Consider the following 72,089-nt stretch of genomic DNA (forward strand, 5'->3'; position numbering starts at 1 on the left):
TTTATATTAATATGGTTAGTTTAGCTTTGTTTAAGTTAAGTAGCTTTTATAATTAATTTAATTTATACTTTTTTTTTATTTAGTATAATTTAGTTTTCCTAAAATGTGATTATTAGTTAGTATTAGTTTAATATTGATTTTAGCATTAGTGAATTGATAATTTGCATTGGAATATTGAAAGGTAGATTAAATAATATATTGTTTTGAATTAAGTTTAATTAGAATATATATATATATATATATATATATATATATATATATATATATATATATATATATATATATATCATTCATGAATAATATCGCTTAATAAAAATAAATGGCTAATATAATATGTTTTAAATTTGTTATAAACTGTTTTAAACTTATCAACTTAGAGAACTTAATTATTAATTGAAAAAAAAAAAATTGTGGGTTTTGTCCCATATTTTGGGCATGACATCTTTACTTGTTGATTTTTTGCTTCATCAACTTGTTGAATCTCAACCTTCTATCCGCCATGTTGATCTTCTCATTTTAGAGCCCCTAGGATTCTCTTTTCTACTTGTTCTAAGGCCACTGTACACAAGGAGCAAGATAACTCCGAGTGGAATGCATTGTGGATTCTGCAGCAATTGGGTAATAATAAGTTCTCTACTGATATTCGGTTACCCGACTCCATCCCTTGTTGTACAGTTCTAGTCACAAAGTTCTTGAAGCTCTCAAACATGCCTTCACCCTCATCGGATGAAGCATCTAGATCTGACTCAATTAGGATCTCGGTGGAATCCTTTCCTTTTCTTACTGTCTCCTCTCTCTCTTGGATAAGTTCAATTGTTCCCTCGATTATCTTGTCAACCTCTCCACCTCGGGATATAATGTGGGAAGGTTCATGCACTTGGTTATCTTGAATATCAGAATCAACCATATCCTCTTGATAAATCTTATCTTCTTCATTCTTTGGTGTCCAACTTGAAAGCTGAAAGAAATTCTTACCACCCCCTACTGATATTTCCTCATACCAACCCAATTGAAACTTGACCAAATCAATAGTGTCTTGGCAAGATGGGCAAATAGAGTCTAAATATATGAGACTATGTGCAATGCACCAATAACATTTTCCACATATGTTTTTTGGTTCCCTATTGATATCTTCTTTGAAAATAAGAAAATCTTCCTCTGAATTGACAAAGACTGCAGGCTCATGTATTTGTGAAAAAGAAAATTTTCCTCTTAACGACATGTCCACTCTTAAGAGAAACACCAAACAATCCATCTCCCCATGATCCGTAGTACCATGTATCCTACATTTTCTTGGTGCTTTAAGTTGAGACAAATTCAATGGAGATAACCTTTTGTTCAAATCAAACCAAATGGGATGCACGTCCCCTTGCCTATCCATTAAGAAACTATTCTCTATTTTTATTTTTATTTTTTTGTGAATTTTCTGAATTTTTAGATTTTTTGATTTTAAAAGAGATCCCTCATCTCAAATCTAACCTTGAAAGCTCATTCCTCAATCTCTGCTCCGAATGTCCAAGTTGATCTAAAAATGAAAATCATGCAGCCCTCCTTCTAGCGCTAGATAATGTTGATGCAAGTTTTGTATCACTTACATAACATATTAGCAATTGAACATTTGATACGAAGTATCAAACATACAATTCCTCTCTTGAAAAGTTATTGCTCATGGGATATGAGAATAACTCTAATGTTCCTTACTCTTGTGGATACTTGCTCAGTTTTATCGATGTGATTTACTGGTAATCACGTAGGTGGCCTTAAGCTATTCTTTCGAGGATGACTTGGACTTTGGTGGAATGAAGGTGATGGTGATTCGGTTTGTGAAATGTTTGGAGGCAGATAATGTTGATGGTGGTGGTGATGGACGATGTGTCTGCCAGTGATGATGTTGATGGGAAAGCAATGGTTGTGGAAGGTGAATGGATGTGCTCTGATACTTAACTCACTCCTCTAACTTCCTTCTCTCTAAACTTCGACTACCCAGCTACTCACTATTCTACTCCTACTCCTATGAATAGAAGGTTAGCAAATGAACGTGGATCGAACCTAATGAGAGCTGACCAGCAGCCTCACTTCCACAGCTACAATGATTCAAAGGAATAATAAACTAGTTTACCACACCAAGCTTCCCAACCAGCCGCTAGGATGCTAGTGGTCTAGTATTGATCCCTATCAAACATTTACCAATGCTACCATACAACTATCCATCTACTTTACTCTCACTTAAACAACTTGAAATGAAATTTGCTTCAACAACTTGAAAGGAAATCTAAGTGGAAGTAGAAAACATGCAATAATACCCAATGTTCTTAATCAACATGCAAATCGCAACAATGAAAAAGAGAGCAATTTTGGTATTATCTTCGCAACAATTCCTCCAACCCTTTACAAATGAGAGCAAATGGCCTTATATAGGGGCCAAAAATACAACGAACGGTAGAGATCAAAACAAGATCAAAGATCCGGATTCCATCCTCAAAACCTTAATTAGAGTTGCCACCCCATCAACCAATGAGAAGCTACCACCTCATCAATGGATCAATGAAAAAAGTGCAAAAAGTCGCAACCAATGAGAAGGCACCAAAATGGTGGCCAATCAAAAATAGACACCTATCCTATTCTAGAAGAAAGGAAAATTGCCACTTGGGCTTACATCAAATGATCTAGTATAAATCTTCTCATTTCTTTCATTTTCTTAGCTAAGGCAATGAACTTAGCTAGCCTTTCATTAACTTCTTCCATAGGAGGACAAGGTGTGTGCTCCGCCCTGAGTTCTGCTAACTTCGCCATGCTACTTGCTACTTGTAATATATTTTCGTGATCCTTCTCATATTCCTTCGCAAATCCAATAAAAGCACTGAGAGAGGAAAGGGTGCCCAAATGCTTTTTTTTGATAGCAAACTTTCCTAACTCATCCAACTTTGATCCAAAATCTGTCTCGTTGACATCCTCTTTGCCAAGGGGGATTGTCCTTCCTTTAGTCTGTCCTTCATCCGTATCATGTCCATTGTACCGATATTGGTGTCGGTTATTCTCTTCATTTTTGAGAAGAAGGGCATTTTGGGCATCATATCCTCTTTGTCTTTCTTAGTCTTGTCCGCTTGGGATTCTTACTTGCACTAACATCCTCCATGCTCGTCGCCCTATTACGAGATGGTACAGTGGTGGACCGGAAGGCAAGTAGAACCAAAGGAAGCAATCCTAAAACTAGAACAAAAGAAGGATGTCAGCTTAAGGACCCCTTGCAACTCTAGATGATGAAAATTCACCTTAACCAATAATCTTACAACGACTTTTCAGAATTAGGACTTGACTTTAAGAACTTCAAATCCCTTGCAAATTATAAATTTATCATGCAATTCACCTCCAAATAAAATTACCCAACCTGGGGCAAAAATTGCAGCCTCTTACAAAAATCAAAATTTTATCTCCCACAAATTTCGGCTCCCACAAAATTTGCCCCCCACAAATTTTGACCCCACAAATTTCGGCTCCCACAAAATTCGCCTTCCACAAAATTCGCCAAGCAAAAAGATTGCAAATCTGCTCTTGCAAAATCACCAACACCTTGAGAAGGAGAAGTGAGAAGTGAAAAAGAAATGAGAGAGAGGCCTCCTCTTATACCCAACTTTCTTACTCTCTCCAAGCTAGCCGACTTGGACCCTGGGAGAAAAAAAAACAAATAATTAATGCAAAATTATGACCCACAATTAAATACTTAGCTAAAATTAATTTTTCCATGATGAAAATTAACTTTTTAAATTGTCATTTGGACCAAAATTGCAAAAAGAAAATAAATAATGCCTTAGAGATGTTAAATATTTCCATTTAATGAAGATTTAGTAATTAATACGTCATTAAAATTAGATTTTGGCTAGCCAAAAGCTACTTTTCAATATTAAATTACTAATTTCATTAAAGGCTAAAAGGGTTTTCAAGGTAATTTAATCCATTTAAAGCCAAATTTTGCAATTTAAATCCCAATCAATTTTAGCATTTTAAAACAAATAAAATTATTTCTCTAGAGCCTAAAAATCGATTTTGCAATTTGACTTCACCATCGCAAAAATTAATCTTCTTCACCAAAAAATGATTAAGATTTTCTTAAAGACCAAACTTAACCAAAAAAATTATTTTTTGAAAATTATCCAAATTTATACAATTATATCCAAATTTTCAAAAGAAAATGTCTAGGTACAAAATTCACAATTTTATCCTACCAAGTTGGAATTAACTTTGAAATTTGTTCGGCCTAAGGATAGACTTGGTGGCTCTAGAAAATCAAGTTAAAAAAATCGGGTGAAAATAAGCTAAGTCTCTCCCATTGGCCTGAAAGTGTCCGAGGCTCAAAAATCTCAAAAAATCAAAATGGTTGGACAATCCAAAAAAATTGCCAAGGCGATCAAAAAAAAGGGGGGTCCCCAAAATTTTGGGGCGATGGTGTGAAAACCTCACAACAATGTCATCGTGGTCAAAAGTTCGACTAAGGTTGGTCGAAAGTTTGACGAACCTTCTTGCAAACAAGGGATTGCCATTTTTGACCAAATTGTGTCAAAATTCCAACGTTAACTAGTATTGGTTGAAGTTTCGACGAGAAAAATAACGTCAAAATAATTTGTAGATCATTCGACCAACATGAGTAGAAAATTCAAACAATTTTCGTCAAAAAATGAGGCCAATTCTACTAGTGAAGGAGTTTAAGAGGGGCATATCTTGGTCATGCTATCCTGGAAGTGGTGTCTGAAACAACACCTCTCAAGCATAGCTAGGGAATTGAGGCCCTTATTAAGTTGGGGTTGCATGGCAATTCTCAAATTGAAACACAGTCCAAAGAACTAACCCCCAAGTTATTATAGGAGGAAGTAATCTCGACCTCCTCGACTTGAAACAAGAAGCAAAGAAGCAACGTGTTCAAGCAGTTGAAGAAGAAGCCGTCTCACAAGAAGTCATTGGAGGCCCTCCAAAGAAGAAGCCAAAATGACCACGTCATCAACAAACACTAAAATGGAGATCAAAACCTAGTGCAAGTAGCAGTTGTCATCAAGGAGCGAGAAGTCCCAAAGAAAAGAGTAGGGGAGAGAGGGCAGCCCTGCTTGACCCCAATGGTGCAAACACTAAAATGGAGATCAAAACCTGGTGTAAGTAGCAGTTGTCATCAAGGAGCGAAAGTCCCAGAGAAAAGAGTAGGGGAGAGAGGGCAGCCCTGCTTCACCCCAATGGTGCTCTGAAGAGCTCAAATTTTCAGTTTCATTGGGTTTCTACATCAGTGCTGTTTTTATTGGTGCCTAGCATTTGCTTCATTTAATTCTACTTCAGTGCAAATTGGTTTCTTATTCAGTGCCTTCGCATTTTTCTAGTAGGGTGTTCATAATTCTTTTTTATGTTTACACTCGGATATTAAAATGACGTCTTCATATTTAAGTGATAAAGATTTCATAAACTTATGTCCCCAAGTTGGAACACCTGGTTTTGGGGTACAAAAGATGTTTTTAAAGAGGATTTATGGAACTTTTTCAAGGGAAATGAAATATTCGAAATTTTGAATTGCCCTTTACTTTATTCTCCAAACTCAATATGTTGGAGTTTTGGCTCCAACTTTTCATGTAGAATTTGCACACACAAAGACATTGTAATAGGCTTTGAAGTTTTCCTGGAATTGCCGCGAACAAAAATTCCTCTACTTCCTAGATTCGACAGTGAAAGATCACCCCTAACTGGTTCAGTATTTTCACTCAAGAAATAAACTTGGTTAACACGAGCTTGGGTGATTTGTAATTTCAAACACGAATATTTATATATTCTGATTCAGTTTTTTGGGTTTTGTTTGTGTCTTGTTGATTTCTTAGATTTCAGTGAATTTTGCAAGGTTTGATAGAGATTTTGTATCTGGGCATACACCTCCAGCCGGCAAGTCAACTCTCATTTTGATTGATCAACAGCAGGGGTTTTGTTAATTGTTTCTAGGTATTGGATGAATCAATTTATCACTACTCAGTGACTGATTTCCAGGCATTTTTGTTGAGCTTGATGTTGAGATTGATTTTTCCAGGAAGATTGCCCCACTCGCAGATCAGATAAGCACCTTAAGTGCACCTGGGATCTGATTTAGTCCTCTGAGCCGATGAAACATGGTTGCAGATCATTCTTCCTGAGTCATTTGGGTTGATAAAAGCATGAGCAGCAGCATATAGTTCAGGAATACCAAAAAAAGAGTTATTATTTGTTCTCTTAGTCGACCCTGTTGTAATCCCAGATTTACTTTGCAGGTTTGCCTGATCAATTATCCATCATTGAGAAGTGTGTAATGAGCAAGGAGTGTTGTGTTGAAGGATTTTTTTTCATGGTCAGAGAGCTGCCTCAGATCTTGGCCATGTCCATTCACAGGTTATTTCTGATTAAATATTGACTGTTCTTTTCAACAAAATGCTGCTACAGAACTTCTGAGTTGTTTTCAGATGTTGGACTGAGCCTTTCTGTAAATTGCTATTTTTCCTGATCTGAGCATCTGGGAGAGTCTTTTACCATATTTAAAGGTGTTATTTGGTTCTGACACTGCCTTTGGGAGGCCTCGCTACTATCAAAAGAAGCCATAAACAGTTTCTGATTATGGTTATTCCTAATCTGAGACCTGCAACAGACCTGTGATGTTCTTTCTGGCAGCAAACTTGAGGTATTATCTTTGATTATTGACTGTTATGCATATGTACTTTCACCATATGTTGTTATAGCAAGTTTGGGATATTTCGATGCCACTTCCAAAACTACATAATATGATCTTGAATGAATAAAATATCTGATCAGACTAATCAGCAAGAATACTCATATTATATTGGCAAGTTTACATTGTTTGTCAAACTATTTTCACAAAAAAAATGAAAGTATACATTACAATGGTATCGGATCTCAGTTTCTCCCCGCCAGCCTATTGGGTTGAGCAAAGCAATCACCTTTTACTCATCATTATAACCTAACAAGAAACAAATTAAACGATGATTAATTGAATGGATTATAACAGATCCATTCACAGTTGTTCAAATGGTGCAAGGATGTTTGGATCGTAACAATTATAGTATTCAAGATAATATGATCTTGAATGAATAAAATATCTGATCAGACTAATCAGCAAGAATACTCATATTATATTGGCAAGTTTACATTGTTTGTCAAACTATTTTCACAAAAAAAATGAAAGTATACATTACAACGGTATCGGATCTCAGTTTCTCCCCACCAGCCTATTGGGCTGAGCAAAGCAATCACCTTTTATTCATCATTATAACCTAACAAGAAACAAATTAAACGATGATTAATTGAATGGATTATAACAGATCCATTCACAGTTGTTCAAATGGTGCAAGGATGTTTGGATCGTAACAATTATCGTATTCAGAAAATTTGTCTACCCCACCTAGTAACAGGGCAGATAGAAACAAAGGAGGGTTGGTTCATGCAATCCTAATGCAAGGGTTGAAAGGAAGTTTGATGCTATGTTGGACATGATGTGACAAATGCTTGCCAAATTCAACCAGAACATGTCATTGATAGTTTGAAACAATTCATGAGGTAATATTGTGCATAGTGGGGAATCAAGCTCTTCACATAACACTGAGAGACACACCACTATGCCAGTGTCAAGATATGTACCTAGGCTCCTGTAACCTATGTGTGTTGGCAGAAAATGAGATGCAAGTTCTGCAACAGACTCCACTTCTATTGGTTGACGAGCTGAGACATGCCTTTGGTGAGTACAATACTCTTCCTAATGAGATTAAACAGCATTTGTCTCTGAATGATTACATGAACAAGAAGAAGAAAAGGGGAGGAGACAAGATTGAACAAAGAGGACCAGAAGCACAAAGGGACCCGCAGTAAGCTAAGTTACCGATGTGGATGCAAATGCAGATGTAGGTATATTTTAGGGGATTGGGTACATTTTGAGTTTGTCCACATCTGTGTGTGTGTGTGCTGCTAAAAAACATGTTTAGAATTCACATACCAATACATATGCTAAACAAACGCATTACAAATTTCAGACTTGAAACATAACATACTAGTTTAATTTCAGTTTTCGATATGAAAAAGATCGAACTAGTCTTGTGATATATAAACATTGTTCAGAATCGGTTCACTAATCAGAACCATATGGGTCATCATCAATATCAAGATTGTCATCAACATGGACGTTAGATGATTGAACCCCACTAGTACTTGCACTAAAAGTATGCTGCCTACTTGATTCCTCCATTGTTAAAGATCGTACAGCAATAGAAAGATTCAAGTAAGTACACGCCCGTTCTACATCCCACAACTTAGTTGCCCCTTCCTTGTACTCGTCATTTTTGTGAGTAAGAAGGTGCAAGTTGGAATGCACATACACTAAATCGTCAGCTTTTCTTGATGCCAACTGATTGCACTTCCCTGAATGGATGAAGGAATATGTGCTCCAATTTTGTTCAACTGAAGATGAAGTAGCAACCGGTGAATCAAAGGCAGATCTTATTGGAGTCTCTAAAATTGAAGTCAATCAAATGACAAACAGTAATTACTAATTTCAAAATGACAACCCGATTTTGAGAAGAATAAAAATTCATAAACTTACTTGTGATAAAACTTTGATTGCAAGAATTTGGAGGTGCAGTGATTTGTGGCCATTGAGGTACCACCAAGAGCGAGTATCCTTCCTATACTTATGACAAAGAGCAGCAGGACTATGAACAATGGATGATGCAAAATCAGCAAACTAACTTGTAACTACATGTTCCATTTCAATATCAGGGAAGAGTTTAGTAACAACTTTCTTAAACCCTTCACCTACTTCTGCATCATGATATGCTGGCACCCTTGTTGGCATAGCAAGAATCTCTTCACTATAGTATTTGGAATCACTGAGAAGGCAAGAAGATGGAGTGGGGTGGTCATTTTCCATCGCTCAACACAAACTGATTGCACCTCTCTGAAGAAGGTTTCTTCAGGGTCTTACTCTTTTGCATTTATGACGGATCTCATATTCAGATATTCTCAATCATTGAGTATGTTCTGTCATAAACCTCCCACAAGCCTGGCTTATACATGTCAGTAAAATGTATCATATCTAGGATGGGCTCTTTGAAACTAAAAAGGTTTTCCGCACAATCCCACCAAGTGTCATCCAAAATCCTTTGTTTGACATTTGTTGCCCTCTCAGTACTGGACTGCATCGATATGGTCCATTGGCTGATGACCATACCAGAAAGTGCCTCTTGAACATTCACAAGTTGTCTCAAAAAAATTTATATTCAATGCAAATCTAGTCTCAGCAACCTCTCTCAAAATAAAAATTAATTAATTAAGAACAAGGAAGAATATGTATATATAATTTTGCTGAAATAGATCACTAAAGTAAAACATAGAATTTGAGTGTTTGGAATTTGAGTTACCTTACAATAGCTGTAGCTGCAAGAATGATCTAAAAATATCTTGCAAGAAGTGGTGGTTTGTTATAAACATTTGGATCTCTTGAGCTTCATCATACACGTCTTTAACCCAAGCTATTTTAGTAACCAACTTATGTAGCATGAGGTTGAATGAATGTACGATGCAAGGTGTCCAAATATATGTGGGAATCATATCGTAACTAACATACCAGCTACTCTACAGTTCTTTGTATAGTTCATTACAACTTGGACAACATTTTGAGGACCTAAATCATTAATGCACTGTATAAGAATGTCAGCAATAAATTGTGCATCCTTCACTTGGCCCTCACAATCAATAACTTCTAAGGAGAAGCCAATCATGATGACTTGAGAGAGAGAGTAGATGGTAATAAGGCAGCGTTTTTGTGCAGAAGAGTAGAAGACCACTGTTTGTAAACATTACCATAAACCGTAGCATCACCATGAATGTCCATGCAAGCATCGTGCATCCTGGCAATGTGTCGTATGAAAGGAATACCATTTTATGACTTTGTCAAACCAAAGGCAGCACACTTAATATTTTTAGTTAATTTTTCTCTTTTCCAATATGCAAATAGAAACAAAGCTCAAAGGCACGGGTATTTTATGAAGGCATTGTGTTACCAATGATGAATGATACTTGTTTGAAAGAATACCTGAACGAGTAAAGTATTGAAGGATGAAACAGCTGGATGTTGGTGGTTGGTGATTCATGATGTGAATTTTGATGAGTAAGAAAGCGTATGAAATGTATGTTGAGAGAGATGTAATGATTGCACTATGGGCACGAATTCTTAGTATCTATCACCAACTTAGAATGATATCAATGTAAATATTATATCAATTAATTCGAATACCCATATGTGATTTCTCATTCGCATATGGATTGACATGAGCCTGCACAAGAAGATATTTGGAAAGTCTTGCAAATGACTGAAAATACTTGCACACTGCATATATCAAACAGCAGTAAAATGTAAATTTTCATGGATATTGCAATCATCAGTTCATAACCAATATCAGTTGCAAAAAAATAATTAAATGACTTGTTACTGTTACTTTGTTCAGCACGTAACTTCTTGCATGAAGCCAGGTTTGATGAAACCTTCTGTATGACTATATCCCACATCAGTGACTTGCCATATTGATTTTAATTGAGATTTTTAATGAAATTAATGAGGCGCAGTTTCCTAGCTGGAAAAGATTTGGCTTCACACCTACAAGAGCATATGGCAACAGAGTGTCGCTTGTCAACATCTCAGCTTTCTTTTGACATGTTCATTGTATGAAACAAGCAGCGTATTAAACACTACTTTCACCATGGCTTACATGTTCTGAAGGTACTAAAACATTTAGCTTTGCATGCTTATCCTGCTCAGAAAATCATCCAATAGGTAGTTATTACGAAGTCAGTGTTTTGATTTAGGTTTTGATCTTGAAATCTTCAAAAGTTAAGATTGTGAACAAATTTTGAAAAAAAGTTAAGATCTTAGCTCTTAACTATTCAAAAGCTAAGATCTTAGCTCTTAACTTTTCAAAATTTAAGATTTTGACCAAAAGGTAAGACTTTGACCACAAAATCGGAAGAGTAAGATTACAACTCTTAACTTTTAAGAGGTTAAGATCTTAACTCTTGACTTTTGAAAGTTAAGACCCAAACTCTTAACTTTTTGAAAGATAAGATTACAAAAATCTATTTTTTGAAAGTTGACATTCCAACTTTAATTCTGCACAACTTTTCATGCAGGGCTCAGATTTTAAAAATTTGAAATGTAGAAAGATGTGGCAGACAACCGGAGGTTTTTAAAACATAAAATTGCCAAAATCTAAATAAATTATTGACCGTTTTAAAGCCACAAGTTTGATATTCTTGTTAACTATTTTCACTACATATGCAAAATTTTCTAGAAGTTTGCTTAATTTTATTGCCTATGTGAAAATAGCTTCAAATTGAATTCATACATCATTGCTGCTTAAGCATAACAGGTTATGGAATCACGGTTGCATGATGAGTTGAGTTATTAAATGGTTTTGTACATTGTTAACTTCAAAGTATTCAAAAGGTCTAAAGTTTGCAGAAAAATCAGTAAAGAATACATGTACAAAAGGTACCTGTATTTCATTAAAGGAAAGTACATATTGTTTGTTCCACACAAGCCGTAGTAATAATTTAAAAACAAACAAGTTCTATTTCAACTTTAGATTCTTTTGAATGCATTCTGAAGAAAGTACAAAATCTGCAAATGAGCAATGAATATTGATCATTTAGTAAAGAATAGAAAACATTGAAAGAGATCAATGGTTCCATCATTGCCTGGTAGGGAGGCAACCATGTTGAATTTGATGAAGTACCCAAGTTCTGGCATCCTTGCTGCAACCTATATAGAAAAGAAGAATGATGTCAGTCACATGAAATGACTGAGCTCATGAAACAAAGACATATCAATCAATATTATCTATTCTAGTTGAACAAAAGTAGCATACATCAACCATATGCATAAAGGAAGAAAACAGAAAGAAAATTGGTTTTATGCTAATGTTGTTTGCTTCATGTGCAGATTCAAGTATGAAGACCAAGTAGGTTGTTGAAGGACACACATACATTCAAATGTGAAACTTTCCAACTACAGTCATGTAGAGGCAAAGATTAAGGAGGTTGTAGAGGGAGCATACGTACAATATAGGTATGGGACCTTCTAGCTGAATTAATGGAGATGTAGAAGAGTAGCTGTTGAAGGGACATGACAATTTGTTATGAAACCTTTTGACTCAATAAAAATTGCTACAGGAAGTTTATATTGCAACAAGAATAGTTCTACAAGAACTTATCATAATGGAATAAGAAATCACATATGGGTATTTGAATTAATTGATATAATATTTACAGTGATATCATTCTGAGTTGGTGATAGATACTAAGAAGTCATGCCCGTAATGCAATCATTTCATCTCTCTCAACATACATTTCATACACTTTCTTACTCATCAAAATTCACATCGTGAATCACCAACAACCAACATCCAACTGTTTCATCCTTCAATACTTTACTTGTTCGGGCATTCTATCAAACAAGTATAATTGGGGTTGTCCAAGTTGTAATGAACAAGTAATGTTGTTCAAGTAGAATGCCCGAATGATTAAAGTATTTAAGGATGAAATAGTTGGATGTTGGTGGTTGGTGATTCACGATGTGAATTTTGATGAGTAAGAAAGTGTATGAAATGTATGTTGAGAGAGATGTAATGATTGCATTATGGGCACAAATTCTTAGTATCTATCACTAACTTAGAATGATATCACTGTAAATATTATATCAATTAATTTGAATACCCATATGTGATTTCACATTCACATATGGAGTTCTATCAATTAATTCGAATACCCATATGGATTTCTCATTAATGGAGCACATAATCGATGACTAGCTGAAGGAACATGACAATTTGTCATGAAACCTTTCGGTTTCTCAATTAAAATTGCTACAGGAAGTTTTATTGCTACAGGAACACTTTTACGAGAACAATTTTATATGCATTATAAGTTTCTACACAGAGAGATTGTCTTAGCATAATGTTACAGGAGGAGCCAAGGTTGAAGGTTTAATGACATAAAGAGGTTATTACAGATTTTAGACAGAGGTGTTTCAAATTTCAAGCATAAAAGGTGTAAGAATTTGCCTCAGGGCAAAATCACCCAAGATCAAGGAACTCAAACACAAGCACAACAGTAGACCAAAAGAATATGATCAAAATGACGATATGATATTCAATTCAATGTGAAAGTACACTAGGAGTGCCTATATATAAAGGCCTCTAGAATGCCTAGGAATCAGCATACTGATAAGTCTTACAACCAAGCACATGTCCACCAGAAGTGGATTATCCTCCATTAAGCACAGGAGTAAGTGCGATGATGAGAGAATAAGCCTACAAAAGTGTAGCACGCAAAATTATGTTGTAGACACCATGTGCTAAATTAGGAGTGCGAATAACTGTGTTGTCTACATGACAATTTAGTTAATTATGCAAACTCCGGTGTTGTAGACACCATGTGCTAAATTAAAATTGCTTACTCCAGTGTTGTCAACATGACAATTCATAAGAGTACACAAACTCATAAGTGTCTCACCTAAGAAATAATAAAATAATGCATTGACTTAAGTAAACTTAAATAAAGTGTAATAAGTAAATACTTATTTACACCAACACCCCCCCTGAGTGCAACTTATGGGAATGCACTTAAGCTTACGAAAGCTAGGATGAAATGCAAGATGGGTCTTGGCTATTAGGCCATGTTAGGTACCCATATACATAATGCAATGCAATGCTGAAATGCATAAAATCTCTCTGCAAACGGAGAAAGAGGGAAAACCTCATGGGAAAAACCCTCCCCCAAAAAGTGAGATGAAAAAACAAGATGCATGGATGGACAGAGTAATCAAGACCCCCCCATTACGACATACATCAAGTATATACAATAGAGAAGTATGAGAAGAACACAATCCAAAATAAGGAAAAAGTCCCCCCCACAAGAGAGAGAGAAGAAGAAGACAGACAAGGTAGTCCTCCCCCCCAAATGAAGAATGTAGATCAGTGATAGCTACTCCAATGTAGAGGCTGATCCAGGACTGTTGAATAATGTTCCTCCCCTTTGGAAGAAACAATATCATAGGTACATATGAGATGCTTCCCCTATGTGTAGAAAGAATTCTGATGATCAATGATGCCTCTAAAACCTGCTCAACTGTCACTGTGTCGATACTGACTGTTGCTCCTTTCAATATTGCTAAAAAGAACGAATGCAGATCTAGCAAGGATGGATGTAGAACCTGTCCCAAAGAACCTACTATCTCCTCAAATGATAAAGAGACCTCCTACAACTGTTGTACATAAGGATCCACAATCATATCAACCTGTGAAGACAGATCATGTAGAGAATGGACAGGAGGGTTAGAGTGAGCCCTCGTGACAACTGAAGAAGATTCTTCTTCATCAAAGAGAAGATGTATATCATCAATGATGTCTCCCAAATCTGTTGTGTGACTCCACGAACAAACCTGAAATATCTGTCAAGAAGTCATCCACTGATGCTAGAGCTGGAAGACTAGGTGTACCCTGTTGTGCTGGACCTATCATTGTGGCTATATATGCATGTGGAATGTGTTGATGATGTGATCGCAGACTGCAACTGTCAATAGGATCCCACGTATCTGAATCTGCTGAATCACTATCGCTAGTGTCACTATCATTTTCCACAATGTATGAAGTGTGAAGAGGATTAGAGGATAAGCTGGGTGAACTTTCCTCAAAGTGTACATTCCTCTCTATAAAAATCTCATTAGTCTGAGGATCCATAAGTCTATATGCCTTAACACCGTCTTCATATCTGATGAAAGTACAAGGCCTAAGTGGTAGTGCCTTGCATCCCCTGGAAGATATGTTTGCCCATGCTGGACAACTGAAGACTATGAAGTGTTTCACAACTGGTTTTCTGCCACACCATGCCTCAAAAGGAGTCTTTCCATCTAAGGCATTACAAGGAGACCTATTAAGTATGTGATTGGCACTGCTTATAGCTTCGAATTCAAGAATAGGATCTAGAGACTTGGCTTGTATCATGCAACTTGCCATAGACTTAAGAGTTCGTAACCTCAGTGCTGCAACATTTGTCTTGTGCAGACTGAATGCTAGTGGATTATGAAGATCAATACCCTCAGTTTGCAAAAGTCTTTAAGTCTTGTGTTCACATATCTGCTTTCATTGTCCATCTGAAGAACTTTGATGGCTTTCCTTGATTGCTTTTCAACATGATTCTTGAAGGCTGGAAACTTGTCCAACACTTCATTCTTATGATCAAGAAAGTAGACCCAGGTGTAGCATGAAAAGTCATCAATGAAAGTGAGAACATAGCAACCCTAGCTGACTAATATCACTGCAAAAGGACCTGCTAGTACTATGTGAACCAACTGAAGAACAACTGGTGCTCTTGAAGACTTCCCTTTATCAAACTTCTCCACTAGATGCATATCCACTGAACATGTTGAACATTCACCCTTAGAAAAGTTGATTGTAGGTAGACCTTGAACATGTTGTTTGAGCAATGTTGATGTAGATAGCAAAAGGGAAGATGTCCATACCATTCATGCCATAATTTGGTTTGTGAATGAGATTGAGTCAGCAAGGCATGTGAAGGAGACTTAGGCACAAAGTGGGAGCAAGAATACAACCTTGTGTTGTGATTAAATTTACCTATTGCAACCAATGAATCATCTTTGAGAGTGCACACCATTACTGAATCTGGAAGGAACTCAACTTTATTGCCATCTCCGTAGTGAGTGATTTGGTAAATTGAGAGGAGATTAGAGCTTAGGTTAGGAACATAGAGAACTTTGAATTCCCCATTTTCCATCTCCACATGTCCTTTCCCTTCAACTTCCATTTTTGTATTATCTCCGACAAAGATGTGTGGTACCTTAGACTGCTTCAATGAAGAAAAGTCTCATTTTGAAGAACCCATATGATATGAGGCACCTAAGTCAAGAATCCATTCCGCTGAAGAACTTGAGTTTGCCATAAGTGCTTGCCCTTTGTCCTTTGAATCTAAAGATGAAGATCCTTTCTCCTTATAAGCATTAGGCAGTGGAACATTGCGTTCTTTTATGATGTTCATTAACTCATCAATCTTTTTATGATAACACTCATGTTCATCATGACCCAATTTCTTCTCCTTATTAGTGTCCCTCTTGTTTAAATTCGAGGAAGACTTGCCTTGTTGATTTGATGGTGCTGTTGTCTTTTCTGTATCCTCTTTTGCGTTATTTTTCCTCTTCTTTTTTTTTCCCTTTCCTTTATTTGAAGTTTGACCAGCTGAATTTTGAGAACCCTCATTATTGGCCACCAATGCCTTAGAATTGGACGACTGGAGAATCCCCATTGATTGTAACTTCTTTTCTCCATCATCCAACAATTGAGCATAACAATCAAAAGTGACTTTCTAATAGGCAGCCCCTAATGTAGTCTTTGTGGTGTTGTAAGAAGAAACAAATGTGGAGTACTCAAATGGCAGCTTATTTAGAATGAGATAGATTAACCTGTCATCTTTAATAGGACTACCACTATCATCAAGCTTCGTTCTTAATTCATTCACCTTTATGATAAAATCCTTTATAGAATCAAATGTCTTAGGATCGAGGGAGACAAGCTCATCTTCAATTTTATAAACATCCTCCTCAGACACTTTACCATATAGGTTCTTGAGGGCATCCCAAGCATCCTTCAATGTCTTGTATTTCTCAATCTGATAGAGGATTTTGTCTTCAAACCCCAACAAAATATCACCTAGGGCTTTCCTATCTGCCAATTCCCAAGCATTAATATCACTTTTAGATACTTGATCGCCTATTGGTTTAGGAAGGGTACCATCTACATATTGAGAGACTTCATTATGCATTAACTGACACCACATTTTAATGGACCATGTAGCATAGTTATGTGGTGTTAATTTTGGAAACTTAAAATTTTCCATGATACAAGAAATGAAAGAAAACAGCAGGAAAAGAGGAACACAACACCAAGAAACACCCCCCTGCTTACTCAATCAAGAACCCCCCCCCCTCAAAAAGATGCTTTTGGCACTTTATACTTAGTGCGTTTACAATAGCTACTCGCCAATTTTGGCCTTAGTGGACTTGTGATTTTGTCTTTTTACAACCTCCTTATAGAGTACAAATCTGGAACTTTACAATGTAGAACAATTTTGAAGCAATAAAAAGCAAAGAAAGGACCTATTTCTGAAAGTGCTATTTTTGTCCACACAAACCTATAATCTGATTGCAGATCTGGAAAGTAGACAAAAAATTACACATTTTTAAAAAAAATGAAACTTGTTTTCGAGTCCAGATGAGCTCGTACGAAGCAGTTGAAGTTGCAAAATGCAGGATTGGATAGGTACAGTCGCCAAAAGATGCAATTTCTGACAAATTCGTGCACCAAAACCAGAAAAGAACTGCACCACTGAAAATTTTAGGAAATTCTAGCCAAAATCAAAAAAAAAATCAACTAATTTGGAGTCTGGATGACTGAGATATGGCCTCCCAAAGTCAGACTGTTAAATCAAAAATGAATCTGGAGAGGGGTCTGATCAACAACATGAGGTTAAATTTGACGGCAAATGACCATCACAGCAATTCTATTTGTCTGGAAATGACGATCAGACGGCCATCAATTTTAAGACAGTGAACAACTAAAGTCAACAAAAAAAATCCCCACTAACGTGGCAAGTGACGTCAAGATGACATCAGCATGGTACGGACATGTACAGCCTATACAGATCCTCGTTGGCAGGCTGAGGTGGCTGGTCTATGGGCTGAGTCACCGGCTGATGTGTCCTTCCTACGTGGCAATCTGCAACTACAGACGTGGCACTCATCTACATGGCAAGCTGATGTGTCAAAGCTGAGTCATGGTGAGCTAAAGCCACGTAGGCATGTACTGGGCGGAGTCATGTTCTACCACATGGATATACAGTCGTTGCGAATGTGGCCACGTGTATGCGAGAAAATGACAAGGCGCCGGCAATTGTAAACAGCACAATGATGCAAAGTGAGAATGTCGGCTGATTGAAACACGACAGTTAATTTTATCAGCCGCAGGGATCTTTGATCTATCGCCAACGATTGGGGTTTTGTGGGCTGCCGGTGAGACTTTTGTCCCACATACGTTGCGGGGTTGTAAACAATGTTTAAAAGTTGTGTCCATCGGTAGTTAAACAAGGTTAAAGCTCACTGGTGTTTAAGTCATGAGTGGTATGCGGTTGTCGTTAAATGATGTGAGGCGGCCCAGATTTGATGCAGCTGCCGGAAATCTAGTGATGCTCACCGGAAAAAAATGGAAGATTCCGCACAAGGCCGGGATTTCACCACCCAGTGCCTGCAAAAAAAATTTCTCTGTAGACCCTGTAGGGCTAAAAAAAATTCCGAAAAATACAAAATTTTGAAAATAATTGCAAAGAAAAAACATAGATCTAAAATAAAATAAATTGCAGATCTAATAGACAATCATACTGGAATTGCAAATCGGGCCTTCGAGTGCCAGTTTGCAAAAAAAATTTGCCTCAAAATCGACTTTGGCGCAGCATAGGCGAATTTATAGTCAATTTTCACCGAATCGACGTTCCGGACGCAATAGCGAGGTTCGCTTTGGCTTTAGACGCTCCAAATAACTACGGATTCTCTGCATTTGGGTCAAGGTGTTGAAGCAAGAATGGTCTCAAACAACTATGTGAAAAGAAATTCCCCAAGCTCTGATACCATGTAAGAATTTGTCTTAAGGAAAAATCACCTAAGATCAAGGAACTCAAGCACAAGCACAACAATAGACTATTGTGAGGTTTTCACACCATCGCCCCAAAATTTTGGGAACCCCCTCTTTTTTTATCGCCTTGGCAAATTTTTGGATTGTCCAACAATTTTGATGTTTCGAGAATTTTGAGTCTTGGACACTTTCAAGCCAATGGGAGAGACTTAGCTTATTTTCACCCAATTTTTTTTAACTTGATTTTCTAGAGCCACCAATTCTATCCTTAGGCCGAACAAATTTCAAAGTTAATTCTAACTCGGCAGGATAAAATTGTGAATTTTGTACTTAAGACATTTTCTTTTGAAATTTTGGATATAATTGTATAAATTTGGATAATTTTCAAAAAATGAAAATTTTGTTCAATTTGGTTTTTTGAAAAATCTTAATTATTTTTTGGTCAAGAAAATTATTTTTTGTGATAGTGAAGTCAAATTGCAAAATCGATTTTTAGGCTCTAGAGAAATAATTTTATTTGTGTTAAAATGCTAAAATTGCTTAGCAAAATCGATTTGAATTAAAATTGCAAAATTTGGCTTTAATTGGATTAAAATTGCCTTGAAAACTTTTTAGTCTTTAATAAAATTAGTAATTTAATATTGAAAAATGGTTTTTGGTTAGCCAAAATCCAATTTTAATAACGTATTAACTACTAAATCTTCATTAAATGGAAATATTTAACACCTCTAAGGCATTATTTATTTTCTTTTTGCAATTTTGGTCAAAATGGCAAATTAAAAAGTTAATTTTCATCATGGCAAAATTAATTTTAGCTAACTATTTAATTGTGGGCCATCATTTTGCATTAATTATTTATTTTTCTTTCTCCCAGGGTCCAAGTCAGTTAGCTTGGAGAGAGTAAGAAAGTTGGGTATAAGAGAAGGCCTCTCTCCCATTTCCTCCTCACTTCTCACTTCTCCTTCTCAAGGTGTTGGCGATTTTGCAAGAGTAGATCTGCACTCTTCTTGCTTGGCAAAATTTGTGGAAGGTGAATTTTGTGGGAGCGGAATTTTGTGGGAGATAAAATTCTGATTTTTGCAAGAAGCTGCAATTTTTTCCCTAGGTTGGGTAATTTTATTTGGAGGTGAATTGCATGATAAATTTCTAATTTGCAAGGGATTTGAAGTTCTTAAGGTCAAGTCCTAATTCCGAAAAGTCGCTGTAAGATTATTGGTTAAGGTGAATTTTCATCATCTAGAGTTGCAAGGGGTCCTTAAGCTGACATCCTTCTTTCGTTCTAGTCTTAGGATTGCTTCCCTTGGTTCTACTTGCCTTTTGGTCCACCACTCTACCATCTCGTAATAGGGCAACGAGCATGGAGGATGTTAGTACAAGTAAGAATCCCAAGCGGACAAACAATAAGAAAGACAGAGAGAACATGATGCCCAAAACACCCTTCTTCTCGAAAATGAAGAGAATAACCGACACCAATATCGATACAATGGACATGATACGGATGAGGGACAAATTAAAGGAAGGACAATCCCCCTTGGCTATTGGTAAAGGTAATTTCAAATCATTTAGAGTTGAAAGGGGTCCTTAAGCGGATTTTTCTCTTTCGTTCTAGTCTAAGGATTGCCTCCCTTGGTTCTACTTGCCTTCTGGTCCACCACTCTACCATCCCATAATAGGGGGACGAGCATGGAGGATGTTAGTACAAGTAAGAATCCCAAGCGGACAAACACTAAGAAAGACAAAGAGGATATGATGCCCAAAACACCCTCCTTCTTGAAAATGAGGCAAATAACCGATACCAATGGCGGTACAATAAAAGGATATACAAAAGGTAGTTGCACATCACAACTCAGGCATTGACACTTCCATTACGACCATGATAAGCGACAACAGAGCAGCCCTTGATTTTGAGGATATCAGAGAAGAGGATGTCAATGAGACAGATTTTGGATCGAGGATGGACAAGTTGGGAAAGGTTGCCATCAGGAAGAATCATTTGGGCAACATTTCCTCTCTCAGTGCTTTTATTGGATTTGCGAAGGAATATGAGAAGGATCACGAAAGGATACTACAAGCAGCGAGCAACGTGGCGAAGTCAGCAGAACTCAGGGCGAAACACACACCTTGTCCTCCTATGGAAGAAGTTAACGAAAGGCTAGCTAAGTTCATTGCCTTAGCTAAGAAAATGAAAGAAAAGGGAAGATTTATATTAGAAGATCATTTGATGTAAGCCCAAGTGGCAATTTCCCTTTCTTTTAAAATAGGACAAGTGTCTATTTCTGATTGGCCACCAATTTGGTGCCTTCTCATTGATTGCCACTTTTTGCACTTTTTTCATTGGTCCATTGATGAGGTGGCAGCTTCTCATTGGCCAATGGGGTGGCAACTCTAATTAGGGTTCTGAGGATCCAATCTGGATCATTGATCTTGTTTTGATCTCCACCGTCCATTGTATTTTTGGTCCCTATATAAGGCCATTTGCTCTCATTTGTAAAGTGTTGGAAAAATTGCTGCAAAAATAATACCAAAATTGCTCTCTTTTTCATTGTTGCGATTTGCATGTTGATTAAGAACATTGGGTATTATTGCATGTTTTCTACTTCCACTTAGTTAGATTTCCTTTCAAGTTGTTGAAGCAAATTTCATTTCAAGTTTTTTAAGTGAGAGTAAAGTAGATGGATAGTTTTATGGTAGCATTGGTAAATGTTTGACAGGGATCAATACTAGACCACTAGCATCCTAGCAGTTGGTTGGGAAGCTTTGTGTGGTAAACTAGTGTATTATTCCTTTGAATCATTGCACTTGTGGAAGTGAGGCCACTGGTCAGCTCTCATTAGCTTCGATCCCCGTCCATTTGCTAACCTTCCATTCATAGGAGTAGGAGTAGAATAGTGAGTAGCTGGGTAGTTGAAGTTTAGAGAGAAGGAAGTTAGAAGAGTAAGTTAAGTATCAGAGCACATCCATTCACCTTCCACAACCATCGCATTCCCATCAACATCATCATTGGCAGACACATCCTCCATCATCACCACCATCAACATTATCTGCCTCCGCACATTTCACAAACCCATCACCATCACCTTCTTCCCACCAAAGTCCAAGTCATCATTGAATGAATAGCGTAAGGCCGCCTACGTGATTACCAGCAAATCACATTGATAAAACTAAGCGAGTATCCACAAGAGTAAGGAACATTGGAGTTATTCTCATATTCCATGAGCAATAATTCAAGAGAGGAATTGTATGTTTGATACTCCGTATCAAATGTTCAATTGCTAATATGTTATGTAAGTGATAGAAAACTCGCATCAACATAGACCAAAAGAGTATGATCAGAATGACGATATGATATTCAATTCAATGTGAAAGTACACTAGGAGTGTCTATATATAAAGGCCTCTGGAATGCTTCTAGAATGCCTAAGAATCAGCATACTGATAAATCTTACAACCAAGCACATGTCCACCAGAAGTGGATTATCCTCCATTAAGCACAGGAGTAAGTGCGATGATAAGAGGATAAGCCTACAAAAGTTTAGCACGCAAAATTATGTTGTAGACACTATGTGCTAAATTAGGCGTGCGAATAACTATCTTGTCTACATGACAACTCAGTTAATTATGCAAACTCCAGTGTTGTAGACACCATGTGCTAAATTAGAGTTGCTTAATCCAGTGTTGTCAACATAAGACTATGCAAACTCCTAAGTGTCTCACCTAAGAAATAATAAAATAATGCATTGACCTAAGTAAACTTAAGTAAAGTGTAATAAATGAATACTTATTTACACCAACAAAAGGGTTTAGTATGTTTAAGGAGGCCACAAATGCACTTTCAATTTTCAGATATTTGGAGGATCGTGATGATTTTTTCAATTTTTCCTATATAAGGTATTTTTTCTTGATTCATATGATTTTTGCAGTGCTTTCAAACAGTTTAAACATACAAGGGCATCAAGGTCAGCAGTAAGTGGCATTGAGAAATCAATAAATGGCTTGCAACAAGAGAGTTTCAACTTTTAGATAGCAACATGAGGTTATTCAAATATCAGAATATATAAAGATGAGGGAAATACATATGCTGGAAAAGTATTACATAAGTGTATAACAGTTATCAATGAATTTTATAATAATTTTCCAACTTCACATGTTGTACCAGCAGCCTCACATGTTGTATCAGCTTGATGCCAAATAAACATGACAGATATTTATCAAGATTCAAATGCATTTTATAGATAGCAACACATTTTACAGCCTCATTGCAATCAACAAAAAGTGGCTATATGGAGCAATTATCAAATTTGTCTTCAATAGATACAATGCCAATATGAACATATGTTCTAAAGATTCAGCAAAAGATCAAATGTAACGTCAAATCTAGATGTGGATCAACCCTATGATCTACAAGAAGAAATAAAATAATACTACGAAAAATTAGTTTCAGCAATGTATAGGACAGTTGGTCGTGTTTTTTGCATTTTCTCCCAATCTATGATATGGGTTTTCCTGAAATTTTGACTGGAATTAGCCAGCATCAAAATGCAAAAACCCATTAAATTTCGTTCAAACCCACGTTGTACTGTGGGAGATATGGCTTTCTGTATGCAGCATTATTTTTAACAAATTCTCACTCACTAAATCAACAACAAACAACAAGAGAAAAGGTAAAGAGCTAAACATCCTCATTGTTGAAACCTGTGTATAAAATAGAAGTTTTGTTATGAATATGAAGTAGTAGTTGTGTCACAGCTCAATACCATAAGTATTAACAGAAAAAGCAAAAAAATGATATAAGAAAACTGGGAATCAGGCCCGTGAGCTCATAAGAGAAAGCCCAAAATTTATTCTCGTAGTTATGGCTACATGAATAGCTAAAAACCCAAAAATAAAAGTATAAGAGAATCTTTGAAATGAAATGGAAAGCTAAAAAATATATTTTATTCAAAATCATCAAAGAAAACCCTTGAGTGTGAAAGCAACGCCTACATTTGCAATGTAAGGAATAGGTTACAGTTTCGATACCTATATATAATGATGAAAAATGCTCAGGTTGAGACCATGTCTTCTTGTTTCCAGCCAAGAAAGAAGAAATGAAATGCAGATAGGCATATAAACTCTCCAGAACGGCATCATATTTCTAGCAAAAAAAAGACCCAACCATTGTAAAAAAGAATGGCAATAGTCTTTGAAATGAACAAGAAGATCATAGAAGAAACATCCTAACAGCAACGGTATAAGGAGAAAGCATTTAAAAAATTGCAGCAAGTGTCGAAATCTCTTCCACCATGGCAGCTAGGGTTTCAAACCCTTCTAATCAAGTTCTTTCTCCAACTTTAGAGCATTCGCATGCAAAACATGACTTATTTTTTACCTTTTATTTGTTCCTCAATTGCATTGTAATAAGATTTCGGGTCCGCCAAGCCAGTTAATGGGCTTGTTAGGGTTGATCCTAAATGAAGTAGAGAAAAGTGTAGTTGGCAACCACTAGAGGAGGGATGGATCAAAATAAATTTTGATGGGGTTGCTCAAGGAAACCTAGGTATATCTGGATGTGGATGTATAGCACAAGACCAAAAAGGAAATTCCTTAGTATTTGTGGCAAAACGCTTAAGGGATGGGACAAATAATGTGGCAGAATGTGAAGCAGCAAGGAGGCTTTTGTTTTAGGAATTAAACTGGGTATCCGTCAAGTGCATCTGGAAGGAGATTCAGATATCGTTATCAATGGAATCAAGAAAGGGAAGATGGAGTCTTGGCATCTTGATAAGCACAACAAATAAAGTGCCTGTTGACAGAGTTTGAGGACTTCAGGATATCCCATGTCTATAGGGAGGCAAATAAGGTGGCTGATGAGTTGGACAACTTGGGAACGGATGCTTCTTTTGGGAATTGGAATGAAATTTTTGAAAACTTTAGGCACTTCTCAATTTGGAATAAGGGTAATGAAGTGCTTGTATGGGTGTTTATTCTAGTCCATTCCCTATGTACCTCTCAATCATGAATTTGAGCTCCCGGTAAGATGGACACTCATGAAGAAGTAATCCCTCGTGCATGACAGAGGATTTCTTATTATTAAACATCAACTCTCGAAGTGTGGCCTTCCAGATCCTTTGAGGGCATGATTTTAAGAAGCGTGGGATTGTCTTCAGCAGGGAACTTTATAGGGAAACCAGAGATGGAGGCCAATTTCGGGTTGGAATCAGATAATTAGACACAGGCATATGAAGGGAGGATCACAACGAGATGACTAAAGAATATTTTTCTGTTTGATGACCAAGGATTTATGAGTGGCATCCATGAGATTTTTAGGCCGAAGTATGTGGACACTTACTAGAGGAGAAGGTCCATTTTGGACATAGTGTCTCCCTTTGTGGCTTTGGCTTTGTTAGTTGGTGAGACAAAGGAAGAAGTCCGTCGGGTTGTGGCAGCTTGCATGGACCAGTAATGGCTTCTAAGGATTGATGATGTAATCGACAGAGCTACACTGGGTGTTGATTTGGAAATGAGGCAAGAACCGTGGGGGCTAGTTGGGGGAGGAGATTCCTTAGTGCAACCTCTAGTCATCTTGGTCTTCTGCATCTCCACAAGGGATGCATTTGCCAAAAGTTGTGGAAGGTTGGAGGAAGGTGGTTACTTTTTTGGAGGAGACAACCTGGGTCACGGAGAATGAGAGGAGGGGTTTCATAAAGATGACACCTCGAAAGAGTGTGAGGATGCCTGGGGAACTGCTTAGACATCAATTGGATAGGGAAGAACAGGGAAATTCAGGGGAGACCTCAATGGAAAGAGCTTGGATCAACGTGTTGTTGGCAACGGAGGCGAGCACAATTGCAACTGGTCGGAAGCGCCCTCAAGGATCAGAGAGCATTGGCATGTCACGGTCAGTGGAGGACGACCAAGCAATCCCAAACTTTACAAAGGAGGATGCAACAAAATGGTTCAAGGACTAAGCGTTTGAAGGTTTTTTCTGGGTCCTGTTTTGTCTGTTTACTTTTGTCCCCCATAGCATTCGAATACTACTATGTTTTTGGTCTAGTGTTTTTTATGGGTGTTAATGCCCTCTGTAAAGATTGACTATAATACGTCAATGGCAGAGGAAATTTAGGAGATCGTTTATGATATTGGCCACTTTATACTTTAGCATATCTTTGTAAGCACTATCCTTATTTAATCAATACAAAAAACTTGTTACCTATCAAAAAAAGATTTTGGGTCCGCCATATGTTTGAGGGAGAAAGGTCATGTTTATAAACCATAATAATATATAACTTTGAGAAAGGTCATGTTTGAGAGATGGATTCATGTTGAATCACTACTCATGAAACATGGGTCAATGAGTTTGACTCACACAATTAAATCCTGATAGCAATATCACAATTTGACTTGTTGTGGAAATTATCTCCTACTTATCAATATATAACTTGTTTATTTTAAGTTGTATATTATTGTGTTTAATCAAATATAATTAGTATTTTAATTGCATGATTTGAAAATGTGATCATTATTTGATAATTGGTATTTTTATAGATCAATTATTTAATAGTAATTATGAAAATGCAAAAGGATTAAATATATCAAGAGGGAGATAAGAGTGAAGCTATCGGTTATAAATTTTTTGATACTTGGAGTGCTTCAGTTCAAATTCAAAGTTCTATTTTTAGCAAAAGAAGACTCTTTAAGTTAACTGAACATCAGAAGGAGTTATTTTTCAGAGGGGCTGTTTCACTTTCTCATGCAGTTATTGAGCACTTTAGTGCTAATTTTTTGGCAACATATGATGCAATTAGGGCCAGTTTTACATACAGTTCACTTTGGGAGGCATTTTTAGGCATGTTTTACATGTTTTTGAGCAGATTGACATATGATATTTTTGGCTTATTTTTCATACCCGACCTAGGGTTTTTGCACATTTTTTAAGAAGATCGAAACATATTTCTGTGAGCTATTAGTTGGACAGGTAAGTATGGTAGACTTGATGGGTTTTTTCACAAATTGGAGCAATTTTGAGCCTTATTTTTCATGCATTTTTCTCATATACGAGTGGTATTGAGCTCTACTTATTGTATTTTCACCTCATTATGAGGTCTCTTCTTTCTTGCTTAGATTTTTTGCACATTGCAAATTTTTGAGTTGATTGTAGGAGCACTTTGTAGTAGAGATTTTTTGAGCATTGATTATACAGATTCAGCAGTTCCTTCTCATAGACTCTTGTTTGCAATATTGTGGGTTCTTTTCTTTTATGCTAAGTAGCCGAATCGGGTACGGGTACAGGTACATGGGTACGAAACGTTGGTACGGCAAAAAGAATTTAGGGTATTGGGTATAGGAACCGGTACGTCCACATTTATATATATATATATATATATATATATATATATTTTTTTTTTTTTTTTTTTTTAAAATATTTTTTTAAATATATATAATATATGTATATGTGCTGCTAAAAAATATACCAATATGAAAACAAATTAAATTTAGAATTCACATACCAATACATATGCTAGAAGTTAAATAAAACCATTCCAAATTTCAGATTTTGAAACATAACTAATTTACTTTGAAATTTAGTTTTCGATATCAAAAAGATCGAACTAGTGTCATGAAATATAGTCATTGTTTGAAAAAGAAGTAATACTAGAAATTCAAATCACTGATCAGCTCCCTAATCAAAACCATATGGATCATCATCATTATCAAGATTGTCATTAACATTGACATTAGATGATTGAATCCCACTAGTACTTGCTCTCAAAATATGTTGGCTACTTAAATCCTCCATTGGTGAGTTTGATGCACCAATAGGAAGATCCATGTCAATAGACTCTGGTTCTACATCCCATAACTTTGCTGCCCCTTGCTTGTAGTCATCATTTTTGTGAGTAAGAAGGTGCAAGTTTGAATGCACATAAACTAAATCCTCAGCTTTACCTAATGCCAACCGATTGCGCTTCACTGAATGGATGAAGGAGTATGTACTCCAATTTCATTCAGCTGAAGATGAACTAGCAACCTAATGAAGCAAAGGAAAATCTCATTGGAGTCTCTAAAATTTAAGTAAATCAAATGAGTTTGTTAATTTCAAATTGACAACCAAATTTAGAGTGTGTATACAAATTCATAAACTTACTTGTGATAAAACTTTGATTGCTAGAATTTGGAGGTTTGGCAATTTGTGGCCATTGAGGTACCACCAAGCATGAGCATCGTTCCTATACTTGTCATGAACAGCAGCAAGACTTTGACCAGTGGATGATACAAAATCAGCAAATTCACTTGTAACTGCATCCTCCATTTCAATATTAGGGAAGAGTTTAGTAATAGCTTTCCTAAACCCTTCACCTACTTCTGCATCACGATATGGTGGCACCCTAGTTGGCAAAGCAAGAATCTCTTCACTATAATATTTGGGACTCAATGAAAAGGCAAAAAGATGGAGTGAGGTGGTCATTTTGTTCCATCGCTCAAAACATATTGATTGCACCTCTTTGCAAAAGGTTTCTTCAGGGTCTTGCTCTCTTGCATTTATGACGGATCTCATATTCTCAATCATTGAGTCTATTCCATCATAAACCTCCCCCAAGCATGGCTTATCCATGTCAGTAAAACGTATCATACTTAGGATGGGCTTTGTGAAACTAAGAAGGTATTCTACACGACTCCACCAAGTTTCATCCAAAATCCTTGTCCTGATATTTGTTGCCCTCTCACTACTGGACTGCCTCCATATGTTCCATTGTTGGCTGATCGCCATACTAGGAAGTGCCTCTCAAACAGCCACAAGCCGTCTCAAGACAATTGTATTTGATGCGAATCTAGTCTCAGCAACCTATTTGAAAATTGGAAAACAAGTAATTAAAATAAAAAATATGTACATATATAATTTTACTGAAATAAATAATTAAGGTAAAACATAAAAATGTAGTATTTGAATTTTGGATTACCTTCAATAGCTCCAGCCGTGAGAATGATCTGAAAATAGCTTGCGAGCAGTGGTGGTTTGTTATGAACATTTGGATATCTTGAGCTTCATCATAAACTTGTTTAATCCAAGCTATTTTAGTACCCAACTTCTGTAGCATGAGGTTGAGTGAATGCATGGCACAAGGTGTCCAAAATATATGTGGGAATTGTGTCTCAACTAACAAACTAGCTGCTCTACAGTTCTTTGCATTATCTGTTATAACTTGGACAACATTTTGAGGGCCTATGTCATTAATGCACTCTATGAGAATGTTAGCAATAAATTGAGCATCCTTTACTTGGCCCTCTCAATCAACAGCTTTTAGAAACATTGCCCCTTTAGGGGACATTGCAATCACATTAATCAAGGGTCTATTTTTGCATCCTTCCACCCATCAGAAATAATGGAGACCCCTGTTTCTTTCCGTGAGGCCTTAATAGGAGCTAATGAAATTTCTATATGTTTGACCTCCTTTGCCAATAAAGTGGTACGAACCTTCTCATAACCAGGGCCTGTATACCCCTTTGGAGCTTCATTTATTTTTCTTACCATGTCTTGCCAATAGGGTGATCTAACAACATTGAATGATAAACCGTTTGCATAGAGGCACCTAGCAATCGCTTCATCCGCAATATCTCTAGCATCATTATTAAATGCCATCTCCAATGGTCCTCTTGCTCTCTTCAAATTTATACCCTCATCTTCATTTGTCCTCATAAATGGATGGCTTTCTACCACAATGTCAAGAGCAACACTAGGTGTATGACTGTGATATGATGAAGCATGTGACTTCCGTGAGCCCCTTCTTTTAAGCAATGGATGTCCCGACCTACTTTGAACCCTTGCATTTGCTTCCTCTTGTTCCTTAATGTATGCTTCTACTTTAGAAACTGGTATAGGCACATGATCTTTTCCTGGAAAAGATTTGATTCCCTTTCCAGGAATTGCACACAAATGCCCTTTCACTCGGCTATAGGAACTTGTATACCGTATGCCACAGCCAGGACATATCCAAATACATGTCCCTCCACCAAGAACATGCTCTAGTATTTGCACATGCCTCCATAATGGTGAAGCTGGGTCAATAGTAAAGGGAGGAGTCGTGCCTGCCATGATGAATTATTATAGCTGCTAACACCTGTAATTTATACAAATATAACTTTTAGTTTTAAAAATTAAAACAAATAAATTTTAATATCACTAGTAAAATAATAAATTGAAATAAAAAACAGCTAATAATTGTATTTACTATTTTAGATTTACTAATAGTAATTACAATAGCTTAATAAATAAACTTTAAACTTTAAACTTTACGTTGAAAAATTTAAAACATAAATAAAATCTAAATAATTTAAACATATAATAATATGACAAATAAAATTATAAATATGAAGTTTGAACATTCAAATATAAGCTTACATAGCTATATTAACATTTCATCATTTAACCTTAATACTACTTAGACTATATTAATATTTTATAATATAATCTTAATACTTAGATTTTATTTTTGTAATACAACCTTAATAAATAAAATCTAAGTAAAATTAATAAATTTAAACTATAGTAATATTTTATTATAAATATTAAAACCTTACTAATAAGGTAGACTATACTATAAACTATAGCTTTGTTAAAAATAACCAAAATAATAAAATAATAAAAACAATCGCAATGAAAAACGGCCAAAACCTACAACTTATGTCGCTAGCCACAAACGCAGGTAGGAGGAGGAGGTTTGAAGGTCGCCGCAAACACTAGTTGAAGGAGGTCGTCTGCCGTCTGTTGGATAATGGAGGTTGTCGGCCGTCTGCAAACTCACACTAGATGATGGAGGTCGTAATTCCAAACGTGCAGATACAAATGCTGCCCAAAGCTGCAAACTCACACTGAAATGCCGCTGCAAACACGCGCAAACAAAAAAATGATAAAGGAAAATCAACGGCCGCATAAAGTTAGGCAAAAAAATAAGGTTAAAGTTGATGGTCAAAATCAAATGGGGTGACGTGGAATCCCCACGTCATCAACAAAACGAAGGCAAACAAAACGACAATGAAATCTGTACCCTGTGCGTGCCCACAGTCGATTCAACTCAATTTTAGATTCCGAATTGACTCGTACCTGGAATTGATGCCCTGGACCGAGCGATTCGGCTACTTAGCTTTTATGTTGTATTCATCCTTCATTCAAACTATATTCCTTATTGCATGTTAGAATCTTGATACTTGTAATTACAGGTCTTTGTTTGTGTCCTTATTCTTTTTCGCAGAAAATTGGTAAAGCCTAGGTTTTCCTTTCAAAGCAAAAGATTCCGGGTACTTGCACAGAAATACTTTTGTAATTGCATGCTTGTCTGGGTATTGTGGGTAATTTGTGTTGATTCAATTAAAGTTACATACAAATCATTGGTGCAATCTAGATTTTACATCTCACTATAGGTGCTATCCTGATTGACAACAATTCTTTTGCCCATTTTTGACTTAAAAATGATGAGATTTTGAAATTTTGACTGGACTAAATACCAGGGCTCAAATATGCATTCTGTAAGGGAACTCATTTCAGACTCAACAGCTTTTAATGTTCAAACTCGTCCCATGAATACGTGACATAATAGTGTTATTATGAAATCTCCATGTTGGAAGCTTGTGACATAAAAAAAAATGAAATTGCCTTTATCTTCTGTATTCATTATTCAGGTTAGGCGACATCTCATGGAAACGGTCTGTTTGAGCACGTCTCATAACTTAACAATATATGCAGGAAGGTAATCTGCATCTAACTCTCTGTATTCTGAGCTAAGTTCATCTTTCTGGGTTATATCAAATAATGCAGTTTGGATCAAATTATAGTGTAATGAAATGGATTAATCTTAGCTGGCAGAGAATTTTAGAATTCTAATGATATTAATAAACAGAATGTTTCTTCCTGATAGTTGTTTTCTTTAGTGCTTTACTCTAAAATTAAAAATACAATCACTTATTAACTCTGAACTTTTCAAAAGTTAAGATTTTGACCAAAAGGTAAGAGTTTGACCAAAAGATAGGAAAAGTTAAGATTACAACTCTTAATTTTTAAGAGATTAAGATCTTAGATTTTTTAGATGTTAAGATCTTAACTGTTTCACGTTTGAGAGGTAATTAACTTTTTGAAATTTATGATTACGACTTTGATTTTTTGAAAGTTAACATTCCAACTTTAATCCTGCACGACTTTTGACGCAGGGCTTGGATTTCGAAAATTTGAAATACAGAAAGAAGCTGGCAGACCACTGGAGGTTTTTAAAACATAAAATTGCCAAAATCTAAATAAATTATTGACCATTTTAAAGCCACAAGTTTAATATTCTTTTGCCCATTTTTGACTAAAAATTGATGAAATTTTGGAATTTGGACTGGACTAAATACCAGGGCTCAAATATGCATTCTGTAAGGGAACTCATTTCAATCTCAACAGCTTTTAATAAACTCATCCCACAAATATATGATATATGACATAATAGTGTTATGACATAACAAAATGAAATTGCCTTTATCTTCTGTATCCATTATTCAGGTTAGGCAAGATCTCAGAGAAACAGTCTCTTTGAGCACATCTCATAACTTAATGATATATGCAGGAAGGTAATCTGGATTTAACTCTCTGTAATCTGAGATAAGTTTATCTTTCTGGATTATAACAAATATTGCAGGTTGTATAGTGTAATGAAATGGATTAATCTTAGCTGGCAGAGAATTCTAGAATTCTAATGATATTAATAAACAGAATGTGAATTCCTGATAGTTGTTTTCTTTTGCGCTTTACTCTAAAATGCAATCACTTGAGCAGGGGAAGGAAGAAGAGGTAATCATAAGAAGGCCAGGTATGATAACAGTATATACTACCGATCTGATGTTTAAATGCAAATGACTATGCTGGAAAATTGTATAAATAGGAAATAAGCATGCGGGAAAGAGCAGGAAGATAAGTGAACTAGACATTTCTACTGGCTGTATACCCCTGACCTATCCCCAAAAAAAATATGTATTGTGTATAACAAGTGAAATTGTCAATCATAATTTAAAAATTAAATAGTCTTAAATTTAACATATATACTATTATATTAGTAAATTAGATTTAAAGTTCAATATTTTGAATTCATTAGACTCAACTGGTGAGTGGAACTGTCGCTGCACGCCCTATCTACAATAGCAGCATTTAGCCGACCGAAATGAGTACACAATTCTTGGTATGGGGTTTGCTGTTAGCCAATCTCCCATAAATGCATTCCCCTCAACCATCTGAACAATAAAACTTTCATATAATGCATTGTTTCAAATATCTCTTAGATCAAGGCCTCAACTCTGTCTTCAAGTTGCTCTACAAACAATAAACTAGTCCAAAACTCAAAAGCTACCATTATTTTAAATGTTTATATTCCTATCACTGTGTGTGAGGCAAGAGTGACGTCATAATTTCAAGAAAGGCCATTGAAACCCAGACAATAGAACACTAAAAAGATGGGTTATTAAAACCCTCTCAAACCCTGTAAATAATGGAAAAATATCCTCTCAAACCCTAGGAGGCTACAAAAGCTCCTAAAAAAGTTTTACTGAAATATATTTTTATCAAAAAACAACACTATTTTATCTATACCAACATAAAGAGAATTCCAATGTTTTTTCTTAATTTTTTTGAAGTTCCCCTAACTCCAAACTTCATGGCTCAAAATTCAGTGAAGCCTGTGACTTAGCTTAACATACACAAGTAATTGTAAATGAATCCAATAACTTCGGGTTTCTATCTTTTATAGAGTCACTCTTAAAGTGTAGGACTAAGGGTTTCTTCCATATGCATACATAAAATTAAAATTATAGAAAATATATAGTGAAAAATATAAAAGTTGGGAAGCAAATTTTTGTGATACCAAAATTAACATTATGCTTCCCATGTTGAAAACCATACTTAAGTTTTAGGTATTTGAGTTGTTAATTCGGTCTGAAACAAAGGTGAGATGTGCCCAATCATTACCTGCTATGAAACACCAGAAACAGTAGGAAATACATTGATACAATGAGTCTGTTAAACTCCAGAATTTAACAACTCGGATCAAAACAAAAAAATCTATTACACAAGTAAAAATGTATAAGATGACTTTGCTTATTTTTTCAGTTCGTGCTTGCTACATGATCAGAATTTTTGCCTTTTCTTCAATAATTATACAATTAAATTTGAGAAAGCAGAATGGGGAACGGAAACAATTCTGCCCATATTTATATACTTGAAGATTAATATTAAATGCAGCATTTATTTTCAAGAATTCATCATTACAACTACAGGCTTCTAGGTGAGACATCAAACATGTCACCATCATCATTTAGAATTTCATATAAATGCATGAATGATAGAAGATTAACTAAAAAAGCCCAGAAACTAGCTCTAAACAGCCCAAACTGGCCTAAAATAACCTGGAAACGGACTAAATGATCTAAAAGGCTAAAATGAATTGCAAACCCTTACATGCTATTTTGGGAAACACATTTTATCAAGAAATAAAGCACAAGACCAGAAATGTGCAGTTGGAATACAAGCCAAGGCCTCCTATTGCATTTATTTTTTCAGTTCCAAATGAAAAAAAGGGCTTTCTCTAAGTAAGGCTTGCTTTCTAATCTGGTCCGCCACACTAAGAAAATCTTGTTCTTGTAGTCATAGATACAAAAGATGAACACCCTTGGCAACTAAAGTGGACAATACTTGTGTACAGGACCACCCTTCCTTGATAAGAATCAATTGATCTTGGAAACGATCAGAGCAAAGCAAGGAGTACATACCTGATCAATTTAGGATCTCGGACCACATAACTGCAAATCCAAATATTTAACAGCCTTTTCACCTGGCAAGCACATCACATCCATTTTATGATCTCCTTCCAATTGAAAGGAGTCATATTACACCTATCAAGCATAGCTCCATTTTCATTTAGTCCATTTTCAAAAATTTTATTTTCGGACTTTTCGACATCTACAACTAAAACTTTCGATGTAATTTGGCGCACAATAATTTCTATATGCTTATCAGAAATTTGTACCCCCTGGGATCGATAAATCTTTTGAATTTCATTGACCAACTGATTCTGACTATCCTCCATAGTTATTCTAACACTGGTGAATGACCCCCAAAAGTTTACAAAAAATCTTGCCATAGAAAGAAAAATAGTTGCTGATGAATGTAGCAAAACTCTCTTCCAAAAAGGTAATACTTGAAGCTGTTGAGAACTATGTTTCAAACAGTTCATTTCTTCAGCATCTGAACTTAAGGCCTTATTAGGTGTATGTGTTCAATCTCCAAGAATCTCTTTGTATGAATGCAATCATGTCCAATTGAGAAGCTTTGTGATTTACTCAGTCTACTTCTAGAGCTGCAGCCTTCTGATCAAGAACATTGAAAACATTGACCTGTCCACAATCTGTACCTGACATTCTGTTCAAAAGTAATGTGACTGTAGAAGCTTTGCCTTGATAAAAAATTTGGTCGATTAGACTGGAGTACCTAAGTGCAACACAAAGCATGTCTTTCTGCACTTCTTCACATAAAATCTTGTTCATATCATTTAGTTTGTCCTCATTGCATAAACCATGCAACAAAGCTGCAAATGTAACCCCATCAGGTAGAAAACCTTCCGCATACATTTTATCTTTCAATTTGAAAACCAATTGTGCTTTTTTCCTGATACAAAGACCCACGATAATTATATTACACACTGCAGTCTTATAATCCCAGTCATCATGCAACATTTTATAGAAGATGGCTGGCAATTTTGTGTGCACACTTTGTTCCAAGTGTCCTGACTGCATGCTGCTGGCCTTGCAGAGTCCCGTAATAAGTATATTAAATGTCACTTCATTAGGTATACAACCCTTCTGCAACATTACATCAAACGTTTCTATTGCTCCCACAATATTGCCATCCTTGCAGTACCCATGTATGAGAGTGCTGTAAGCAACCTCATTTGGGACCACTCCTCTTTCTTGCATGTCTTCAAACAGCGCCCAGGCCTCTTGCATTTTCCTTTCTTTACAGTACCCATTGATTAATGCACTATAAGTCACAACATCTGCCTTACAGCCTCTTCTCGCCATTTGATTTAACAACTTCATAGCCTTAGGTATATTTTTCACCTTACAGTATCCATCTATGAGGGTAGTGAAAGTGAAATTATCTGGTTCCAGACACTGTTTAATCATTTGTACAACACATGAACACGCATGATCCATCATACCTAACATACTATAGCCTGTTATCATTGCATTATAACCAACAATTCCAGGTTCAATGCCTTTTTCAAGCATAAAATTGAAGATCTTTATGGCTTCACTCATTCTACCCTCCCTACAATACCCATCTATTAGCGTAACGTAAGTATGCTCATTTGGAAGACAGTCTTTCGCCAACATTTCAATCATGACTTTCTTTGCATCAGCCAGAAGACCTTCCTTACAAAGTCCATTAATCAATGTGTTGTAAACAGTGGTGTCTGGTTCCAGACCTTTTGCCACCATTTTATCTCGAATAAAGAAGGCCTCATGAACCTTACCCAATACACATAAGCCATTGATAAGAGCACCATAAGTAACCACATCAGGCTGCTGCCCCTTTTCCAACATTTGAATCAAGAGATTAGTTGCTTTCGACATGTTCCCCTGCTTGCAATATCCATGCATTAAACAAGTATAAGTAAACTTGCTGGGCACCATGCCCCGACATAACATCTCATTCAGAAGTTTCTCTGATTCCTCCATGTTTCCACCCTCACAGAACCCATTGATCAGTGAATTATATGTAACAACATCAGGTAAAGCACCCATATCAAGCATTCTATTCAAGATCTTACCTCCCTCAAACATGTTACCCTTCTTGCAGTACCCATCAATAACAGCATTGAAAACAAATTCATTAGGCCTTAGGCCTACTTCTATCATTTTAGTCAAAAGCCACCCTGCCTCATCCAAATTTCCCTTCTTGCAGAAACCATTGACAAGAGTTCCATAAGTTACTACATTCGGCAAAGCCCCTATTTTGATCAACTCGCCAAATACCACAAAGGCGTGATGAACCTCACCTTTCTTACAAAACCCATCCATGAGAGTATTATAAAACACAACTGGTCCATTCGGCCCATAGCGATTTTTACCACAGACCTTCTGCATCAAAAGCCTACCTTCACGAACCCTCCCTTCCCTGCAGAGACCTCGAATCATAATCCCTGTACTGTAATCATCAGGGCAATTCATCTCACTATCCTGCATTTCTGCGTAAACCCTCTCTGCAGCATCCATCCTCTTACACTTAACAAGGGCATCAAGCAATTTGTTGCAAGAAAATACAGAGGGCCACACACCATGGCTCCTAGCATACGTAAACATATCGCAAGCCATGCTGATCAAACCGGCATCAGAATATGCACTAATTAGCTCACTCATAGCTTTCTCTGTGGGAATCGAGCCCTGGACTTTCATATTCTCAAAGATTCGTTCTGCCTCATCAACCATCCTTGATCTCGCTAAAATTATCAACATTGCAGAAAACGAATGTGGGTGATGCTTAAAGTTAAAACTCTCCTGAACCCCCACCCAGTTGAAAAACATAAGCGATAGTCTTACATCTTGTAGTTGTTTGAGAATGAGAATGACATGCATGTAGCTGATAAGTTCTGTGGAAAGCCTGAGTTTCAGAGGTTCCTGCCACCGTTTTTGTGTTCTCATAATTTCACAGGCGTCCTTAACCATTGAATATACTCTATCTGCTTCTTCTGTTACTCTGTTATTTCTAGTAATGCCACGTTTTCGGTTAAAGCTTGCATTCCGCTTAATGATAGAAATAGCTGCAAAGAATCGATTCATTCCATGCCAACTTCTATTTACAGCATGAATGATTGTTACCTAGCTGTTTTCAGAATTTCAAACGGCATAACTGTAACGAGATTTGAGAAACTGACCTAATGGAAAATGCATTGCTCGAGGCAAACGGGAGAGCTTAGATTTCTGTTTCTTTCGATTTTTCTGTTGGGCAGAAAACCATTGCTTAAACCCTGCGTATTGGCTTAAACCCTATTCCCGACTTTGGCCCCGTTTCTAACAGGGCAAGTAGTGTTCCTTGCCACTCGCATTTGTCAAGGGTAGCGTGCCTTGACCTACGTTGTTTTTAAGTTTGCTTGCAACTTAGGCATAGGGATCAACTGCAACGGGCACTCCTAAGCTTCATACAAAATGTTTTTATTTTCAGATTTCTGAAAAGAGGGTGATTTTTATTCAAATTCTTTTTTGTAATCTTCAATTATGGAATATGCAGATCATAAAAGCAAATGTTAATTATTTTATAAAAAGCTTTTTGTTTTCTATTTTTTTAAGCTCTCAAAGGAATGGAGAGTGATTAAGTGGTGGTTATATAGATTTTTATAGGATATCAATAATTAAGGTTTTGAGAGCACTTTTTTTTGTTTCTTATGTTTATTATTTTGATGATGGGTCAAAAGTGTGATTTGAAATGTTGATGCAAAATCATTCTTGATTTTAGAAACTCTTTTATGTGAATATTTAAAGATTTAACTAAAATTTAATTAAGAAAATATTAATAAATAGATATTAATAACAAATTTAAATCACTTGTCATAAAATGTAAATTTTTAGTACTTGATTCTAAATTTGTACTTTCAAAAATCTATTCAGATATTGATTTCTTATGTTTGTTAAGGGGCATAATTTGGAAGAATATGAAACATATGACAGCATTTATCATCACCAAGTTGGGGAAAGGTTTACATGATCTTTCTATATTATGTTGAAATCAATTTTCATTGACTACTTGAATTGTGTGTACAAGATTATGTTGAGTCACTATTTTTTAAGGATATTTTTAATGTTTTTGGAAATGTAATATTGGTTTACAAGTTATTTGCTAATATAATAAGAATTAAGAATGAATAGCTACTAACATACTTTGTTGAAAACAAATTATTCATTTTGCATACTAGCTAATAAATTATTTATGTTCGTTGCTAATCACCACCACGAAAACAATATCTTCAACGATTTGGACACCTTATGGTTACTCTATGAATTGGTAATATCCATTATTCTGTGGATACTTTTTCAAAGAAGCTCTTATCAGTGTTAAATTTTGTAGAGTCCACTTTGGAAATATAAAGATTTGTTTAGGAGAAGCACTATGCAACTATACGCATCCCAAGGGTGATGTGGTCACTCCTTTTGTGTTGTATTTGCAAAGACTTCTCATGGCTTCCATCTATTGTTTGTGTTCCTATGATTGTTTTTCATGTCCTTTGTGCTTTTTGTGGTTTCATTACACTTGCTTGCCTTGATATGATTTTTGGATCATCATAATTTGGTCATGGGAGATGAATAAGTCTAGGATTTGATTTTTCGGAGTTAGGCTCTCTTGGCTCCCATCTTGGTTTGCTCGTGCAAGAAGAAACCCCATTGAATAATGATGGCAACGATGGCCAGGAGATGGATATTGATAAAGGTTCAAAGAATGTTGAAAATGTGGATAACGATCTTGAGAAAAATGGAGGTATTGAAGTTAACATTTCTAAGCCTTACTACAAGGTGGTGTTCGTTGAATAGTCACGACACTTGCTTACCTTGATATGATTTTTGGATCATCGTAATTTGGACATGGGAGATGAATAAGTCTAGGATTTGATGTTTCAAAGTTGGGCTCTCTCAACTCCCATCCTAGTTCGTTCATGCAAGAAGAAACCCCATTGAATAATGATGGCAACAATGGCCAGGAGATGGATATTGATAAAGGTTCAAAGAATGTTGAAAATGTGGGTAACGATCCTGAGAAAAATGGAGGTTTTGAAGTTAACTTTCCTAAACCTTCCTACAAGGTGATGTTCGTTGAATAGTCATGACCAAAGTACCCATCCTCGGTCATTTTTAATTGAATCTTTTACAAGAAACATGACTCAGGAAAGCCCTTGGCCAACAGAGATAGACTAGGAGGAAGGACAACAGAAGAAGGAGGAACCAATGGAGGAGTTGGAAATGGTAAGTCTTCTCCCCATGACCTTGTAATTCTTTCCCTTTCTCCTAACAAGGATATGGTTAAAGCTATTCATAAGGAGTTATCCAGGTTAAGAGACATTTCTATGTTCTTTGTGTATGTTGATAAAGACTTTCCTCCTCAAAAATTCTTTGATTATTTGATAGTTAATATTTGGAGAACGAAATTAGGGATCCAAGTGAGTCTTTGTAGGATGATCTAGAAGGGCTTATTTGTGGTTTTTTAAGTCTCGTGGAATGTAAGATAGATTTTTGAAGAAGGGATGCTAGAATGTGGGTCACTCTTTGTTTAGGGCCTTTCAATGGTCTGCTAAAGGGAGTGTTAAGAAAGTTGTAGCCCATTCTTCTCTTCATTGGATAGAAATTAAGAATTTGCAACCTGAATTTTTGCCTTTCATTTCACAGATTGTTCACCCTCTTGGGTCATTTTTACAAGTTGAAGAATCTAAACATACTCTTCCCTACCTTAGTGTTAGAATATTGATTGCTCTAGCTCCTGAGATTGAATTTTCAAAGATTATCTCAATGGAATTAGAAGAAGAGAAATTTGTGTGGGAAATTTCCCTCTTAGGGAATTTAGGGTCTTGTTTCCATTATAAGAACAATAGGCATACCAAAACTAAATGTTCAACCCTTTAAAAGGTATAGAACCCTAAGTTTGATATTAATTCAAAGCCACAGGAAACTGATAAGTTTGGCAATGTTGAGTTTGATGCTAACCCTAATGTTGAAATTGTTAGGGATATAAGTAAAGATGTTTGTATTGATAGTAATATTAACATTGTTGCCAAAGATGGATCTTCTTGTGATAATGTTGATAGTGGAAAAATGGTTAGTCTGAATAATCCTCTATTCGAGGATGAGTTTTAGGTGGTTCATGCCTCAAATAATGGCACTGCCAAACCTCTAGTCAATTGTTAATTAGAGACTGATATAATAATAAGAGCAACATAAGAGGAGTTAACAAGTCTTCACGCTCACCTAGATTAAATACATAACAAATTGCTCTCAATTCCATTAAAGAGAGAGTAGAGTATTGTAACGCCCCACCAAGGGATCCAAAAGAATTAACCTAAAGTTTTACTAAGTTTGCCAAACATTTTTTTTTTTTTAAAGAACAACATACACATCAATGATAAAGTAGTGAAAGTAATAACATACAATCACCCATAAGAAAACATAACAAATTACATTCCTTAAGGATCCCAAGACGTTGAATCACATTTAAATTTAATTAATACTAAGTCTAATAAATACCACATCGACATGAAAGAATAATTAAAAGTCCAAAGTCTATTTAAACAATATATATTTGTTCTGAATGCCACTTGGCAATAAAATTCAGAATACTCAATCATCCACCATACATGTCACAAGGTATGAAAGGTTAAAAGAATATATATTTATAAAAATAGATTACATCATCCTTTTTGGATCCATGAAATAATGTACAATACAATAAATGAGACCATCCATCATAAAGATATAACTATGTATCATAAAGATATAACCATCCATCATAATACACAAGAATAGAATAAAAGAAAATGCAGACAAGGAAACTCCAGCAATGGTATCAACAGACAGATCTCAATGGTAAGAGTAAAAAGCACTACCACCTGACTACGTGGTAACCCAAAAAGGCCCACTCCCACCATGCTAAGGAAATAATCTCAAGTCCCAAACAGGATATCAATCCAAATATCAAAAGTACTCTCTAAGTCCAGGAAACCCTAAAAGTAATCTAACTAAGAGGATCCAAGATAAATCAACATCTAGACCTTGAGGTACATAAAGACACATAGGAAACCTACTATGTAAGCGGACAAGTGTCATTGCATGAATCAACGCTAGAGTTACCCTGGCAGTCTAACTTGGCCCCGGCCCCCTAGTGACTCTATGCAGCACTAGTATCCTTTCGTACTGACAAGGCATACTAACGATGAATGGTCGCAGCCAAGCATTCTCTCTACTCTCATCCTAGTCTATACTAGCACTCAAGGCATGGGCGAGAACATACAAAGACTCTTATTAGGTTCATTTTACTCTCATTTAATGTAGTGTTTTCACTTATTAAACAACTTACAATGGGTTACCCTAGCAGCCACTTAGGGCCCTGGCCTCCATTGCAAGCCACTTCCCAACATTACATATAGATAACCTACCCTAAGCTCATGAAATCACAAATCAAAGAATCATATAATATCACCTTAGTCCTATACAAGTGACTAGAAAGCGTCAAAAGATAAATCACAATAATCCATCAATTCTCTACAAGCAACTAGAAAGTATCCCAAACATATTGATCAAAGACTCAAAATGGTTAAGTCAAATATATCATAGCATTTATCTTGCTATCCCACAATGATAGTGAAAGCAATAATCAACAATATAAACACACTCATCATAGAGCATACCAACACATTACCATGGTTGAGTTTAAAAGATCAAGATCAAATCAACATAATACCACAATTGCAAAACTCCCAAGCCTTTCGTAGATGTCCTAAAATTGATCAACACTCTAACCAACCCAAACTCAAAACATAGAGAACATACAGATAACATAGTAGTTTCATAGTTTGGTTTGATTTTGAAAACATATTGTTGAGTTAATAGTAAGGTTTCAGTTTTCATTTCAATGTAAGTTTCAAGAAGATGAGATTCACAATTTACCCTTACAAATTAACCCATTCTTATATTCAAATAAAATATAGAACTACCCCTATTTGATTTTAAGTCAATTTTCTAAAATACTAAGGGTAATTATTTATTTAAATTATTAAAATAATAGCTATTGATCTTCCAATAAAAATAATTTCAATTTTATTAAAGTCAATATCATTATTATTAAAATAAATCTAAAATCCATTAAATACTTCCATTTATTAATTAAGCTTAATTAAATTACATTTAATTAGCTTAATTAATAATTATATAAAATAATATCTATATTAATATTTTTATTAATTAATAACAACTAACAAAATTATTAATGATTTACTATATTTCAATATATTAAAAATTTATAAATAATAAAATTAACAATTAATAAAAAATTTTAAACTAAAATTAATAATTAATATTAATTAATAAAAAAATTATAAAATAAAACTTATAAAAATGATTATCAGCCATCCCATAAAGGGAGACTGCCGAGTAGTGTCCCTGCTGCCGCAAGGCCTGCAGTCATAGTGGTACGTTGTACCATTGCTATCACAGTACCTGCGACAATAGCCTTTCAGCCGTCGGCAAGTATAAAGGTGGGGGTGTGGGGATTTCCCACCCCTTCCCACAAATTAAATTTATTTTTTAAATTTCATTTTTTAATTATTTTGTTTTATAAAAGAATTTCATATAAATTTCAAGAAACCAAACCCTCCCAACATTAATTTATGTATATATATTTTTATAAAGAGTTCCAACATTAATTTGATAGGAAAAATACGATCAACTAGTTGAATTTTCTCTTTAAATTTTTCTTTTTAATTTCAAAACCCTCCCCGGTTTAAATTCTAATTTGCAAAATTACTGAACAAGGAATCAAAGATATTGTAATCTCTACGTATGCAGAAGAAATCAACATGCATACTAGTAATTCCAAATCAAAATATTCGTCACAAAGATCTATTCAAATAACCATTTCACAATCACGAAGAAGATATGAAAAAGAAATAACGTAATTAACTATGTGAATCAGACACAAGAATCTACCTGGATTTTGATGTTAAAATTGCAATGCCCAAAAAGATTTGTGAGAGAAATTTCTTCTCTCAAAACCTTCTCTCTTCAAAAATTCCTTCTCCAAAAATTCGCTGCCCTTTGAAAATGAACCCTCAATTGGTGATAAGGAGTTCTCTCCTAAATTTAGGGCAATCACTCGAGTCTTTAACTTTTTATTATCTTTCTTTTATATTTTCATGCACCTTTATAAAATATAAAATATCTTTTTAAAATTCACTTGACTTTTCTTTTTAATTAATTTATTAGATTTTAATCTCATGCATACTTTATGCAATCTTAAAACTTTTTTAATAAATTAATATTTTTTCCACTTTTTTAAATTTATTTTTGAAATGTTAATTGATAAAATATTTATTAACTTAAGTAATAATAATATTTAGCATTTATTTAAAAATGGACTCCTAAATATATTATTATTATATTAAATAAATATTATCACGTTCTAAAATTAAACTTATAATTTTATCTTTAAATTTAATTATTTTTATTTAATTAATTTTCAAATTAATTAAATATAATTAAATATTATATATATTATAACAATTTTTCATTAAATTAAATCATTTAATTTGACTTAATTAATAGAAAAATCACCAAAGACTTATAGGACGAAATATGAAATTCCATCATAGGAAAACACATACAACATCAAACTAAAGGGTTATAATCACAAATTTACATCATATGACGCATTCAGAAGGTAATCAACTCATATTCTTGTCCTAATTTTCTAGGATAAATGGGTTTAAAGGTTAGAATTTGGACTTAAGAATTTATATCCCCTCTCTTACCATTGAGATAATGTGATAGGGTACGCTCATCCTAGCAATTCAGGGAAGTAATACTCAGTACCTGCAATCTGCATAAAAATCTATTCATGTAAAAACACAATATTTTAAACTAAACAAGCAATGGCAGGAAGTGGTGCATCGTGTAGATCTTGACTAGCAGGTGACTACGACTCCCTTCCTTAACCACATCAAAAATGTCATACATAAAGAAAATATACAGGCACACCATACACATGCAATTTGGGGTAAGTATCCATAAGAAAACACATACAATAAATTATCTAACTAATCATCATCAATAACTAAAATCACTGTAATAATCATCATGCATACATGAACTATAGAGAACCAAGTAATATCATCATAAAATAAACTGAATATGAAACAATATCTAATAATCTCAAAATAATGCTACTAATCATCAAGCATAAAACTGGCCTAAAAGAGTTCGACAATGACAGCAAAAATGTAAACTAGGGGCAAGCACTACAAGTATGTTAGGAGGGCCTCTAATAGTCACCCTAATAGTGATAAAACCCTAAATGGGACTCTTAAATCAGTTATTGAGAAGAATAATAATAGTGCAGAATCCTTGAATGAACCTCCATTTATGGGAGTTACTAATAAATCTCCAAGAAAAAGAGGAAGATAGTCAAGAGGCTATCTCTTTCTAATGATAATGCAAAATTGGGAAAAGATATCCCTGATTGCTTTAACAAACTATATAACAACACTAGACTCCAACAGTCTAAATGTTGTACATACATAATTGGAATGCGAGCGGCCTTGAGATTCCTGATAGGAAGTACTTAGTGAGAAAATGGTGTTATAACCTAAAATTGAAAGATATCATTTTCCTTCAAGAGATCAAGGTAGTTAGTTTTCAAACCTACACCATATTAAAATTCTTTTGGGATCAATCTATTAGATTTTATTTCAATTGTATCAAAGGCTAGGGGGCATCACCATTATGGTTGGACCTTAATGAGCAGATAAAATCAGTGCTAATGGTGCCTCTCCCTATCAAAGAGCTTTATGGGTTACCTTTAATCATAATGATGTCAACATTGTGGTATGCAATATCTATGCCCCTAATGATTATAGAGATAGAGCTTATCTTTGGGAATGGTTTATTGCTAATCTCCCTAAGGCTCGTTGGATTTTTGTAGGAGATATTAATATGGTGGAAAATAGAGAAGATAAAAGTGGGGGTAATCTGCACAATCGGAAAGAGAATGAACTCTTTTTCTAGTCTAATTTTAAGAGGAATTTTAGAATTAACGATCCTTTAGCTTCAAAAAAATTCCTTCAATGATATTTGGTTTACTTGGTGTAACAATCAAAAGGGGTCATCAGAGAGTGTAGTGTCAGTTGGAAAGGATTTATGTTGAAAGCCCTACCTTCTCCTGTGAATAAAAAGTTGGGCATACCCTAGTTTGTTTCTCCCCAATAACTATGCCAGATCATTACCCAATATTTTCTCATCATTACCCAATCTTTGCTAGTGTATATTGAGAAGGTTCTACTGTTGACATCAGTAGAGGGAGGAAAATGTGCTCTTTCAAACTTGGCATATCTTTGTTAAACGAAGAAGATGGGGATGATGTTATCAAAATGGTTACTAGTTTAAGTAAGTTTTCTTAATGAAGGTATGAGACCTAAGGAGAGATGGTCATCTATGGTTGAAGCTTGGAGAAAAGTATATCATATCTTTGGAAAGAAGAAAGCTACTAATAGGGTTAAAGAAGATGAAGATTTACATAACAAATTAACTAATATTGGAAAAAAAAATGCAAATAAAAGGATTTGATACTCAATTAGAAGACCTATTAGGGTGTGTTAAAGGGAATTTAAGGATGTCACAATAGTATAAGATTAAAGGCCATATAATTAGGACCAGGATGAATTTGATGAGGGAGGGAGATAAAGGTACCAAGTACTTTTTCAATATTTTTAGAGCCAATAGGAAAGGGAATTGATTGATGGGATCCAAACTGAAGGAGTTATCTTAGATGACCCTACTAGCATTAAAGAGGCCTTATATGATTTCTATAAAGATCTTTTCACTTCAGAATATAATGGGAATAATAAACTAGCTTTGGAGGAATGCCTAAAGCTTATTCCTAAGAAAATATCAACAAAGGAAGCCAAAAGGTTAGAGAGTCCTATTAGTTTGGAGTAGATTGAAAATTCTATTAGTTCCTTAGCTAATGATAAATCACCAAGCCCTGATGGTATGCCAACTGAAATCTACATGCATAATTTGGACTAGATTGGCCCTGAATTTCTAGAGCTATATGAAGATGAGTTTGATAAAGACACTTTAAGAGTAGATATTAATCAGGGGACTATTAAAATCCTCCCCAAAGGTGGTGAGAAGACTCAAGTTAAAAATTGGAGGCCTATTACCCTACTAAGTTTGTCTTATAAGATTATTGCTAAGGTTCTAGCTAGGAGAATAGGGGGTTTGCTAAATGATTTTATATCTCCAACACAAACAAGATTCATTAAGGGGAGATTCATTCTTGAGAATCTAATTACTAGTTGGGAGGCAATGCATTTGGATAAGAGTGAGGATTAGGATGTTGTAATTGTATTGCTATATTTTGAGAAGGGTTGTGATAGAATTGAATGGTCCTTTGGCTTGGGCATGCTTCAGGCATTTGGTTTTCCCTCTTATTTATGTAAGTGGATTAATATTATTCTTAAAGACTCCTTCATAGTCATTGATATCAATGGTGAATTATCAGATAGCATAAAGCTCCAAAGGTCTATTAGGCAAGGGTGTCATATTGCTCCTGCATTTATTTTATTGTAGTAGATACACTCTATTACATCCTCAGGACTCGTCAGTTGGGCCCTCCAATCAGAGGTATTACTCTTCCTAACAAGGAGACTCTCCTTGATGCTTAATTTTCATATGATATTATTTTATTTATTGAACTAGAGGAAAATAACTTTGAAAATATGTATAATAGGCTTCAACATTTTTGTTTGGTATCTAGAGCTAAAGTGGCTACTCATAAATCTTCGATTATTGGTTGGCATTTTGACCCTCTAGAGTGGATCATTTTCACGGGGTGGTAGTGGCTTGGACCTAACTCAGTTATCAAGTATTTGGGGATCCCCTTTCCATTGACCCCTCACTTAAGGATATGTGGTCTTGGATCTTCACTAAGATTGAGAAGAAGTACTTGAAGTGGTAGACTGGTCTTCTTTCTTTAGGTGGGAGGGTACACATTGTTCAGGAGGTTCTTTCAACTCATCACATTTACTTTTCCTCTACTTAGTTATTTGCTAATTATAAATTCAACAACCTTGAGAAGATTATGAGAGACTTCTTGTGGCCAAATGGGCTAGGAAATAAAGAGAGGCATTGTGTTAAGTGGAATTGGTGTTATCTTCCAAAAAATTAGGGTGGTTTAGGCCTTAAAGATCTGAAAGCTCATGGAGTTGCATTGGCTTCTAAATGGATTATGTAAGCCCTTTCTAGGGATGAAACTTGGAAGGTCCTAGTTAGAAATAAAATTAATAAATCTATTATAAAAAAGGAAAAAGTTGGACCGATGTTCCTTTTGGTAACAAAGTCTTTGGTAAATTTTAGTTATCTATTTTTGGTTCTAAAGTTTTTCAGTATCTTTGGAAGGATTGGATTCAAGTTAAGGAGTTTAGTATGTTTAGGGAGGCTAGTTGAGGATCTCCTGCATACTTTGTTATGGATAGATTTTTGTGGTGGGATGTAGGGACTAATGGTAAACCCTTAGCATTAACTCAAAGTTGCTCTACCAAAATTAGCACAAAATTGGCATCTCTATGGTGCAAGATATTATGATTAACAATAAGTTAGGGTCTTGGAAGGAAATCTGTGCCAAATTTAATATTCCTGGATCTTAAAAAAAGATATTTTCTATTATTAGCAAAGCTATGGGAAGATTATTTCCTAGGCATGCTATGAATACTAAGCAGTTTTTCCAGTGGGTAAAGTGGACAAATGGCACAAAAACCTCACAAGATTTCTACTAAATAGATCTACCACATGTTGAAAAGCATACCAAGGCTTGGAGTTGAGTTGGTCTATTTCTAAATGGTATTTTATCTTTGATTTTTTTTGGCACTCTCCTTGTGAACCTAAAATGGCTTATTTTAAATGAATGTTACTTCTCAAGGAAGTTGCAGTTGACTTTGCTAACCCTCATGACCACAACAACATTATTTTGAGTGAACTTTTCTCTGTTCTTGAAACATATGAACATGTTTTTTGAATGTGGTTATGCTTTTGATAAGTGGTCTAATTTCTTTGGGTCTCCCATTATTTGGAATAATGTTCTTGGTTTTTCATGTAGTGAAATGCTTTCTGGTTATGGGGAATTCTTTGATCTAATGACTAATACCTTTAGGCTTGTTTTAATTTGTGAGATGTTGCAGTACTTATGGAATGATAGGAATGGAGATATTTTTCAAGGGAGATAGAGAAACCTTACTAAGTTTAGTTCTAAACTCACACACTTTCATATTATGACACAAGTTGATGTTGCATTTGAAATTTCCAAAGTTAGATTTATGATGTTTTATGACCCTAAAGAGGGAGGGTCAATTGATGATACACAAAAAGGATGTGCTCTCATGCCAATACTTTTGTGTGCATAAGGACACACTTAATCAAAGGGAGCTTGAGAATTTGAACTAGTTCATCCAAAATCTTAAGATTGATGATAGGCATGTCAGAGATAAGGATCTTACATATGGGATCCATGATGCTCATAATGTTAATAGTAGTAAAGTTCAATCTCCTATCATTTGAAGACATTAGTGATGTTTTTATGACAACAATTTTGATCAAGTTGGATATAGTACTCTAGTTTTAATTCTCTAATAGTTTATCATACCCATATCTATATCTATGATGTATATGTTGACACTACATTGTATGTTGTAGTTTTTTTGGTGTTTTCCAACAAGAGGTGTCTTTGTCAAATTTTCAGGAGTTGTTCTTAAATCATTTATGATGTAACTGTAGACTTGAACATTTTTAATATTAAATAAGTTGTTATTTTATTCATTACCTTAGTTTATTTATTTTATTTGTCAAGCTACTCCCATTTTTTGGTGTTTGTTGTGGTTTCACAATAAACACTACATTTTGAATACTACCCTATAATGTGGACCCCCTTTTACCTTTGGTCTTCTAGTTTGTGGTTTGTAGATGAACTTCATTCAAGACTTTTTGTCATCAAATTTTAGGCCCCTATAGAGAGGATCTTGATTGACATATTCTCTCATCAATTTTCAGTTATATTTTCTCTCTCCTCTTTCCCCTTTTTGGGTTTAAAGTTTTGTCCTTCTATTTTTTATGGATTTTGGGCCTTAGTCTCTTTTGAGTTCTTTTGTTCGTACTTTTGGGCTTCAATGTTCCTTGAACCTTTGAATTTGGGATAAATTTAGAAAGTGTGATACTCACAAGCATTTTTGGCAAAGGGGGAACTTCAAACTTTGTAGTTTGAAGTCTTTGAGACTAATGATGTCTAAAGGTCTCCTTCGGGTCAATATCACCTCAAACACTTGGCCTATTAAGTATGACTAGGGGGTTTATTTTGTCCTTTTGCAATTGTTCTTCATGTGATCTCAACGACCTCATTATATAAATTTGTGAATTTCATCATTCACTAGTGACCAATTTCTTTCATTATGCCCTCATCATGTCTAAATTTCTCTTTGTAGAGCTCATCACAAATCTTCTTTTCTTCTTAGTTATTTATGCCATGTAGGGTTTTCTTTTTGTTTTGTTTTGTTTTGTCTTTTTCATCTTCTATTTCCTAGTTTTTTTTTTCTTGTTAGGGTTAGAGTTTTGCTTTTATTATGTTATTGGTGTTAGAATATTTAGAATAACTTGGGGGTGGGGGGTTGTTGAATCAATTATCCCAGGTCTAAATGTACTAATCAAACAAATAAACACTTCAACTACTTCAATTCTCAACATCCATTAGCTTAGCCTCTATTGTAAACTTTCAGTAACATGAACTAGTAGTCCACTATCCTAAATAAAATAGACTTGCAGAATGTAAAACATTAACTATAAAACATCACAAATAACATCTACACAATTTTGACACTAGGATTTAACATGGAAACCCAATTTGGGAAAAACCACCATTAACATGCCTGCAGTCTTTTCACTCTTTTGAACTAAGCTCTATTAAGAGCCAACCCTATTAAAGGTTACAAAACACACTTTTAAATGTGACCTTGTTAAAGGATTTAATCACCCTGTTAGGAGTGGCCTTGTTAGAGGACTTTAGAGCATTCCATTAGAATGATACCTTTATTAAAGGATTTGCATATGATTGTTAGGTCAACCTTGATTAAAGGATTGCAATACTGATACAAAGTTTAGAAAGTAACAACAAGTTTTGATCTGACAAATATAACTCACTTTACAAGTATAGATCACAATTTGGCTCATATACTAGTTCATTGACTATCCTTCATTGTCATCTCTATCTTTGATTTTCTCGGCAACCCTTCAAGCAATCACTCTTCACCTCTTCAAAATTCTTCTTCAATCTTCTGCTTAAGTTCACCAATCAATAGCATCAAAAACTACTCCAACCACATTATCATAGCCCCTATACCTCCTTAAATAGGCAATTTTGATATTTTTGTTGCTTAAACATCACCATAGATCTTAGGGTTAGGTCAGATTCATCGAATCCTTCCAATATTTTGTCTCCTCTTTTCTCTTCTAGAAACTTCTTCAAACTTCTCCATGAATCCTTGCATAGAAACATGAAAACATGATTTCCTGTGTTTTAAATGTTCTAGGTCATCCATACTTATCTTCAAAACACTTTACATATTCAAAGAAATCAACTTTGTCGTTTGGAGATCATGATTTTGTCATAATTCATCAAATGTTGTCCTTTAGCCAACACTATATTCTAACACTCGGTCATCAGTAGGTTACTCGATCACTACTAACATTCTTGTTCAACATATATACTAATTCTTGGTTAATACTGATGCTCAGTTGACACTACTTTTTCTTGGAATATACTAGTGCTCAATCGACACTAGCATTATTTGACAAACACTTCAAGTTCCTTAATCTTCTACTCTTTTTCTTCGTCAATCCTATGTATTTGGTCAATCTTTGATCACTCCTTCAAGACTTTAGTACAACTCTCTTCTTCACTTGTAGGATTATTTAAACAACCACTTTATCTTGTCAAAGTCTAACTAATCAAATGCCCATTGTAGTTTCTTCTCATAGCTCAACCTTTCCTCTAGGTGATATTCTTATGACCAACTTCTCAAATCTTTTTTATGAATCATCTAGATATGGCACTCAAATGAGATAGAAAATTGTCTTACCTAAAAATTTTGACATCAATGACAACATAATAATTGTTCTAATTGTAGTTTCCAACAATCTCCCTCTTTGGCATTGATGGCAACACCTCTAGTTACCATGCAATCCAAAACATGTACTACATTAAGAAAACTCCCCATGTGTTTAGTATCATATCTTCATTAACATCCTTAGTTTCATTCTCATTTTCATTCATGCAACTCTATTATGTAACACATAACTCCCTTTATCATATCATATCGTGAAATCAATTAGTTTCCTTTGTATTGCTAGAAAAACCTTGCACCCTTTATCATATCATATCGTGAAATCAATTAGCTTCCTTTTGTATTGCTGGAAAAACCTTGCACACACTCTCTTGCTTGATATAATTTTCCTTCATATGGTGACTCAATTGAGCTCCCTTTCTTTGATCACTTGTGGATAACTAACAATAATCTCTCCCTCTTTGACAACAATGCCAAAGATGCTTCATTTTTCTTATACATCTTAATTATGTAGATATACTTATGTCAGTGTTGAATTAATCATCATCATATGTGTATGACTGATACAACATTTTTTCCTCTTTCTAATTCACTCTTTGTTTCTTCCTTAACTACTTTAGGAAACTCCTAAAGTAGGATTGTCTACATCAATTTGTAGGATATTTTGATCAACACATTTGATGCAGAGCTCTATCTTAGCTTAAGTAACCTTGTCTAGGAGAATCATCCCTAATTTACCTCTTAGATATTCATGAGCATCCTTATGTAATGCCTTAGTAAGAATATTAGCTATTTTCTCCTTAGTGTTTACATACTCCAATCTTACTTCTTTGTCTTGAACTAGCTCTCTCAAGTAATGATACTTGACAGAAATATGCTTAGTCTTTGTGAGCATCATAGAATTCTTTGGTATGTTTATAGCACTAGTGTTATCACAATAGATAACAACCAGATCAATGATTTTCTCCTTCATTCCTTTCAACAATTGCTTGATCCATATAATATTGAACATTAGTGCACAACTGCTGCCACATATTCAACTTCTCTTATTGATTGAGAAATGTAGTTCTACTTCTTTCTTGTCCATGCAATTACTCTCTTTCCTAGAAAGAAAGCTCCTCCAATTGTACTCTTTATGTCATCAATATTTCCTGCCCAGTCTAAATCTTTGAATACTTTCAATTCAAACTTTTCATTCTTATTGTAATATAATCCATAATCTTATGTTCCTTTCATATATTTCAATATCTTTCTTACTGCCACCATGTGATTCTCCTTAGGACTTGCAGAAAAAATTGCAACTATCCCAATGGCTAAAGAAATATCAAGTCTTTTGTGACCAATATATTGTATTTTTACAATCATTGATATATATAATGTTTGGTTCACATCAGTAGAATCATCATTCTTAGACAACTTATGTCATGTAGCCATAGGTGTACTAATTGGTCTTGAATATTCTATTCCAAAAAAATTCAATATCTCCTTGATGTATTTTGATTGAGTAATGAAGATACCTTGCTTCATTTGATATACATGTAAACCAATAAAGAATTTGATCTCACCAAACATGGACATTTCAAATTCCTTTTTCATCTCATCTGCAAATGATTTGCATAATGCTTCCTTTCCTCCAAATATGATATCATCAACAAAAAAATTAGATAGCAATACCTCATTGTTATTACCAATCTTCAAGTACAAATTGTTGTTATCATTAGTTCTTTTTGTTGGAAGTATAATAAGAGTAACTGAGAGGGGAGGGGTGAATCAGTTTCCACAAAAATTAAATCCTAGATCCCTTAGATGTTAGTACAAAATAACCTCTGAAAATTGAACTCCGCTAAAGCTTGACAAATATGCAAAAAATGTTGTAACTTGGTAAGCACTAAAAATGCTCGGCAAACACTTAATATGCAAATCTTAAGATATTATCTATAATTATTATTATTTTATCTTAGGTGCAAACACATAAGAAAAATAACATGAACATATTTGACACCAAGATTTAACATGGAAACCCAATTTGGGAAAAACCACCAATTGCAACTAGTTACCATTTTTCACTCTTCTAAAGTGAGCCTTGTTAGGAGCCAACCCTGTTAAAGGTTACAAAATACACTATTAGGTGTGACCCTGTTAGAGGATTTAATCACCTTGTTAAGAGAGGCCTTGTTAGAGGTCTCTGGACAATTCAATAGAAATGCCACCTTGTTAGAGGATTTACAAATAGATGTTAAGCCAACTTTGTTAAGAGATTTAGATCACTGCTAAAATGGTTAGAGAGTAACAATGAGATGACGTGATTTGTATGCAACTGAACTACTGATTACAGAGTTCATTTCTGGCTTGTATACTTGATCCTTCTTAATCAAATGTGTCTTTTTAGCTTCTTAAGGATATTCCACTTATCCTTCTGATTCGCTTACTCTTAGCATCATTTTATCTTCGATTATCTTCCTTGCATTCACACACTTTTAATTCTCAACTTGACCTTATATTTATATCTTTCATGTTGTCAAATTGGATAGAATATAACTTAGAATAACTAATATTCATCTCCTTAGTCAGCTGGAACCAATAGATAAATCAATTGAACTTAATATGCCAAAACAAGAAAATCCTTTGGTAGCCAACCCTGCTCAATAAAAACTAACTCAAAAATGACTTTTTTGTGTTAACCAAGTGAACTCGGTCAATACTACATATTCACAAAGTTCATTTTATAACTGAATGAGCTTGGTTAACACTAGTTCCACCCAATATTTCCTTCATTAACCAAGTGAGCTTAGTTAACACTCATCTTCTATAAGCCTTTTCTTTGACCCTTGAGTGAAATCAACAGATAATGTCTTTTGAACTAGGCAAACTCTAGAATGCTTGGCAAACACAAAAAACTATCTTCAATACCCAAGTGAGCTCAACATACACTAACTGGTGATGATATGACATTTTGTGTAACATCAAGGACAATACATAATTTAATCAAATTTTCCAACACTTTTAAATCCAATCCTCACCAAATAATTGTGTATTCTCTCATACCATGCTTTAGGGGTTTGTTTCAGACCATATAGAGCCTTGTGCAACGTACATACCCTTTTATTCTTGCTATGATCTACAAATCCTTATCGCTACTCAATGTAGACTTCTTCTTCAAGTATTCCATTCAAAAATGCAGATTTGACATCCATTTGGTATATCTTAAATCCTTTATAAGAAGAGTATGCAAGTAGTGTTTTAATTCCTAATCTTGCAACTGGGGAAAATGTTTCTCCATAGCCAATTACTTCTTCTTATGCATATCCTTTGCATATCATTCTAGCTTTGTTCCTTGTGACTTCACCTTTTCATTTAGCTTGTTTCTGAATACCCATATTGTTCCAATAACATTCTTTTCCTTAGGTCTAGGTAACATGGTCCATGTTTTATTTTTCTCTATCTTCTCAATTTCTTCATTCATTGCATGAATCCAGTCCTTGTTCTCCAAAGCATCTTTTATTGATTTATGCTTAAACTCAAAAAGTAAACATGTCTCACTTCTAAGTCTTTTCCTTTTCATAACTCTAGATTCTTTATCTCCAATGATTTTCTCAAGTGCATGGTGTCTTCTGACATATTTTTCGAGCACAAGTTCTTTCCTTCTTTCTTCTTCTATAGGTTCATCTTGAAAAATGATTTCAAATTCATTTTTCCTCTTTGGTTTAGGTACAAGTTCAAGTTCTACTTGCTTGGCATTGTCTTCTTGATGTTCAACTTCTTCTATACGTAACTCAACATCATTTTGTTGCTCGACACCCACAATCTACTGCTCAACAATTGGCTGTTGCAACTTGACATTCATATTTTTTTGTTGATTTGTAGCTTTTTTCTCTTTCTCAGGTAGGGTGCAAGGAGTACCTTCAATCATATATGTGAATGTTCTATAATCTTCAAGTTTTGTCTTGCATTTAACTTCATTCTTTTCTACATATTAATCAACTTTCACATTTGCACTTTCCACAACTTTGTTAGTGTTCGAGTTCAAAAAATTATAAGCTTTGCTCTTAGTGGAATATCCTAGGAATATGCTCTCATTACTTTTAGCACCAATTTTTCCATTTCTATTATCTTTTAGTATATAATATTTTCTTTGAAATACTTTAAAGTACTTCACATTAGGTGCATATCTATACGACAATTCAAAGGGTGTAACATTTGTACCTTTCTTGACTTGCACTATGTTAAAAGTATAAACTATTGTACTTATAGATTCTCTCCACTATTTATGTGATACATTCTTCTCCATCATCAACATTATAGCATAATCCATGATTAATCTATTTCTCCTTATAGCTATTCCATTTTGGGGAGGGGTCCTAGGTGCTAACAACTACCATTTGATTCCTCTATCATTGCAGAATATATTGAATTCATTAGAGATGAATTCTCCACCTCTATTAAATATCAAGAACTTCAAACTCTTACCTATTTCCTTGTCAACTCTAGCCAAATACCACTTAAAACAACTAAAAAGAATCATATTTTTCTTTAAGAAACATCACGGTCATCATCCTATAATAGTCATAAAAAATAGAATGAAATATTTGTCTCCACAACAACTTTGAACACCAATAGGTCCAAAAAGATCAATATGAACCAATTCCAAAATATCATTAGATGAATATGTCTTACTCTTGAAACTAGATTTTGTTATTTTTCCCAATTGACATTGTTTACACAACATTGTTAGGTTTCTTCAATTTTGGCAAACCTCTTACTCTTTTCATCTTGCTAATGCTTGCCAACTTGTCAAAGTTCACATGACATAACCTCTTATGCCATAGCCATATATCATCATATTGTGCAAACAAACATGTCTCATCGGATAAATCTAGATAGAACAAGTTACCTTTTGTTTGATCACCACTTCGAATTAGTTCATCATAAGCATAAAATATCTTGGCCTTTTTATGATAGAATTCAACCCTATATCTTGATTTGTTCAACTGTGAAACACTCAACATGTTATAGTTAAGTCCTTCAACCCAACAAATATTGTCACACTTGATCTTATTAGTCAATTGTATTAATCCTTTGCCTTTCACAAGACATGGCACATCATTACCAAACTTAACACAACTACCTTTCTATGGTCTCATGGCTTCAAATTTACTTTTATCACTAGTCATATGGTTTGAACAACCACCATCAATTATACATCTATCACTTTTATTCACATAAGAGATTAATGTAGTTTTCTCATCTTCATCAGAATCTTCTTTCATATCAACATAGACAACTTCTTCATCATTACTTTCAGATTAATTATCAGATTCTTCTTCAGTAATGTAACAATATTTCTTACTTTGTACTTTTTTTCTCTTGTTGTCTCAGTCATCTCTTCTTCCTTTGTACTTGATTTCCTTTCTTTCATCCTTGTCTTCTCTGTTAGGACATCTTGCAGTAATATGATCAACTTTGTTACATTAAAAAAAAATTTATAGGAAGTTTACCTTTGCCTCTTGGAAGTCTTCTAGCCATCAATGCTTCAAGCTCATCAAGTTAATCATCAGAAACATCACTATCACTTTTCACATATTTTCCTTTTCCTTTCTTACTAAGAACCTATTGTGATTTAAAAGAAGTTTCAATAGCAATAGGGGTAAAACTATCAAAATTTGACATCTCAAAATAAGTAAGCCTACCAATCACATCTTCTAGAGTTAGGTTATTATAAGGAGTACATCTCAATTCTTGTATTATAGAAACCCTAATAGCATAAATGGAAGTAGAGTTCTTAATATTTTGTTGATCACAATATCATCATCAATATTTCCATTTTATCCTCTTATAGTTTTAACAACCTCTTTGATTCTTCTACAATATTGTACAATATTCTCACCTTCCATCAATCTCATTTCATCAAAGTTACCTCTCAAGGTTTTTGATTTTGCCCTCAAGACATTTTTGTCTCCTTCATAGAAGGTATGCAACATATCCCACATTTCCTTGGTAGTCTTGCAATATTTTATGTTACCAATCTTAGCATAACTTAGGGTTGATGCAATCTCCAACATAGCTTGGTTGTGTTTTCGCTTCTCTTTCAACTATTGAGTTGTAAGATGAAGAATTGTTATCTCCACATATGCATTGTCCACAAAATTTATTGCACCATCTCTAATTCCTACTAGATGTAGCCTCATCAAACATTTCCATGCAAAGAAGTTCTCTTTGTTCAACCTTGGCACCTCCTTGTACATCTTGATCTTTAGCTTCAAGTACCTTCAAACTTTTCTCTACAAACACCAAAGTTTTAATACCAATTGTTAGAATATTTAAAATAACTAAGAGTGGGGGGAGGGTGAATCAATTATCCAAGGTCCAGATGTACCAATTGAATAAACAAACACTTCAACTACTTCATAGCTCAACATCCATTAGCTCAGCTTCTATTGTAAACTTTCAATAACATCAACTAGTAGTCCACTTTCCTAAATATAATTTAGACTTGTAGAATGTAAAACATTAATTATAAAACACCACAAATAACATTTGCACCAGTTTGACACTAGGATTACATGTGGAAACCCAATTTGGGAAAAAACACTAGTAACATGTCACCAATATTTTTCACTCTTCTAAAGTGAACTCTATTAGGAGCCAACTCTGTTAAAGGTTACCAAACACACTATTAAATGTGACATTGTTAAAGGATTTAATCACCCTATTAGGAGTGGTCTTGTTAGAGGACTTTAGAATATTCTGTTAAAATGCCACCTTAATTAAAGGATTTACATACGACTATTAGGTCAACCTTGACTAAAGGATTTCAATATAGATATAATAGTTAGAAAATAACAAGAGAAAGTAACAACAGGTTTTGATATAACAAATATAACTCACTTTGAAAATACATATCACAATTTGTCTCATATGTGTATCCACTGACTAACCTTCATTGTCATCTCTATCTCTAATTTTCTTGGCAACCCTTCAAGCAATCACTCTTCACCTCTTTACAACTCTTCTTCAGCCCTCTGCTTAAGTTCACCAATCAATAACATCAATAATTGCTCCAACCACATTAGGTTAGCCCTTGTACCTCCTTAAATAGTTAATTCTAATATTTTGCTACTTAAACATCACTGTAGATCTTAGGGTTATGATAGATTCATCAAATCCTTCCAATATTTCATCTCCTCTTTTCTCTTCTAGAAACTTCTTCAAACTTTTCCATGAATCCTTGCATAGAAATGCACAAACATGGTTTCCCTTGATTTAAATATTCTAGGTCATCCATCTTTATCTTCAACACACTTTACATATTCCAAGTAATCAACTCTGTTGGTTGGAAATCACAACTTTCTCATAATTCATCAAATATTGTCCCTCGACCAATACTGTGTTCTAACGCTTAGTCATCACTAGTTTACTCGGTTGCTAGTAACATTCTTGTTTGGCATATATAATGACACTTGGTCAATATAGATGCTTGGTCAACACTACTTCTTCTTGGCACATACTAGTGCTCGGTCAACACTAGCATTACTTGACATACACTTCAAGTCCATTAATCTTCTACTCTTTTTCTTGATCAAGCTTATGCATTTGGTTAATCTTTGATTACTCCTTCAAGGCTTCAGTACAACTATCTTCTTCACTTGCAACATGATTTAAACAATCACTTTATCTTGTCAAAGTCTAACTAATCAAGTGTCCATCGTAGTTTCTTCTCATAACTCAACCTTTCGTCTAGATGCTATTGTTATGACCAATTTCTCAAATCCTCTTTATCAATCATCTAGATATGGTACTCAAATGAGATAAAAAACTATCTTACCAATAAGGTTTGACATTAATGAAAACATAACAATTGTTCCAAATGTAGTTTACAACAATTGGTAGTTTTTAGGGTTCCTAATTAGTTTTGAGTCCTTTTCATCTAACTAATAGGTTAGTTTTTTTTCCCTAGTTGTGTTAGGTTTTTGAACCTTGCTTATTCGACCTTCAGTCCACACTACGTAGTATTTTCAAAATTTCATAGCATAGAAGTATGAACTTCACCATGCTTTATGTCCACCAACATGGCTCCAACTCCCATTTTTTATTCATAAATATTGCAAATTTGTAGTTTGTAATTTGGTGGACTATGATACATCTAACACCTCTGATCCCCTTCTTACCACTTCTTTGCATTTTGATGTCTTTTTAGGTTTTTATAGTGTGAAAGTTTCAAAGGACCTTCTATTATTCCCACTTCAATCATCTACATGTCTAACTCCTACACCCTCTTTCACATAGTTTGGACTTTCACAGTCTAATGTCCATTAGACTACGACAAGTCCATCAACAAACTATTGATTAGACAAAGCAAAGAAGATAATTTTTTAGAGAATTAGACTTTTATAGTCCATAAATTTTTGAACTACAACAAGTTTGTGGAAAATCTACAAAAATAGGCCCTTTTTACCTTTGAAAGGATTTTGACCTTAGTTTCTAGGGATTTATACTGTTTTACTTAAATTTAATGGGTTAATTCCGTTTTTTTAGATAGATTAAGTATTTTGTTTGTAATAAAGATTATTGATTACATTTATTTTTATATAGGAAGCCTGAGAAAATAGTTGTGCTTTTAATGAACATTTTTTATAAAAATACAAAACGCAATAAGTGTCAAAATGTTTATAAAAATCTATTGCGTTTTGTATTTTTAAAAATTTGGTCAACATTGCATTTTGTATAGAGGATAGTTCCATTCCAATGGGCGTTGCTAACTAAGCTCTCATGGAAATTGAAGGTGATTAATTAATAGTTATATAAATTTTATAGGATAATTATAATCACGGTTTCAAGTGCAATTTTTTGTGTTTTCTTATGTTTATTATTTTGATGATGGATCAAAGGTGTGATTTGAAATATTGATACAAAAAAAATCTTGATTTAGAAACTCTTCCATGTGAATGTTTAAATATTCATCTAATATTTTTTTTAATAAAATATTTTTAAATAAATATTTAAAAAAAATAAATCACTTACCATAAAATATAAATTAGTGCTTAAATCTATTTTTGTACTCTAAAAAATCTATTCAATTGGTCATTTTATTATGTTTGTTAAGGGATATAATTTGGAAGAACGTATAACATATGACAACATCTATCATCACCAAGTTGGGGAAAAGTTTGCATGATCTTTCTATATTACGTTGAAATCCATTTCCTTTGAATGCTTGGATTGTATGTAGAAGATTATGTCGAGTCACTATTTTTTTAGGATATTTTTAATGCTTTTGGAAATGTAATATAGGTTTCTAGGTTATTTGTTGATATCATAAGAATTAAGAGTGAATGACTACCAACATACTTTGTTGAAAAAAAAAATATTTATTTTTTATACTACTAATAAAGTCTCTATGTTTGTCGCTAATTACCACCAAGAAAAATAATATCTTCAATGATTTGGGCACCTTATGATTACTCTATGAATTGGTAAAATCCATTATTTATATGGATATTGTTTCAAAGAAGCTAGATTATTTGATTCATTACCTTAGTTTATTTATTCTATTTGTGAGACTACTGCAATATTTTTGGTGTTTTTTGTGGTTTCACAACACACACTCCATTTTGAGTACCTTCTTAGAATGGGGACCCCCTATTTAACCTTTAGTCTTCTAGTTTATGGTTTGTAGATGAACTTGATCTAGGAACTTTTCTAGTCAAATTGTAGGCCCCTAGAGAGCCTCCCAATTGATAGACTCTCTCATCCCTTTTTTGCTACATTTTCTCTCTCTTATTTCACCTTTTTGGATATTGAGTTTTGTCCTTTTATGTTTTTATGGATTTTGGGCCTTAGTATCTTTTGAGTTCTTTTTTTATACTTTTGGACTTTGAAGTTACTCAAACCTCTAAAGGTGTACTAACTTTGGAAAGTGTGATACTCACTATTTACAAGCATTTTTGGAAAAGGGGGAACTTTTAACTTTGCATAGTGAAGTATTTCATACTAGTAATGTTTGAAGGTCACCTTCATGTCAATGTCACCTATAATGCTTAACCTTTATAAGCAGGATTAAGTGATTTATTTGCTCATTTTGTGATTGTTATTCATGTGAGCTTGATGACGTCATTATATGATTTTGTGCTTTTCATCACTCAATGGTGACCAATTTCTTTCATTGTGTTATCATCATGTCTAAATTGCTCATTGTAGAGCTCATCACAAATCCTCTTTGCTTCTTTTTTCTTTATGTCTTTTAGAGTTTGTTTGTTTGTTTTTTTTTGTCTTTTTTGCCTTTTCCTTCCTAGCTTCTTTCTTGTTAGGGTTAGAGTTTTGTTTATTACATTATTGGTAGTTTTTTAGGGTTTCTATTTAGTTTTAAGTCCTTTACATCTACTAATAGGTTAGATTTTGCTTCCTATTTGAGTAAGGTTTTTGAACCTTGTGTCTTCAATCTTTAGTTTGCACTACAAAGTCTTTTCAAACTTTCATGGTCTGGAAGTATAAAGTTCTCCACCCACATGAATCCATCTCCCATTTTTCCTTCATGAATTTTGGACATTCGTAGTCTATCATTTGGTGGATTATGATACATCTAACACTTCTTATCCCCTTTCGACCGTTTCATTGTAGGTTTTTATAGAGTGAAAGTTCTTTCTATTATGTCCGCTCCAATCCTATATATACCCAACTCCCACACCTTCTTTCACCTTGTTTGAATTTTTTTAGCTACATATCCATCAAACTACAACATGTCCATTAATAGATTATGGATCATATAAAGAAAAGAAGACATTTTTTTTAGAGAATTATACTTTTGCAGTCCATTAATTCTCAAACTGCAACAAGTTTGAAACCCCAAAAGAGGAATGTGAACAATCTACAAAAATGAGGCTTTTTTAAACCTCTAAAAGGGTTTCGACCTTAGTTTCTAGGGTTTTATACTATTTTACTTACATTTAATAGGTTATTTTTTTATAGATTAGGTATTTTCTTCCAATAAAGATTATTGATTCATGTTGTGCATATAGGATGCCTAAAAAAATAGTTGTGCTTCTAATTGAGTATCACTTCAAGGGATACCGCAAACTAACTAGGATGAGAAATGCACATCAAGAGATAATAGATATTACTATTAGTCACATGGATTGGGAAGCCTTTTTGTGACACTATGAGCAACTACAAGGGTGGTCCTCTAATTGCATTTGGTTTTGTTTGTCTAGGTTTATTATTGTCATTGTGCACCCTATGTCAATCTTATCCTCTAACTTGATCGCAACACTATTTAGTGGTGAAAATAGAGGCCAATAAAATGAATAATGTAAACTATGTGAGATGAATTTATTATCTAACTACTTTCTCTATAAGTCATTCAATACAAGAGAAAGAGGGGATTCTAAACATAACTCTCAATATAAATCAAGTTAGATTAGTACAATCAAAGTAGAATAAAGGGATGCCAATATTAAACCCAAATTATACTAAGGAAGTACACAATCAAATCCTCCTTCATGCAATATTCATTAACTTTAAGCTTTGCAATGCGAATGTGAAATTGAACTAATTGATTTAATGACAAGAGTGAGATGGATCTAGGCACTAAATAAATACAATTTGTAATCACCTAAAAATGGTATAATGAAATAGATGCTGCTAATCTCAATTATCCATCAAACATCATAAAAGTCCTAACTAAAAGACAATCTATTTCTAACACTTACTCTAATCTAAGTGACAAATTGCATAAAATCCTTAACTTGCAATAATCCACAGAAATCAATTAATTCCTAAGTATCAACATTAATGTTAATTCAATGTCTTGGTGCATTAAATAAATTAAACCCATTTGCTAGATACCCATAAAAAAGGAAATAAAATTGATTAATTGGAATTAATTCTTAAAAAATGTCAGTTATTAAATTAAATATTCATTAATTTAGAAAATAATATTAAATGAGATATATATTCAATTATCTTCTCTAAATTCTAAAATTGATAAAAACAATACAAAAACAAAGTTTGAGTGACCAGTTGAGTTCAATTCTATAACATAACATTTAAAAGTAACTAAAAGAGTTAAATTGATTGTGCATAAATAAAAATGGCAAGTCAAGGGAACTATTGCAACATTCCTATAAAAAGAGAGTTAGTTAACTAAGCAATCTAATTTAGATAGACTAGTCGACTCTCCTATCACTCCCAATTAGGGACAATGAGTTGTGTTTCCACCTCTCAAGGTATCTAATCAACATAAGGTGCATGTGTTGAACTCAACCCAAAATCATCCTTGTCTCATATGAAAGGAGGTTTCCTAATCTTCAATTCTTATGTTCAATTGAAGAGTAAAGTTATAATGTTGAATTTTCTCTAGAGATATTGTGCATTGCTTTTATTAAGATCATTGCTTTTATTGAGTTCATATAGATTACTTGCATCATTATTTGAATCACCTAGATTCATACATACGATTGCATAAAAAATCCAAAAAAAATATTAGATTGCATTCATATTAAATCCTTCAATTCAATAGCATCTATAGTCACTAAAAAGCTCCCAAATCTGAGAGCTTCATAATACTATTGACTAGAATGTAATAGGTCAATTTATCATGGTTTTGATTATCTAATTTTACTGACCATGGATCTAATGACTTATTGAGGTGTCATGTTTACATCTATAGGTCCAATTTCCACAAACACATTCATGGCACCCGTTATGGGGCTAAAAATTAGAGTTTTAGTTTCATTTTTGCATATTTTCATTTAGTTTTTGTTATTTCTTGTACGATTTTGGTGAATTCTTGCATGGTAAAGGATCTAGGCTCGCACAAAAATCTATAGCTAGAGAAATCTCACATGGCATAACATTTTGACTGGCGCAATACCCAGCTCTGTAAAAATTGTCAATTAGAACTGCATAGAGGCTTGCACGAGGGACTCCTTACTCGCCTGGTAACTATGAATTCTTGCACAAGTTTTGATATTAGTTTTTCTATCATTTCACAAATAGTGAGAAATATTTAGGGTTTTCAATTTGCAAATTGATTGTTACGAATGCTTTAGCCCTAGAGTGTTCATTATGTTGATGCATTTTTGCAAGATGTATTATTGAAGAGGTTCATAAAAAGACTACCAGTGAATTATTTATGAGTTTTCTTAGAAAAATTCAAGAAAACATTATGTCTTCTTACTATTCATCTCTATGAATTATAATATCTTGTAAGTTCATTCAATTTAAAAGTTAGCGGATTATGATCTTGGCCTTCTTGGTCCAATAAAAAAACCTAGAAACCTTAAATTTAGAATGCTCATAGAAGGGTTTAATTCATGAATTACTAGATATGTTTGGTGTGTTTGAGAGGAGTCTAAGGATAGGGGAGTATGCTCTTGGCCTTATAGGTCCAATTAGAAATCCTAACCCTAAAAGATTTTTAAAGTCTTGTGAGTCTCTTTTTGAGGGCTTGACACTAATTAATTTTTATTTTTTTTGTAGGAATAGCCCAAGTAAAAACAAGCAAACATGGATAATCTAACCCACTATAATCAAGAATCATTTGGGAATAAAATCTGAAGTGGCATAGTTATTTTATTTGGTTCTACTTTAGTAAATGTGTAGGGCCCTTAGCTATAATCTTGGTTGTGAGACCATTGTTATCCTTGTACTCATAGAAATATGGAAGAATACATTGATATCTGTACGAGGCCTAGAACTCTTAATTTCATTTATGAGACTACCTTATATTTGAGTGCTTGTGAGGGGTGTGAAATTCCTAAATCCTACATTGTAGGGCCACTTGATGTAATTGTGAATGAAATCCTAATTGAGAACTCTAACATAGAAGCTACTTGGTTGACCTCCAAAAGGGGGCATAATCTTTGCGCAATGATGGGGAAGAATATCTATTTTAAATCCTCACCATTGGTATACACTTGGATGCTTGAAGGTGGTATATGACACTGCCCCCCTCTACAAGTGTAACCTTTGAACATATATTATTGAGTCCTTAGAAACACTAAAAATATAGGTGCCCTCCAGGGGGTGACACAACTGTGTAAGGTGACTGTATACTTTCAAGTTGGGTGACAAATATTTTTCCTTCTCTACCAATTTGTCCTTAGGTATATTTTCACTTAAAGTTTCTTCATTGTTGTATACTTATTTGAACATTCTTGAACACAAAAATGTCATGTATTGGTCCTGAGTCAAATTTTGCATGATGTTTATTCCATAATATTACTTTGTCTTTTGTGGAATTGCTTGTTGACTACTATTTTGGACACCATTCTGTTGGTAAACCTAGTATTCTCATATTTGAGATTCACTATCACGTGGTTATGTTATCAAAATTGTCTTGTCTAGGAAGGTTATTTTACAAACCTAGTTCTAACACACTTGAGATTCATTATTACGTCACTAAATTGCTAGAATATACCTGTGAGAGTGTCAAACATATTAAAATCTAGGGAGATTACTATCAAAACTGGTCTAGATACTTGTGAGAACCACTGTAGCATCATCACACTATCAAAATTTCTTTGTGAGATTTGTCAAATTGCCTAAAACTAATAAATTAGGTCTTTACTCATTTGGTCTATGAACAAATATCATGTGACTCAACATTTTTTGGACTACTAAATTTTTTTACTCGCATGGTTATTACCCATCTCTCATATGGAAACTTCCCTATTGCTAAAAATAGTATAAAAATTATTGTCAAAAATGTCATATTGGTGCAAAATCTTACCTAGAGAAGTATATACTAGCTTGAGCCCTATATTTTCTTGCACAAAAATTACATTTACTCACTTGGGAAAACATTTCCTCATGTTAGTCTGTAGAAAAATTTCACTAGTTAGATCTCATAATTGATTTGGCATGTTTATAGAAACTATCTAGTCTATCTTAGGTTTTGGAAGTCACATTTGAAATTGAATATGTTATCTAAAACTAGGTCAAACATTTTGTTTTGTGTCCAAACTAGTCTCATAAACTCACATATGATACCCAATATTGTGTTGTCACACATGTTGCTATGAGTGACATTATCTTGGCTATTTAGATACTACTTCTTTGATAGCTCATACCTTGTGTACTTCACCCACTATTACTTACACAAATAGAGATAAAATTTGAAATGTGATCTTGTTTTAGACCTACTATATTTCTGTTATCATAACATTTGATGCCTACTAAAACTAGGAGTTCTAGAAAACTTGTAGTTGAACGATCTAAGAGAGATAAGAGCCTTTCTTGAGACTTGTAATTCTCTAGTTACTCAGAAAAATCTCCCTCACCACCAAAATCTCCTTACATGAAATGAACTTTTACCAAAAAAATTAACCCATTGTTCCAAGAATAATCTGCTGATAAAATCTTTGAGAATTCATCTCCTAAACCTAAGTATATAAGTAGGAGTAGAACACATACACTAGTTGGACCTAACATTGACATACCGATTAGACAAAACCTTATGTAATGATGTTTGAACATAACATTGAAAATCATGAACGGTAAAGGAATAACAAGATAAACAATGACAACAACAATGTCCCTAAAAGCTCTGATGATGAAGAACCACCCATGGAGAAAATTGAAAAATGTCAAAAAAACTTCTTAGAGATGATGGAACTATTGATGAAAAAAGAGAAGGAAAAGTGCTTAATTGAACTCACTCTCAAAGGAAGAAGGAACTCCTATGCCTCTTTTACCTAAAGATATGCAAACTATGCAAGCACAATTGGAACTAATGAAGAACGAGAAAGATAAATCTACTATGAAATTATAATTCGATGCCATTTATTCACTTCTTTTAGAAAAAGACATGTATGTGCCTCCTTTTCCTAAAAGATTAGAGAAACCTAAAATTGCCATGTACTTGGGTATATCTTACTTGCAGATCATCTAAGAGAGTTTGGGCATTATCTACGAAATTCATGCACAATTAATCTTATCGTATGCACTTGTTTCCACAAAATTTAGGTGGACAAGCTATGGAATGGTTTTCAAAACTACCCTCTAGAATTAAAACTTTTGATAAAATTACAAATATGTGTGTATAACAGTACGTGTACAACATTCAACATCTAGTTATCATAAAGAATATTTGCAACATAAAACAAAGAACTAGAGAATCTTCTCTAAACTTCCTTTAGAGAGGGTGGCAACTACATTTCAAGTATTCAAAAAATATCCCTAAGAATGAGAGATTGGACTTCTTCTTAGACAAGCTTGTAACTTAATTGGGTTATAGATTGCAATTGCAAGGACAATCTTCATTTGATGACATGATAAAAAGCATTGTATAAATAGAAGACTTTATGATTATTAAGGGAGAGATGACACTCCAAAAAGAAACTAAACAAGGATCCACTCTAACAAAGATGAAAAAATGCTGGAACAAGAACAAAGACGTTGTAAACAATGGAGTGGTAGACATGGTAAATCCAAAGTCAACTAAATTTCTTTCGACTTTACAAGAAACATATGAGCTAGCAAGGTTGCTCAGACAAGTACCTCAAACTTCAAATCTATTGGAAATAGATCCAACAATAGACCACACATTTCTAGACCTAAGCATGATTTTCACCTCAAGGAGAACCTCTTAAAGTAGTTTTCAAAATGTTACTATAGAACGATTAACTATTTTCACTAGCAAAATTTTCTAAAAGTTTGCTTAATTTTATTGCCTATGTGAAAATAGCTTCAGATTGAATTCATACATTATTGCTAGTTAATCATAATAGGTTATGGAATCACAGTTGCATTCTAAGTTGAGTTATTAGATGGTTTTGAACATTGTTAATTTCAAAGTATTCAAAAGGTCTAAAGTTTACAGAAAAATTAGATAAGAATACATGTACAAAAGATATTTTTATTTTATTAAAGGAGAGTACACATTGTTTATTCCACACAAGGCATAGTGATTATTTGAAAGCAAACAAGTTCTATTTCAACTTTAGATTTTTTTGAATACATTCTTAAGAAAGTACAAAATTTGCAAATGAGTAATGAACATTGATTATTAAACAAAGAACAGAAAACATTGAAAGAGATCAATGGTTTCGTCATTGCCTGGTAGGGAGGCAACAATGTTAAATTTGATGAAGTACCTAGGTTCTTGCATCCTTGCTGTAACTTGTATAGAAAAGAAGAATGATACCAATCACATGAATTGACTAAGCTTAGGAAACAAAGATGTATCGATCAATGTTATGTATTCTAGTTGAACAAAAGCAGTATACATCAACCATATGCATAAAGGAAGAAAACAAAAAAAAGAATGGTTTTATGCTAATGTAGTTTACTTTGTGTGCAGATTTAGGTATGAAGACCAAGTAGGTTGTTGAAGGGACACACATACATACAGTTGTGAAACTTTATGACTAAAGTCATGTAGAAGACTAGCTATTAAATGCACATGACAATTTGTTATGAGACCTTCTAGCTCAACTGGAATTGCTAGAGGAAGTTTATATTGCTAGATGAATAATTCTATAAGAATTTATCGTATTCATATATGCATTGCAAGCTGCTACACAAAGAGATTGTCTTAGCATAATGCTACATGAGGAACCATAATTGAAGGTTTAATAACATGAGGAGGTACTATAATATTACAGTCATAAGTATTGCAAGAATGCATAATACATGTAAAACTGCAAGTGCCATTGAAAGCTACATTGAATATTTCAAACAGAAAAAGAAAAAGTTATGGCTAAGATGTACCAAAGCAAGTGAAAATGGTAGCAATGAGAAACTGAGATATGCAATCAATAGAAATTGATCAAGTACATCAACATTTAACACTAGGTAGCTACAAGACTATGTCTATGGAAATAGAAAGGTATATAAAAGATTCATTCCAAGGATTGCAATCAGTAATAGTTACAACAAGAATGGTGCATTCATAAGAAATTGATTTGAATAATGAAGAAATACAAACGTAGTGATCAACACTTACATGTTGAAACAAAAGGAAGGAAAAATGTGATAAATGAAGATTACTTTGAGCAGTGTTATTGCCATTTTAAGAGGCATGTGTGTTGGAAACAATTGATTAATTGTGTATTGTCTTTTGACGTTACACAAAATGTCATATCATTGCCAGTCAGTGTATGACGATCTCACTCAAGGCATTAAAGACAATTTCCTGTGTCTGTTGAGCATTCTAGAGTTTGCCTAGTTTAGAACACAGTGTCTACCAAGCTCACTTGGGTGACCAAGAAAATTTTGTAGAAGTTGAGTGTTAATTGAGCTCACTTGGTTAATAAAGGAATTGTTGAATGGAACTAGTGTTAACCGAGCTCACTCGCTTACCAAAGGAACTTTGTGAATATGCAGTATTAACTGAGATCACTTGGTTAACACAAGAAAATTGCTTTGAGTTAGTGTCTATCGAGTAGGGTTGGCTAACGAAGGATTTTCTTGTTTTGGCATAATGAGTTCAATTGAATTGTTTGTTGGTTCTAGCTGATTGAGGAGATGAATATTAATTATTCTAATTTGCATTAATGCCAACTTGATAATGTATAAGGTATAAATATAATTTCAAGTTAAGGATTGCATGGGTGGACCATAATAGAAGATTTGATGATGCTTAGAGGAAGCGAATTAGAAGGATAAGCATAATATCCTTGTCGAGTTGCAAAGATACATTCGATCAGAAGGGATCAAGTATATAAGCTAGAATGAGATCTGTAATCAAAAATTTAGTTGCATGAGAAATTAGGTCATCTCATTGTTACTTCTAACCATTGTAGCAGTGATCTAAATCTCTTAATTGAGTTGGCTTAGTAGCTATTTGTAAATCCTCTAACAAGGTAGCATTTCTAGATTGAATTTTCTAAGGACCTCTAATAAGGCCACTTTTAATAGGGTGATTAAATCCTCTAACAGGATCACACCTAATAGTGTGTTTTGTAACCTTTAATAGGGTCAGCTCCTAACAGGGCTCATTTTAGAAGAGTGAAAATTAGTATCTAGTTGCAATTAGTGGTTTTTCCCAAATTGGGTTTCCACGTTAAATCACAGTGTCAATTGTGTTCATGTTATTTCCTTTATGTGTATGCAACTAAGTTAAGTAATATTAATCATAGATAATATGTTAAAGATATTCATGTTAAGAAGTTACCAAGTTATTTCAGTCTTTACTGAGTTACACCATTTTCTAGTGTAAACTGAGCGTGTGTGTGTTTGTCAAGTTACAACAAAATATAATTTAATCAGAGTTTTGATTGTATTGACATCTAAGGGATCTGAGATTAATTGTAGTGGTGACTGATTCACCTCACCCCTCTCAGTTACTCCTCTTATATTTCCAATAATGTGTTCACAGCTCATGGAAGCCAAATGATATCACAGTGGTAAAAGTAACAGATTACACAACAATTATTTTCTAACAAGAAGCTAAATGATTTCCTTTAATAAAGCTACATTAGTATAAAGATACAACCAACAATCTTAATCACATATATTGAAGGAAATAAATGATCAACATAGTATCCAAGCAACATAAAATGGAGTTAAGATAATAAATGGACTCACAATTATAATAGAGAAATAAAAGATTTTATTTTTCATATTTCAATACAGTGATCTTGTGTTTGAGTTTTCAAGACATCGAGGATACATCTAAGCAAAATCTTTCTAGGTTATATCCAAAATGAGGGAATTTAGGGTCCATAGTGACCAGAATCCCTAGAAATGCAATGAGAAAATAGATAGACATGATTTTCTATGAATGACATTTTGTCATTTATCTAATTTGGCTAAATATATGCAACCAAAAGATTGAAGAGAAAGCTATAGGATGAACAACATGAATTTCATCATTCTCATAAAGGAAATTGATAGCGACAATACCCAGATCAACAGAGAAACAAAAGTACTCCATATATCAAGTGTGACATATTTCTAGAAGAGAAAGTATCAGCAAGTGGTCATTTTCTTACCATCAGATTCAAAATATTATGCAGGCAACAAGCTAATAATTTTGTTGAAAATACTCAAACCATAGATCAGTGTGGAAGAGATCTCCAGAAACTCAAAAGATGAAATTGCAAAATGATTAAAAGATGGGGTTTTTCTTCCCTCTTTAACCACCAAAGCCCTAATTTCAATCAAATCTAATCTAAATTTTTTTTGGTCCAACCATGAGAAAGGATATATCATTCTTTCAAACTCTTTATCTTATTAGATTTTTAATTATGTATATATGTTTTGTAATTTTTAGCATAAATATCACCTAACATATATAGATAATTTAAAATCTAATTTTTTATTATATTTATTGATATACATTTTAAATTTTTTTATATTAAATATCATTATTTAATAAATATTAGGAAAAAATTATATTTCACTTTATTTTAAATAATCACATTGATTACTTTGAATAAATTAATCACAATATATATAACAAAGGATAATAGTTGAACAAAGAGTTGCAGAGT

General features: G+C 34.2%; 2 protein-coding genes and 1 long non-coding RNA gene across 4 annotated transcripts; all 3 read right to left on the minus strand.

Moving 5' to 3' along the window:
* Positions 1-2,337: 2,337 nt before the first annotated feature.
* Positions 2,338-7,765, minus strand: LOC149553015 (uncharacterized). The gene is made up of 2 exons (XR_016353009.1): positions 6,893-7,765; positions 2,338-3,666 (listed from the first exon to the last, which is right to left on the minus strand). It is a non-coding gene; the product is annotated as an uncharacterized LOC149553015 (long non-coding RNA).
* A 273-nt stretch (positions 7,766-8,038) lies between these two features.
* On the minus strand, positions 8,039-37,933 carry LOC149553016 (uncharacterized). 2 transcript variants are annotated; one of them, XM_089788534.1, is made up of 5 exons: positions 34,514-37,933; positions 23,768-23,882; positions 11,752-11,815; positions 8,603-9,303; positions 8,039-8,460 (listed from the first exon to the last, which is right to left on the minus strand). In XM_089788534.1, exon 1 carries the CDS (start codon positions 37,580-37,582, stop codon positions 35,084-35,086), a length of 2,499 nt encoding a protein of 832 aa, XP_089644660.1. In that variant the 5' UTR covers positions 37,583-37,933; the 3' UTR covers positions 8,039-8,460; positions 8,603-9,303; positions 11,752-11,815; positions 23,768-23,882; positions 34,514-35,083. The 2 variants fall into 2 exon arrangements, with proteins under 2 accessions (XP_089644660.1, XP_089644662.1); XM_089788536.1 differs by lacking the exon at positions 23,768-23,882.
* On the minus strand, positions 27,408-28,496 carry LOC149553017 (uncharacterized). The gene is made up of 2 exons (XM_089790275.1): positions 27,873-28,496; positions 27,408-27,692 (listed from the first exon to the last, which is right to left on the minus strand). Exons 1-2 carry the CDS (start codon positions 28,494-28,496, stop codon positions 27,408-27,410), a joined length of 909 nt encoding a protein of 302 aa, XP_089646401.1.
* Positions 37,934-72,089: the final 34,156 nt, after the last annotated feature.

Source organism: Cupressus sempervirens, chromosome 6 (genome assembly GCF_028749045.1).
Source record: "Cupressus sempervirens isolate cs-2001-9-10 chromosome 6, ASM2874904v1, whole genome shotgun sequence".
NCBI lineage: Eukaryota > Viridiplantae > Streptophyta > Pinopsida > Cupressales > Cupressaceae > Cupressus > Cupressus sempervirens.

Excerpts from the sequence above, each read along its gene's own strand:
- LOC149553017 (XM_089790275.1), bottom strand. The coding sequence starts at position 28,496 with ATGGCGATCAGCCAACAATGGAACATATGGAGGCAGTCCAGTAGTGAG. Across the intron at positions 27,693-27,872 it reads CAATCAAAGTTTTATCACAA|CGCAATCGGTTGGCATTAGG; the intron begins GTAAGTTTATGA and ends CATTCAGTGAAG.
- LOC149553016 (XM_089788536.1), bottom strand. The coding sequence starts at position 37,582 with ATGAATCGATTCTTTGCAGCTATTTCTATCATTAAGCGGAATGCAAGC.